This window comes from Centroberyx affinis, unplaced genomic scaffold, assembly GCF_046629955.1.
Source record: "Centroberyx affinis isolate AG114_WGS23_722 - 3 ecotype Tasmania unplaced genomic scaffold, CSIRO-AGI_Caff_v1 ptg003850l_1, whole genome shotgun sequence".
In the NCBI taxonomy this organism is placed as follows: domain Eukaryota; kingdom Metazoa; phylum Chordata; class Actinopteri; order Beryciformes; family Berycidae; genus Centroberyx; species Centroberyx affinis.
Genome location: NW_027281697.1, coordinates 90722 through 160387, shown reverse-complemented (window position 1 = coordinate 160387; position 69666 = coordinate 90722). Strand labels below are relative to the sequence as shown.

Here is a 69666-nt window from a genome sequence, read left to right as displayed (position 1 = left end):
GGCTGCGAGGTGGGGGTTTAGGGGGAGGCTGTAGCGGTAGAGACAGAGGGGGCCGGCAGCATCGGGGAGATGGGGAAGGGGAGACGAACCGGGCCCCCGAGGGCTGAGGGGGCTGTGGAGGGGGATCAGGCACGGAGAGGTCCCCGCAGACCCCTGGAGGAGACACGGGTCCCTACAGAGGGCCGCTTTCTTTCCCTGCAGCGCCGAGAGGAGCGGGAGGTCTGTTAGAGGAGACAACGGGGGCAAGCCTCTCAGTCTGTCCGCCCCCAAGGAGGAGTAGGCTCTGCCTGCCAGAGGGGAGATGTGTGAGGCGGGGCAGGCCTTGCCATAGAAGGGGAGAGCGAGGGTGTGAAGAGCGGCGTCCTGGCAGGAGAGCGAGGAGAGGGACAACGGTTGAGGGGACGAAGAGGAGGAGAAAGGGAGGAGACTCTTCAGAGGGGAAGCGCTGCTGGTCGGCGACCCTGGGCTCCCTGTTGAAAGAAGTCCAAACATGAATCACAAAGATAAAAAGCAACGCTGTCAGTGTGAACCACAGTGGTGATGAGCACAGTACCTTGGAGCTGGATGGTGAATGGCTTGAAGTCCAAACTGAGGGGACCTCTCCAGGGGTATGACTCCAGCAGTCCATCCAACACCCCCCTACACACACACACACACACACGCACAAACACCACAAAGATATGTAAATACAATATGGAAAGGGATCCATAGCAACACTAAAACAGATTATTACAAACTGTATTTAAATATTGGTTCTGAGAAGTGTGCAATTCTGCACCACATAGTTCAACTTCAGCTGAAGGTTTTATGTGTTATCAGATTTCTGCGGTTGAACCTTAAATCTCTCTTGGGTCCTTCACTGTAGTATGAGTATGAGTCTGTAGCTAAAATCAGTGTTGATGTTGTGTGAGATTAATTTTCTGTACCTATTTCTCCCTGGGTCTCTGAAGCCCTTGGCGAACGGGTTCCTGTCGATCTTCAGCTTGGTGATCTGGCCCAAGAGAGAGGGACAGACACGGGTTAGAGTGATGCTGCCAGCCAGTGACCTGTAAAGCTAACAATGAGCTCAGCTTTATGAGATGTGTGTAGAGTGGCAGCAATCTCCCTCAGGGACTACATCTCCCAGCAGCCCCCAGGGCGGGCAGCCATGTCAAACAGGGTTCTTGGAGCAGGGGCTGAGGTCCTGCAGTTTTATGTGGTGCTTTAATGGCTGTGGACTCCAGCAGTCAGCCCAGTCACAGCCCGTTACTGAGTTTCTATAATAATACGTTCGCTGGTCGTAAAATGGACCCTGATGAAAAGAGCTGGCAGTCCCCGGAGACGGCTCTGTTACTGAAGGAATGGTAGCCAATGGTGGGGTCAGCTCCCCTGCACAGGAACACAGGCACACACCCTCTCTCTCGCAGCAGCTAGCCCAGCAGAGAATCAGGCCAGCACACTTTATGATTTAGTTGAGACCACAGCGAAGTGGGCCTCAACACTTTCATGATGTTGAGATTAAAACGTTTTTACGCAAGGTCAAACAGGACTGTGTTGGCCGCCGAATCATCATACGAACACTGAGAATATTGCAGTCACTGGGTGGATAAACCCTGAAAACACTGTATCTGCTTTCTGAATGTTTCTTGTGCATACAGCATGTAGAATGTAAATTAGTAACATCAACTATTTGGCTCACTTGTAACAGGCATTACTCATTTTTCTTTGAAGAAAAAAAAAAGTATCCGTTGTTATAGGAGGAATGAATAACAAAAAAATTCCAATACATCATGAGACTTCTTCAGTGATTCATGAAATGCAACATAGTTTCTAAATCCTGTCAGTCAAAACCGTTGTTCATAATTATGTAGCAAAGCGTTGGCTAAACCAATTTCAAGGGTTGTTACCTGTTGATTCTGATAGGCGGTGACTGTGGTGAACTCAGTTTCTGGGAAGGAGAAGCTGTGCACACCCTCAGCAGGCAGCGACTGGATCTGTGACAAGTCCATTCGGGGGTCGTGTCGGATGATGTGGACACGTGGCTTGTATTTATGCATCGACTGAAGAATGATCTAAATCAACAGATGGCAGTGTTATTACAGTGGATTTGCCAAGGAAGACCAAGATTATTATTTCTGTGTTTTACAATCAACAACGTTGGACTGGAATTAAAACAAATGTATTTATCCAGAAGTCAGTCAAAAATATTCTAATAATGGATGTTGATAATACCTCAAGGTTCGTCTTCATTTTAGAGATATTAGCACTCCAAACATGTGGGAAAACAAAGTGCGCCCCCTGTCTCTACTACAAGTATGGATTGCTTGGCTATATCCTTGCAGCATTATGTTGAATCACTTCATTTAAGTTTCAATTTCAGTTAACTATTAAAGGAGAAAGATGAAAGGCATGTAATGATCTAACAAAAAGGAAAATATAATAATGTCACAATACACATTGCAATCTGTGAAAATAGGGTAATACACTGCCATGTAATATTAGCTCAACTATTTTAAAATTAGGTTTGGCTAAAATAAGTGTACTATTCAACAAAAATAACTAACAAAAACATCAGATACCATTCCAATTAGTGTGCAATATTATTATTTATTTAGGCTTATTTAAACTAACCATTTTGTGAAAAGTGGCTGTGATTTTCAATTGATATCTCTACAAAGATGTAACAATCAAAAGTGTTTCCTTAAGGAGGCTTCATGCTGCAGGAAGAAGTTCATCTGAGGAAAAGCAATCTTCAACACTTCAACACCGGGCAGATTGTTGTGCAGTTTTTGTGGCGTGTTATTTTTTCCACTGTTTTTTTTTTTGTAAACTGTTTGAAAATTCAACTAACAAGGAAAAATGGTAGGCTACAATGCACAGCTGAACGACTTTGTGGTAATGCAGTCTATAAATTTAGTCGCTCATTTGATCAGTCTTACAGGAAAAGCTTGGTATACATTTGCTCTTGTGTTCTGTAATTCAAAGTCAATTCGATTCCTAAAGTTTCTTACATTATAAAAGAAGAACAGTTTTTGTGTGTGGGGAGAAGCTAAATAAGAGGTAACAGATTAGATAAAATAATGGAAATATCACATGAAAAATTAACTTTAACTCTTAAGTAACTAAATCATAATGCAGCTACACTGGCAAAATCATATTAAGTTGAATGTCAATTATCAGTATGTGTCATCTTTAAAAAAGGTCTGACAATCATCACTTTTCTATGTGAGTTTTCAAAGCAAAATTAGGCAACCAGCAGAGTTCCAAAGAGGCCAAATAGTTGGTGCTCAAATTGCAGGTGCACAAAAACTTCCAGGATTATGAGGCCATTTCAAAAGACCCGGTGCACCCATTGGTGCAAACACTGCTCCTTCATTTCCTCATAATGTTCCCATATTCCAAAATGATAATGTGCTCATACACACTGCAGGACAAATTAAAGAGTAATTTCAGTAAAACTCCTTCCCTGCCTCCCCAGTCACCAGACCTAAACCTCACTGAACCTTTACAGGAAGTTTTGGATGGCAGAGTGAGAAGGATTTCCACCTCCTTCATCCCTCAAAGAACCGGAGGCTTTCCTTTTTGAAGAACGGTCCAACATCCCACTGCACACAGTTCAGGAGTTGAGTTACAGCAATCCAAGGAGGACTGAAGCTGCGCTGGAGTCACAGGGCGGCTCTGCTCCTTCTCAGGTAACACTGTTCATATAGTGGTAGGTGTTTCCATTATTTTGTCCACCCTTACGGGGCTATATGTGGCCATATCAACCCAGAAATGTAACATTGTGTATTGAATAGTGAGTTCAGCCCAATGTTTCACCTCTCAAAGTGCAAAACAAATATAATCTTCATGACCTATTGACTATTATAGGTCAGACTCAGAGGAAGAAATATAAAATAAATTGATTGATTTAAATAGCCTATAATAGAATCAAAAACGTTAAAATACACTTGTCAATACCACATCCATGTTTAAAAAAAGAATGATGTGCAATTGAATCAAACTTCCACTCTTTTCACTGAAAAGGTCTCACCTGCTTTACAGATAATGATCCATTATTCTGAGAGAAAGAAAGCTGCTCGTGCTCAAACGGATTAGGCTACTTACATGTCCCTTATCGTCCATCTCGTTGTTGGTGAGTTTGACTCGGTCAAAGCTGATGACCTGACGCATCCACGTCTCTCCGGCACACGGTGAGTCTGGGTGCACGTAGAGCCTGGGAGAAATACACGAGTGGTCCGTGTTTCCAGCCACCATCCACTGCGAGCTGTGATACACATACCTGCAGAGAAACACCGCCCAGCCCAGCATGGTGTTAACGTCAGAGAGAGCATGCTGAAGGAGCCTATCTGGGGTATTGGAGATCATGCCAATAAATCAATCAATAAATAAATAGGCTACATGGCGCAAAAACCTGGGAGATACAATTGTTTTGCCTGGCCTTACGGGAAATAGAAATAGTCCCCAAGTAAAAATGCATAATATAGCCTACTGTAATATATTTAAGAATTTTAATAATGTAAGTCTTATTACAGCAGGCTGACACACACACACACACACACACACACACACACCACACACACCACACACACCTGTAGCGTTTGGAGTCCACGGGCATGACGTCCATTGCGATGTAATATTGCTGGCACGGGTCCAGATTGCGCACTTTCACGCGCACTGAAGGAAACATTCTCCTAAAGACAAGGCAGAAAATTAGAAATTAGAAATTATACTTGATTCACATTTTATCCCAATTTAATTTCAAATGATCAAGGAGAAGAAGCCTGTTTCCTTAAAAATTGGTAAGATATGTCAACAGAGATATTACCTTCATATTTTGAAGCAAAATTGCACGTCAAATAGATACAGCTAGGAAGTGAGCGGGCACAAAAAGTTGAAGCAGAAACTTTCTTGCACAGCGGCCAAGTTCAGAGTAAAGTTCAGGGACCTCAGGGGCCACGAGGGCATCTTCACTACCGAGATTTATAGCTTTTGTTCTCGGTAATTAAATAAACGGAACCTAAATTTCAACAAGTGGTTATCCCAATAACTCATTTTTGGAAAACAGAAAAGGAAGCACATTGATATTTATCAGAGTACACATGAATTGCTTTGAAATTGAAAACGTTTTTTTGTCACCAGATTTTGTAATCTAATGTCTAGTATTTGACTAAATATGTTTCATTTCAAAGTGTCTCGAAATGACAAGTTGAAAATAATCGGCTAGTCTAATTGGAAGTATTCAATAATTTATTATTTCACCAGTGTTGGCTGCTTTCCACAACATAACTTAAATTCAGAGCTCACACATTTGGACCATATTCCATTTCTAGGCCTAGGTCTACTTTCATTTTAACTTTTTTTCATCCAAAATCTATCTAATCGAAACGACCAAAATTTAAAGGTTTTTTTTTTTGGTTTGTTTTGTTTTTACATGTAAATTCACCTGTAGTCTCTCAGATCACGGTAAAAAGAACCTTTAAGGCACACTATTCAATTTATCATACTGAGCCACTTATTAGTTGATGGCGCTTCTGTTCAGTTTATTGGTGAGAAAAGTTCCGTTAAAAATGACTAGCCTATTATAAAACGGAAAGTTAAGGTCCTTAGTTCTGATTGGCTGAGCCTTGTTCGAAGCCGTTGTCCAGCGCCCGATAAACTCACACCTGTGACCGCAGAACAGTTGATTTAAATATTAATCCGCTGACTGATAATCACCACTCTATCAGTTCAGTGGTATAGGTCGCTTTGCAACCACTTTGTTTATCTACTCTTCAAGAACTAGGCTATAAATTAACATTTGATTATATTAACAATAAAAAAAGTAATGAACATTCTTATTAAAATGATATCTTATCCCCGCTTTATAAAGCAATAAAGCCATGGGTGTCACTTGGTTATGGCAAGGTGGCACGTGACCAGGTCTGCTCTTATTCTAAGTGAGTCCAAATTGGATTTGTCGTTTTTTTATCACAGGCCTGAAGAGAGAAGATCAAGCAAAAAATCCACAGAAAAAAAAAATCAAGCTATATTTTTTAAAAATCATTCAAGGACTATTGTTCCCTCTAAGCTGTGTGTGCGATGTTTTGGTGACCAAGCCTCTGTCTAATAATTGATCACATTGGCCATATAGGCTAATACTAGCCTATATTGCCAGTCACCAGCCTGCTCATCTTTTCCCCAGATAGTTTGTTGATATAATCGGGTTTAGAAGTTTTGGTGGGATTGGCGTGTAGCATAGAGATTTTTCCATACAGGCCAAGTTAACTGCGCCCCTGAATAAGCCACATAAGGCCGTGGTTTACAGTGGTTTTAGAACGGCTAGGTTATTCTTCTAATTCGCCTGAGAACACCTTAGTTATTCTAAAATCACTGTACCTTTCGTACCTTATGCTGCGTAATGTTTACCTGCCAGCTTTGGTGATGATCATCTCGGTGCCGATCTCATAGAATCTGTTCCACAGCTCGGAGCCCTGCAGCTCGACCCGCACCTCTCTCTCCGGGCAGCAGTCACTCTCCCCCGGCCTCCTCTCCTCTCCATCCGGCTCAGTCTCTCCAACGCCTGTTCTGGGAAGCTCTCTTCCCGAGTCAGAGCAGCTGTCTTCTGGCCTCTTTGGTGTTGAACCTGCTTTCTTCCTCTGGCTGACTGGATAATCATGCAGGCCTGAAAAGGGTAAATAAGTCGAATAAATGAAGTGTTGGGGAAAAAAAAAACCCTATACGGAAAGTATAGCAATCTATGCAATGCGGAACACAATATTATCCAAAAACATTTAGGTAAGCCAATTGTAATTTCCTGATTTTTAAGAGGCTGTGGATATTACCAGTAGACCTATTATTATTATTATTATTTTTTTTTTTTAAGAAAATGCAGGAATTCACTCCAGTTTGCCTAATAACATGGAAAATATTTGCAAATCCTAAAATATTTATCTCGAAAAGTTTTAATTTCAAAATTTAATTTGGCAATTTTAGTTTTTAACTAATAAGATATAACGGCAACTTGGGCTAATGGAATAAATGTGAAATATAATGATGTAAAATTCACTTCAGTCATATGTTGCAGAACTGGAGCAGTCAATTCTGTAATGCGTTCTGTTGGTCCATCTTGTGCGTAAAATGCTTGTGCGTAAAAACAGTGAGATGTTTTTGAAAATCCAACCACCGTTTTCCTCTGTCTCACCGGTAAAGGTGCTCGTATCGTTGCCGGTATCTCCCGTTGAACTTGGGTCCTGCCCGTCCGACACTTTCATCCTCTTGCAGGGTTTACCGACCAGCGCCTCCACTGAAAACGCATGAGCCCGGGAGCTCAGACCCTGCATCTTGGCGAAAGAGCCCTTCTCTCTGCTTGTGTCGGTATCCCTCTGAACTTTGACTTTGTCGCGCGGGGCTCAGTGTCCCTCCTCATCCAGGATGGCACGGGACGGGACAGGACAGAACAGGACAGGCACCGGGCGCCTCAGCACCTCAGGGAGCCCCTCTTCTCTCACGGCGGCTCCGTGACGCTGCGTAATTGATCCGGTGAGTTCCCATGTGTCTCCGAGACGCACGCCTTCATCCAAATCCTTGATTAGTGGCGCGCCGCTCCTCCTCACTACAGTATTTCCCCCTCTCCCCCTTTATCCGTTTCAGTATCTCCCCTTCCCTCTGTCCCGTAGAGGGCTTGTTCTTCTGTTCCCGTGCGCGTCACGGAGAGGGAGGGAAGAGAACAGCGCGCATTCCTCCATATGGGCCTGCACTGCAAAAAAATGTTGATCCCAACACATTTGGTCTTAGTTTTTCTTAAAACACGGGAAAAGTTCTGCTAATGGGCAGGTGAAATAATAATTTGTTTCCACGGTAGTATCCCTTGCTTCATGTTTTTTTTTTTTTTTAGTGTCACTATCTTGAAACAAGACAGAACGATGCTGATCACTCCACTAGTATCAAAAAATGACTTTTGATTCATAAAATTGTTGAAACAAGTTGATTTGCATTGAGACAAGTTATATTATCTCAGCTATTGGCAACATTACTTACTGAATGAAGGAAAATAATATTGTAAGATTGAATACAACATTAAATGGCTTGTTAAGATGATATTTTTTGCAGTGTCCGCTTGATGCCAGTGGTGTTTGAGCATCCAGGACCTGGACAACCAGACAGCAGCAGCAGCAGCAGCATCTCTTCGCACTGTACTGTGGCTGCGCGTGAGACCTATTTGTAGGCTATATGGGATAAAACGATTTCACCATTTATACTCAACTCTAAGAATATGACTTAGGTTCTTTTGTCTTTTTCAGCCTGTTTTAAAACATTTTCTGTCTCATGTTTTGTTCTTGTTTATTTTTGCAAAAAAAAAGCAACACAAAACAAAGAAGCATTGTAATGCAAGTCCAGTGGAAACTCCAAATAAAACATGAGAGAAGATGATGAAAAGTTTATTTCATATGTGGGTAAGCAGGAAAAGCTATTGACAAAACTTACTCCAGTAAAGCCAATGAAAGAACTGTAGGCTATAGACTGGATTAAAGTCTCGAAGTTGTTTTTGTGAGGATGATCGACTTTGAGGCACGTCTTCTTTTGAGTTAATTTTCAGTTTTGCAGAAGCGACCTGCTTGATAGATGTGTGTGTGTTTTCCATGTTGCTTTCATCCGTTTAGAGCGCGTGATAGATAAATAGAATGAAAATCTAGAGGACGGGAGGAGGGAGCCGAGGCACAAATATTTAACTCTGCTAATTCGGACCATCTGGAACGTAAAATATCTCCATGAAACTCACTCCTTTTCGGTTGAAGCTAACATTTCCTATATTAATTTGAAGGCTTTCCGTAAAACGGTCTCTTGTCTCCCGTTTCCCCGGTGCAGGAGTGGGATTCTTGCGGTGCCCGGTGAGAGTGTGCGCCAGTCTGGTTTTCATAAGTGCGGAGATCAGATGGAGTTTGGCGCACAGGGGAAACTGGGCCGTAATGACAGCTCGGGATTATTACATTACTGCTCGACATGAAATAGATCCGCTTTACACAAATAAAGTTCAGCAAAGGCTCTATTTAAAATGTTTTTTAATCACATGATATAATTGCTCTGAGGAGAAAACAAATGAGAGCAGTGTTTATGGCACGGTTGGTTTGGTTGGTGATGGAAATCTCTGACAACAGCCGGGAAATGGAGAACTATGACCAACCGGCATCACATGTTCTCTGTCATCATAACCTGTTTTAGGACCGCGGCCTGGATGTTTATTCGTTTCCAAATTGTTGTTTTCTTTCAATAGATTACTGTGACAAAGTGCATCCCAAACACGCGGCCCGGTTTAAAACGGTGGGATGAAAGTGCAACACAAATGAATGGCTGTCTGTTTCATACGCACAGCCAAAGCAACCGTAAACCGCAGTGATGGGCCTACCAGAAGTTGTCTTTTATTGAAGTGAACATGCAAGGAAGAGACTTAGATAGCCTGGGTAGTTTCCACACATAAATGTTGCGCATCAGTCGTGCAGTTTGGGAGATTATTTGTCCGTGTTGTCTTCAGCAGATATAGTCATAAATCTTCGTCATCGGATTACGTGGCTGTCAACCGCGTGATGGCCGTGCAGGCAAGCGATACCTCTCATAAACACAACAGGAAGCTCCTATTCGTTGTTTTATGATTCTTAATCCAGCGCAAATCTGGATTTGTCCGATTCGGGGATGTTTGGCACACATGTTTCCTCTTATTAAGATCGACGCGCACGCTCGGCGGAAACAAGAAACTCAAATCCAATTTAGCGCGTGCCTCAGGTTTCCATCAATGCGGAAGTTTGATGGTCAGCTGCAATTAGGCTTTCCGATCATTTTCGGCCTTCGGGCCCACTCCCATGGCGTTGATTGTTTCTGTGTTCCTGGACTAATTAATTAGGCCTATCATTTGCGAATAATTGGTTCGCAGTTGAAACTTCACGGTAGTAGGCCTTAAATTGCATATCGCCATCTGAAGTGAAACTGTGGACTAAAGTGCAGCACATTAATCATTAATTTAGTTTGTTAGACTTCCAGTTGGTCAGGTGAAAGGTTGAAGGCAAAGTCTGTGGTCTATTTGCTGCTGGCTTTTATGAATTAACTTTAGTATTTTTCTGTATTTCAATTCAAGTGCTTTGTTTATTCACTGTCATTTGTTTTTCCCCATGACTTGATGATTGACACTTAGGCTGAAGTCTGCATTGTAGCCAATGTGTGTGTGTGTGTGTGTGTGTGTGTGTTTGGAGCTGCAGGCTTGTGCCCAAAGTGTAATCATGTCCAGCCGTACTCCTGGGGAAGGCTGTCTGTCTGTACTACAGTGTACATGTGCACGCGCACGCAAATTCATGCACGTGTTTGTGTGGGTGTATGAGAGTGTGTGTGTGTGTGTGTGTGTGTTTATAAACAGGGCTGTCTGTCTGTTGCTCAGTGCTGAGTGGATGTGACGGGGCCCCCTGATGGTTTGTTTTAAGTTGGATCCTGATGCTGAGCAGTTAGTGTACTTTGTGTGGGTGCGTGTGTGTGTGTGTGTGTGTGTCTGTGTCTGTGTGCCTGTGCTTGTGCCTGTGTGTTTGTGTGTGTGTGTGAGCAGAGAGGGTTATTCTGGGCATGGGCTGCTGGAGCGGATGCCCACTCACTGCCAAACGTCAAACTTCCACCACCCCTCCAGCAGACATATGCAGAGTGTTTGAATATATAACGCTATATACACTTAGTGTATTGTAGCACAAATGGGCTGTGAGCACTCTGTATTGGTCATGAATGAAGGCTCACCTGCAATACACTCTTTACTGGGACATGGATGTGCTAATTGTTTCCAACACAGGTTTAATAAAGTTGATCCTGAGGCTTCCAAGTAGCTGTTTGTTGTTTGTTGGTTTGTTTGTGTTGCTGCTGTATTCTGCTCCGTCTGCCTGAGTGGAACTAGGCTACTTGTGGTGTTTCAATGATAAGAGAATTTCCAAAGTCCATAATACTACAACTTCTACCACTACTGCTATTACCACTACTATTATTTCTACTACTGCTATTACGTCTACTAGGCCTACTACTACTACTACTACTTCTACTAGGCTAGGCTACTATTAGCCTACTGCTATACTACTACTACTACTGCTGCTACTACTACTAGCCTACTGATAATCTGCCACTGCTACTAGGCTACTAGCCTACTGCTGCTACCACTACTACTGCTACTACTACTATTAGCCTACTGCTATATTACCACTACTACTGCTGCTACTACTACTATTAGGCTACTGCTACTACTACTACTACTGCTGCTTCTACTACTAATCCTGCTAATCCTGCTGCTGCTACAACTACTAGCCTACTTTTAATGGAGAGAGCCAAAGTCCACAGTTTAATTCTGAGTCAAGGTGAAAGAGAAATGTAAAGAGAGAGAAGAGGAGAGCGGAGTGAGAGCGAGAGGGAAGGCAAGCAGCGAAAACTCTTTACAACATGACCGATTATAGAGTGACAAATTCCTTTGACCCTGACATGTCATCAGCTCCATGGTGTGTGTGTGTTTGTGTGTGTGTGTGTGTGTGTGTGTGTGGTGCCACATCTGCTACTCATAACCTCCTCCCCGTCCCTCTCTCGGGGGCTACAGCTGTCTGAGGTCCAGAGCGTCTCTCAGACTGTCGTGTCTCCCCGGGGATTCCAGTAAACTTGCTGTGCAGTCCGTGTTGTGAGGAACGGCGTCTCTTTTCCGCTGCTTCTGCTCCTTTCCAGCGGAGGAGTCAGCGAGACGCCAATCACATCATCCCCTGCCTGGGAGTTAATTGAGTGTGCCAGCCAATTGCACTCTGAAGTCTCACACAATTGCATCTTGCCCTGTGATTTGCTGCTGAAAAGCGTCCAAATTCTCTTCCTGTTCACTCCACTGATCATCTCTTGCTGAAAGACTTCATGTTTCCGTCTGATTTGGCTGCTGCTGCGACTTCTGGATGACAAAGAGGACATCTCACCTGTTTAATGTTGCTGAGCCATATCAGACAAGAGGTTAAGTTGACAGCTGTGTTGATATGCCAAATCTAATTTGACGAAAATCATGCCTAGCGGCTGTCTCTGCTTCTGCCAACCTCCTTTATCACCGTACTTCTCTACCTTCTTTCTGTCGCCGGTTCTCTCACCGCCTCTCTGCTCTCACTATATTCGGGTCCAGGCTGGCGGAGGGGCTGGGAGGACTGGGCATGAGGCCTGGCACCGCCGCCTTCCCCCCTGCCCGCAGTGTGGGAAGATTTAATGGCTCATGTGCCACGGCATCCAGCCTTTACTGGCTCCTTCTGCCTCATCCTGCCTGGATGGGTAACGGGGTGGGGGGTGGGGGGATGAGGGGAAGAGGAGAGGAGGAGAGTAGCATCTCTCTGCCAGGACGCAGCCTCTCACCGCAAGTGTGTTGTGAATTATCTTCTCTTTCTCTTTCTCTCCCTCTCCCTCTCTCTCTCTCTCTCTCTTTCTCTCCCTAAGCCTTTCGTTATCCCCAGCTACTCAACCTCTTCCTATTAAACACATATAGATCTTCATCTGTCCACAGCGCTTTCATGAGGCCCACTGTGAATCCGGCTCTATGGCACATTCACCTCACTTGTTTGGATAGCTAATTCTTTTTGATGAAAATTACCTCTCTCTCTCTCCCTCTCTCTCCCTCTCTCTCTCTCTCTCTCTCTCTCTGACTGCCAGTAACTGTGTGGTTAATGGTTGTGGTAAAAAGAAACAAAAACAGCCGTAATTGATAATGAGAGTCAGACTCTGCATGTGAGGATCTCAGTCGAGCGTCTTTCTTCCAGCGTCTCTCCCCTCCATCTCCTCTCTCTCCGTCTCGTCAGCTCCTCGTTGTGACAGCCCAGACAGGCGGCTCTGCCCAGCACGCCTCTGATTGAACGGGGCACTGGGATCCACGGGGCTTTGGGGAGTTGGGATTTGGGAATAGATCTCTGGGAATGAGAACTGTTCCTCCCAGAAGGATGTCAGAGGGTGGAAAACTAATCTGCAGGGTGTTAGGGGGTAATTTCCTAATACCATAACGTGTAACTAGCACGTTATGTGGAATATTTGGATAAAATAATGCGTAAAGTGAACAACACCACGGCTCCAACAAAAATATACATTCATGTTGATTGTCGACTGGAGCGAGATTTGAGTTTGAAATGTGCTGAGCGCTCCTTTGGTGGTGTTAACATGAATGGTGAGGAGAAGCAGTAATTATTCAGGGGAAATCCAGCATCTTTGTGTGTGTGTGTGTGTGTGTGTGTGTGTGGGATGATGGGGCGTTATGGAGGAACCCCACGGTCACAAATGTCTTTATCTGTTTCCATCCCACTGAGCACAATTGTTTTGAACACAAATATTTTTTATCAAAGCCTCACCACAGTGGAGGGTATTATTTTTAGATTGCCCTGATAAATGAGGGGTTTCATATATCTGGATGTGGTCAGGGGGGAAAAAGAGTGAAAATGGGGGAGAAAAGAGAGAAGGAGTTGAAGGAAGAAAATAAAAAAATAAAAAAAAATACTGGCACGGCCGCAAAAGCTTTTAAAACAACATGTGAAAAATCAGCAGTTCTTTAACAGTTAGCTTGTCATTTTTATTTGCCTCTTCAGATGGTGGCAGCGGTTGTCTTTTAGGCCGTGCCAGCTGGGATTGGCTGCTGGCTGGAAGGCCCAGGCCTGGCCCCGGTTAGCACTCTTATTATCATCACCACACACTGTAATTCACATGTCAATCACGGCCCCGAGCGGCACAGGGCCGGGGGAGAGAGAGGGGCTGGTTAGAGGGGCCGCTGGCAGGGCGGAGTGCCGGGGCGGGAGGGGGCTGCGCTGAATACTTCCAGGCCCTAATCGGACCTTTCATTCCCGCGTCTCGGCAGAACGGGCCTGGATAGGGGTATGATTGGTTATACGGGGTTGGCCTGAGCTGCGGAGGGAGGCTGTGCTGGACGTGTTACTGTAGGAATAGGACTGACCTCTGTGGAAGGTTAAACTGTCAAAGCTTGGCTGGTCTGGCCTGGCTTGAGTTAGACTTTCGCTGGAATACAGAGGATGGACTGGGTAAAGAATGTTATAAGGAGAGGAGAGACACTTTTAATGCAAACTAATACTATTTATTCAACTTAACAGTCACAAAGATGAAAATACCTATATAGGCTGTGGAACTGTAAATATGGCTATACAATACATGCACACTTTAGGCAATGCATTTTTGGATACACTCTTCCTCCTTGCTGCCAGAGGAGTGCATACTTGAAATGTATTGGCTTGAATAAAACGTGATCTTTTTACATCAGAAGTGGTTCCCCTCCCCTTTTTTCTAGTATTTTGCCTTGGGAATCTTTTGACCTCCTCCACACCCTTCGCAGTTGCAGAGAATGTCATCACCAGTGATACGTTGTGGAAAACAGTGTGACACAATACCTGTGGACATGAAAATACATATGTTGATGGTTTCGAAGTTGGTGTGTAACCAATTAATTCTGCTACTGTATCATTGGAGCCAATCTTCAGAGGAAAAACCAGTCATTCCACATCTCTTTAGACATTTAGCGGCATTATCCTCATATATAAATGCATTTTCTGTTTTCTGACTGTTTTCCTCTCAAGAGACCTTTTGCAGTCTGTAGAGACACTATAATTTAAACGCTGCCGAAATGGGAACTCAAAAGACAACATGCTATTTCAATCAAAAGCCCAGTTCTAGCCCCATCATCCTGCCTGCCAAAGCGTGGTCTCACACGCACACACGCACACACAGACACATACACACACACACACACACACACACACAGCTTGCCTGCCAACGTGTGGTTTGCATTCATGATGCCTTAATGCCTTGTGGTTAGTGCTCTATCAGGGCCATGAGAAATGATTTATTAGTGGCTCCCGCCTGTATTTATAGATAATGAGCCTCCGTCAGTGTTAATAAAGAGATCCATTCTCAGCCTGGAAACACAGCACCTCTTTAAGGGATTACTGTCACTGCTAAACAATGGCTCGTCCTCCAAAGATAGCCTGGCGGTGTGTATGTGCAGAAGTGTCTTGAAGTGTGAGTGTGTGTATGTGTGTGTGTGTGTGTGTGTGTGTGTGTGTGTTGGAGGGGAGGTTATAGGGGCCACAGGCCAGACCAGGGGCCCTTTTAACTGTGGAAATAATCCCCCTGTCCTGTTGAACATAGGCCCATCCATTAAAAATACACATCTACACACAGCTTCACATGCACACACACACACACACACACACACAATAAGTTACCCATTATTTTTCAGTCCAACATATCCCAGTCGAGGCTCTTCCCTCCTCCCATCTCTCCAGTCTCCTCTCTGAAAATCTCCAGCAGTGCGTTTTATAGAAGCTGCAGTTGGCAATAAGCATTCCTCATTAGCTCAGGCTCAGATGTTGGAGAAGAGTAAGGGAGCATGCATTAGTGTTTCTCTTGTAGGCCTACTTCTGCACTTTTATCTTTATCTCTTTATGTCTGTCACATGTACATGTCTCTGTGTGTGTGTGTGTGTGTGTGTGTGTGTGGTGATGATGAGGATGAAAGGGAGACGGGGAGACACATGAGCGCTCTGGCAGCGAAGTGTGTTTGTGTGACATCATTCTGTCTCCCTCTGGTTCCAATCAGCCCATCCTCCCCTGTTAATGACACCTGATAGATTAATGACTGATAAAGTGTGTGTGTGCCTGTGTGTGCGTGTGTGTGTGTGTGTGCAGGGGCCCACAGAGGGCCCGCAATCAGACAGCTCTCAAATTAGCGCTCCATAACTACATCCTGACCAGGGCTTAGAGTTCTGAAGCACAGGAAAGCCCTTCCAGACAATCAGACACACACACACACACACACACACACAGGCTATCACTTTCATCCACAGTATATCACATCACATTTGTCTCCTTTCTAGCATGGTGAACTTTGACATTGTGAGAAAGAGGGGTAGTGTTGGGGATGTCATCAATTTTAGCAGCTTACTCCTATATCCTCTGACCCCTCCCCTCCCTGGAGCACAAAGACACACACACACACACACACGCACACAGACACACACACACGTGCACACACAAACACACACACACACACACACACATACACACACACACACACACACACACATCACTCTACTTGCTCACTCCATTCCCTGACAACCTGGGTGAAAATCATTGTCAGATACTCTCACAAACATGCGTGCGAAAACACGCAAGCACACACAAACACACACACACACACACACACGCACATAAACACAATGCTGCTCTTAGATATCAGGGGTCATATGAAATCATCCGACCATGTACAGGACCTGCCATTCATCACAGTGGCAGCCAGCTCACATAGACAGAGTTGCCCAAAGTACGGACCATGACCCAAACTTGGCAATCCACAAAATTCCTTCTGGGAATTAACTTATTAACTTCCAAATAATAAGATATTTGAATCTATTTTGATACATTTTAATTATATTTTAGGAGTTAACTTGAGCTAACTTGATTTTTGCAAGGCATATTAACTAACTGTAACGGCATGACACCTGAGAATCTTATGCCTCCTTGCTTTATTTCTAAATAATCAATGTCCAATCACATGTTTTCATGTCAAATACATTGGGAACCTTTACCATAGACCACAGTTGTGTTTCCCAAAATCATCATAGATCCCTTTTTCTCCTCTATTGATTTACAGAGGAATAAAGAGGATCTTTGTGCCATGATGCTCAGGGAAATCCAACTCTGACTGACATCACACATACAGACATCAGTCAACAGACAGATCAGTCTAGAGGATTAGCTTATCCCACTTTATAGAAAAGGGTCTAGATATTAACATAGGTGCATAAGTTAACTTTTTTGAGAGTTTTGGTGTAGAAAACTTTACTTCTGCCAAGGAGGTTTTGTTTTCAAGCATGTTTGTGTGTCGGCAGGATATATCAAAACTTTCCATGAAATGTGGTGGACAGATCGGCCTTGGTTCTGGGATTTCAGCCATAAGACAATTATATTTTTTTAGCCATAACTATCAAACTAACAGAGGCAGAGACTTAATTCCAAATCCTAAGGCCATGCGTGCAGGGTCAAGAAATCAAATTAACTTCAAATTGAAGTGATAGGAATGATGTCTTTGGGTGTAACAGCAAGTTGGAGCATTGTTCGGTGTTGGCGGAGGTTTGCGCTCACATGGTCGCCTTCTTGTTTTAACCTTTATTGATCCAGAGAAAGTCGACCGAGCACGCTTGCTGTTTTCCAGCACCGCCCTGCTTCACACTGACACACATTCACACCTGGGAGCCTTCTACTGACTGAGCAGCTCCACTGAGAAGCTGGGGGTTAGGCGCCTTGCTCAGGGGCACCTGGACAGTAGTTGTGGAGGGAAGGGAGAGTGTTACTCAATCACTTTCCCCACCCACATTTTCCCAGCCGGTCCTGGGATTTGAACCGGTGACCTTCCAGTCACAAGCTCACTTCTCCAAAAAACGTATTAGGGGGGTTTTACAGACAAGAAGGGAGTAGCTTCATGGCATTCAGCCATAAGAATTTAAGGCTGTCAGTCCTTTGCTGTACCACACGGTATGATTTGAGGATAGTTTCTGTCTGAGTTCAATAAAGGAGCTGGGATAAAAAAAAAAAAATAAAAGCCTTGAAACGACCTCAGTCTCATAATTGAAGAAAAAATACAGGTCAGTCTATCGCCCCCCAGTGGAAAGGTGCTGCGCGCGTGTGTGTGTGTGTGTGTGTGTGTGTGCACGTGCATGTCTCTGCACGTGCGTATGTGTGTGTGTTTTTTATGTCGTTCTGCTCTTCCTGTGAACCTGACAGAGGTGACGTCACTGAATCTGGAAGTGATTCTACCAGGCTATGATGCTATTGGCTACGTTTCAGCAGAGTGTGTGTGTGTGTATGTGTGTGTGTGTGTGTGTGTGTGTGTGTGTGTGTGTGTGCTCTGCCGATGCAAAGTCAAAACATGGCCGAAGCGTAGCACTCTGGAGCGGTCTCATGATGATGAGGTAATTTCCCCAGAGTTCAGCCCTCATACAGGAACATACAGACATCCCTCCATTTCCATCCCTTCATCCCTCTGTACACTTTCATCGTTTTTTCAGTTTATCCTCTCTTCCCTTTCTACCTGCGCCAGTCAGATACTTACCTTGAGTTGTCCTTCATCACACACACATGTGACCCTGTATGTTCATGCACACACACACACACACACACACACACACCTTTTCCCTCCCTCCAATCCTACATTTTGTCCTCTCCCTCACTCCCTTTCTTCTCTCCTTTCGTCACCTGCAGCTTCAAACAGAAAGACAACAAGACAGGCAGACAAGTTGGATCTTTTTGTTTTAAAGAGAGAAACCTTTCTTCTTGAATACCGCAATATATGTTTCACTTTACATCACATATTATTGTTTCAGGCTCAATTAAAAACTGGGGGGGGGGGGGGGTCAAAACGGGTAGGATGAGCTGTTTGAATCGAGATTAATTTTTTTTTTTTTCAGGTTCACTGTAACCTGATCTTTTTCTGACATTACGCCACCCCCAGATCTCCTTCGGCATGAAATTATGACATTTCCCCGAGGCGGGCAGAGCGGAGTGGGAGAAGAGGAAGAGACAGGCAGACAGACAGTGCTATGGGAGAGGGAAGGTAGCGTTAGAAGCTGATACTCACAGGAAAGCCTCATTTGTCACCCTTGTCTCAAAGCCATATGTGATTGCCAGAACAGTGTGTGTATGTGTGTGTGTGTGTGTGTGTGTGTGTGTGTGGTGGGATGGGGATCATGAGAGTGTGATGCATGCTGATTTGGGGGGGATCTGAAATGGCTTTGAAGCAGCATCTCTGCCCTCTGCCATATGTCTACCCATGGGATCTATAGTAAGGCTTCTCTTTCTCTCTCCCCCCCGCCTCTTTCTCTTCTTCTTCTTCTTTTTCTTTCTCTCTCTCTCTCTCTCTCTCTCTCTCTCTCTCTCTCTCTCTGTCTCTCTGACCACCGAATGTTCTCCCACTTGAGGCACATGGTGATTATGGTGGGTCCACATGAAAAGATGTCAGTGACGTTATGAGGCACTGAGCAGTGTCTAACTTTTTGGTTCAACGCAACTCTGTGGCTTTTACCAAAGCAGTTTTGGGCTGTGTGTGTGTGTGTGTGTGTGTGTGTGTGTGTGTGTGTTTTGAGAGGAGAGAAAGGGACAAAGTCATTTGTCACTTGCGGCTTCACATGTCTGCCATTGAAATTGATGACAAATCTATGAGGTGTGTGTATGTGTGTGTGTGTGTGTGTGTGTGTGTGTGTGTGTGTGTGTACGTACTGTATGTGTGAACACATTTGTGGGCTTGCGAGAGGGTGATGTCATAGATGAGAGCTTCTTTTTCTCACACTTACGAAGCCAGCTATGCCCCTGCGGACACTAACAGTTTGCTGACAGAGCAGGCAGGGAGTGTGTTTTTGTGTATGTGTGTGTGTGTGTGTGTGTGTGTGTGTGTATGTGTGCATAAATGTGTGCAAGTGTATTTTTATTGCTTATACTGGAAGTTTGCTGCAGACCACAGGGAAACATTGGCTTTCCAACTCCATCATATGCCTGCCATCCACCCGCCCACTGCCTCGGCGTGTGTGTGTGTGTACGTGTGCACAAAAACATGCAAGTCCATTTGTATTTTTTGTTCTCTTCAGCCTGAGAGTTAGAGAAATTCTACCTAGCAGGCATGTTAGTAAGTTTGAGACGTAAACTGGGTGGACGTCGAGTTTAATCTGTCGTTAATCAGCTCCTCGGAAAACTCACTCAAGCATCAGACACCGCAGATTGCTCTCCCTCTCCCTCTCCCTCTCCCTCTCCCTCTACCTCCCTCTCTCTATCGTTCATGTTTTTTCCCCTGAGCACATCCCAGTCATCACTTTATCCAGAATCACTCCATTTCACCCCTACCTGCAACCTTTCCCCCCCTAATCATCCCTTGTTTGCCTCTACAATGAGAAGTTGCCTTCCCTCGCTTTCGTTCCCTCTTCCTCTGCTGTGTGTGATGCTGAGAAGCCCTTAGGATTAAATCTAAGTCTTTTGTTTATCATCTCAGCTATTACTTCTAATGCTAACTCTTTCTCTCTTTCTTTCTCTTTGTGTGTGTGTGTGTGTGTGTGTGTGTATGTGTGTGTGTGTGTGTGTGTGTGTGTCAACGCACGCATGTGTGGGCAAGCTCACAGATCAAACACAGCGTAAGACGAGCCCATAAACAAGCCTTCAGGACCACTTATGACTTTCTGGGAGAGTGTGTGTGTGGGGGCAGATGGAGGGGGAGTTAGGTACAGAAATCAGCTGCTCTGTTTATGTACCTTTCAGTGGTGATTACCGGTCCAATCTGTCTGTTTAACAGAGGAAATATCATAGCCGAGGAGAGTGCGTGTGTGTATCTGTGTGTGTGTGTGTGTGTGTGTGTGCGTGTGTTTGTCAGACTGAGAAAGAGAGGAGGGCTGCATATGGTATAGTTGCAGTGGAGAGGGCTGGAGAGATGCCACCAGTTGTGTGGAATTAGAGCACCGGTGCACCAGTAAGTGTTTATTTACTTATATGTACAACCTTAACTGACTCAGGAGAGTGAAAGCAGAGGAAGCAGAGGACCACCACAGGCCAGAGAGGGAGGGGAGAGAGAGAGAGAGAGAGAGAGAGAGAGAGAGAGGATGGAGGATATGTGTCAGACATACTGTAGCCTTGGCACTCAGCTGTGTTTCCACGCAGCGCGGTGAAGGCTGTGTACTGTGTGTCAGTGAGTGGGCAGACACACTGGCAGGTAGGACCCAGCCTGTAGGAGGGAATATGTTTACATAGTTCGTTTACAGAGAGGAATATTCACGGAGATGAATAGATGACATTATACACTCCAAATATTATTTTTAATTCATTATAGTGCACTCATTGCAAAATTGGTGGCAATGAGTATTTTTTGTATGTGCTGTACAGAACACAGGGGTTCGGTTCAATTTTAACTGAAAGTGTAAACAGTTGAAGTCTTGTGGTATTAAGTTCAATCTGTAATGAATGGGCATTGATTTTCCTATACAGGAAAGCTTTTTCATTAGTGGTGACAAACGGAGTAGTTACTACCTGCCGCCACTAGATGGCTCCAAAGCTGCACAAATCCCCCATCGAGATCTGACGCTATAATCAGTGGTTTAGCGGTCACTGACAAACCAGCAATAACAGTCATCTTATGCCAAAATTTAAGACAGGAGACGTTTGTTGTTTTTGTTCTTGGATAAATTGAGGTCATAGTTGGTTCTCGGTCTTCCACTTTGGATGTCACGTTAATCCCCCAAGTCCCCGGAAGCGCTAGATAAAGCCGAGGTTGCAAAGTGCGTCACAGCGCGGAGCGACCGAGAATAACCGGAGCCTGCAGTCAGCCAGTCCACCACCGAGATTATCTCCTGACTGCTTTATTTTTTTTTTACATAAGAAACCCGCTCTGTCGTTTACGCCAACAACATGGTGAAGATTGCATTCAACTCGGCTCTTGCGCAAAAGGCGCTGGGCAAAGAAGTGCCAGCCTCGGAGAAGGTAAGGAGCCTGGCCGGCTTTGTGCGCTGCCTGAGCGGCCGTGCATGCTGCCCAGTGTCCGCAGTCTAGCAGGCCTTCCCCCGGCCGCGATCCAGCGACAGTGACCGTGGCCTTCATCCACATGCATTATCATTATCAGCGGGCCGCCATACCCTCGTTTGCTTATTGCAAGTACACCGCCGTTATTTTATTGGGTCGGATGGATGGATTTTCGCAATCTAGTACAGGGAGTGACAGATTGCACCTGATGCGACAGACATTGGGACCGCCCATCTTCCGAACAGCTGTCATGCAGTTTCAGTACAATTAGATGAGTGCGGAATCAAATGAGGAGCGATGCATTGTGGCTTACTTGGTTATTTATAACTGTAGCATTCTCGCTTTCTCTTTTTCTCTCTCACTCTGTGTGTGTGTGTGTGTGTGTGTGTGTGTGTGTGTGTGTGTAGGACCCTGAGTTGGCCTCTGCTCCAGAGGGCAGTGAAGGCTCTACAGGTCGCTGTCTGCTGACTCTACTGGGCATCGCCTTCATCCTCAGTGGGCTCATTGTTGGAGGAGCCTGTCTCTACCGTTACTTCACCCCAAAGGTAAGGGTAGGGGTGTTTGTGTGTGTGTGTGTGTGTGTGTGTGTGTGTGTGCGCGTGCACGCACTTATGCACTCAGGCATGTAAATCTGTGTATAGGCCTATGGTACATGGGTGGGTAAGATGATAGGCTATTTTGTTACTTTCTAACAGCTGGTGGTCCACTCCTCTTTGGTATTTTAGTTCTTTATTCAGACAGTGGGAACGTAGTCAGGGAGACCGCAGAGAAACCACTGGCAGGTCTGGTCCAAGGCCAGTGGAGGAGCATGTGGAAAAATACTTTAACACTCCAGCTATTGACATGTACCTTGCATTTCTGGGTCCGTTTTCTTGTTTGGTGGTATGTGTTTCTTATTCACATGGATAACTGGCCAAACGTAGACAACAATATTTACAGCACAGCTGCAATGGTGTTTAGTAGGAGAACATTTTCAGCTATCTAAAACATCAACAGTAAATGTCAGGTTTTGCAGTCAGTCCCTCAGAATCAAAGGGCAAGAGCTTCTATTTTGCATTTACTATTTTGCACTGATATTCAACCATCACACAGGGAGAAATCCATTGTAGAAGAAGAAGAGATTCCATTTTCTCCACAGACAGTAGCCTCAGTAGACCAGAATGCAATGCAGCATTGCATTGCATTGAGACATTGAGAAGAATAACTCCTGGAATCTGTTCAGCATCATAAATTGATTATATGTAAAGGTGTAAGAGGACTATGTGGGCACCAGGAGATATTTTCCTGCCTGTGTTTTTCATTGTGTGCATCACAGTAATTTATTATGTTTCCTGCAGAGGCTGTACCATGGTGCGATGCAGTTCAGCGACGTGTCCGCCGGGGTCGGGGGAGAGAACCAGCCGTACTACCTGCCGCGGGTGGAGGAGGAGGTGGAGATCTCCGACAACATGGCCGTCATCAGCGTCCCCCCTCCCCGCTTCAGACCCGGGGACCCCGCCTACATCCTGCACGACTTCCACAGGGTGAGCACAGAGGGCAGTCACGCTCCAGTACAGCACATACTGTGTGTGTGTGTGTGTGTGTGCTCCTGTATGTTTGTGTGTGTGTGTGTGTGTGTGTGTGTGTGTGTGTGTCTTTCTCTCTTTTGTGTGCTTCTCTCTATCACACACTTGGACACATACACACATTTAGACAAAAACAACGGTGCACTCGCGTGCATACAACAGATAATTAGGCAATTCATGCAGTTCAGACATGCTCTTTCCTGATTGCCTAACACTTGTGTGTGTGTGTGTGTGTGTCTGTGTGTGTGTGTGTGTGTGTGTGTGTGTGTGTGTGTGTGTGTCTGTGTGTGTGTCTGAGTAGAAGCTGACAGCATATCTGGACCTGACCTTGAGGACCTGCTTTGTGATCCCTCTGAACACCTCGGTGGTGCTCCCCCCTCAGGACCTCATGGACCTCTTCATGCAGCTAATGGTGAGGAGTGGTCAGCTTGTGTCCTCAGGGTGCTAACCTTTAAACCATCACCAGTGCATATGATCTGATGATGCAACTCCCCCATGTGATGTTAAACTAGAGTGAGCACCAATATAAGAAACCTGGCATAGACACACTGCAGAGCGTCATACTTCGAAAGCCACGCCCACCGTGGGGGAAAACAATATCGCTAGGAAATCTTAACAGATATGGATAGCCTGACAAGGTTTTTCCTGTTTTCGAGTAGACAAGTATGTCAAAGAATTATTTCAGCACGCTGCCTCCAACAGAGAGGAGAAGGTACACTGAAAAAATGAACTTAATTGGCCTCCATCAATGTCCTTTTTCAATAAAGCTGGATAAATGATTCCACACAGTGGCCTGAAGTGAAATACTTTGACATTTACCACTACTTAATTTAATCACCAGGTAAGATAATAAGTTGACTTTGAATCATTTCACTTCATATTTAAAAATTGGAAATACAGCTATGCTTTTCAGACTATAAGTTTGAGCGATGCTGACATGACATTGGTTGTTAAAGTGGATTGTTGTTAACTATCTTATGTTAGCTAACAAGTCAGTGAGATTTCTCATTACTTTTGCACCCTGGACAGTCAATACAGAGCAAACTATCCTGAGACCCACACAGGGATACAACTCATCTGTCTTATAGAGAGGAATTGGCTCAGTAATGTTAGCTTAGTAGCAGCGTAATGTTAGGGCAGCATGCAGCTTTTAAACACATTTTAACATTCAGGTTATCTTACAAGAATATAACTACATAATTACTGGTAAGTTACTGACCAGGGACAAAATGCTGGCCACATTATAAGTGTACTTAGTCTCAGGGTCCCAAAGTTTCCCCCTCTTCTACCATGTACCACTGTCAGCGCCTCTCTCCTTACGGCCTAGATCCCCATTTTTCTTCTCCATGGCTCCCTTGTGGAGCCCAAAAAACTCGGGAGCCCAAAAAACTGTAATTCGTGGTTTTTAAGTTTGTTGGCTGTGAAGCCCACCACACAACAGCTTTTAGGCATGTTTAATTTGGGGAATAATGACAATGATGTACATTCAGTCACACAAAGTGAATGGAGAACGGTGCAGCAGTTTCCCCCACGATGGGCGTGGCCTATTTTATGCAATGTGTCTATGGATGATAGAGGAGAAACTTGCACCACACTGACACAACACCTCAGGCTTACACATAAGCCCAATTCACACAGGACTAATATTATCTGGGGCATGACTGTAATTTGTAGTAAAAATTGCAGCACATATCACCTACTGTAATTTGGTGAAACAGAGGTCCCCTGATAATACTAATCCCATGCAAATCCAACTCTGTAATCTCAGCCAGAGTTTAGTTTCTGTCATGAAAAATGGAGGCAGTAGTGGAATCTATAGAGAAAGGTTTTGAATGCATGTCTGGCACAAACTTCCAAGTGACAGTGTGGGCAGTATCGAAAATAAACTTTTTCACTCACCTGCCAAGGGCTGTAAAACAAAAAAAAATGTACCTTCCAAGAATAGTTTTACTGGCCAAAATAGTAATATACATACATTTTTTTCAGTCTGGCTCGTACCGCAGCTACCTGGTGCAGGAGGACCTGGTGGTGACGGAGCGTATCGATGACATCAAGCCCCTGGGCTTCTATATCCGCCGGCTGTGTGACGGCAAGGAGACTTACAGAATGCAACGCCGCGCTGACCTCCCAGGTGTGGATGGGTGGGAATTACACATGGATTGTGCTTGACTGTTTTCTAGTCTAGGGATTAAGTTTACTGTGGTGGTGTGTACTATACTAAGTGTATCAGAGTAGAGAGATGCTATATATATTTTGGGAAAAAAAAAATCATTACCTGAAGTTTATCATTCAGTATTTCTAACACAAAGAGGATCCAGTCAGCTTGTAAAAGTTCTATCATTTTGTTAACTAAGTACTAAAGTTGTAAGTTTTAAAATACCTTTGTATGTTTTAATTTTGTGTTTCAGTCATTTTGTACTTGTTGATGTCCCCTTTTTTTTAAAATGGTAGATATCTAATTTTGGAACATAATTTATTTTATAACTTTTAGAGTATCAAATATGTACTGTAAGGACTAATGTGGGTGTGTGTGTGTTTGTGTCTGTCAGGTGGAGGAATCCAGAAGCGCTCTACAGAGGAGTGTTTCACCATCCATCACTTCGAGAACAAGTTTGTGACGGAGACCAGGATCTGCAAGGCCTGATGGGAAGGCACGGGGGGAGGGAGGACAGGAAAGAGGTCCCACTGAGATGGAGAGCGAGCGTTGAAGGGAGTAGGGAAGGAGGGTGAGAGATGACGCAGGAAAAGAGAGAGGGAGAGAAAGCTATCTTTCGGTGGTAGCAGAAAGTTATTTTTGTATAAAATTCTAACTCCAGTTTTTGCTTCTCCTGCTTTAGCCCCAGTGATGAGTGAATTTAAGTTACAGCGTTATAGCCGACTCCCCTTTCTGCTGTATTGCCTTTAACCTGCATAGGTCATTAACTCTCTTGCTCATGCGAACTCACTTAGTCACTAGCTAGTCTTGTACCAGTAACCTGCTCCAACCTGCTAACTAACGATTTACTGAGAAGTTTCCTTTCTTCTGTTGGTTTTCTTTTTGTTGCTATAGCTTCCTACAGACTGATGCTATCCTTGTTACTGTATTACAACATCGAATCACCTCCCAAAGGAAAGAGTTGTTAGTCATTCTGGTGAATATCCTGATGAAGATGTTGAGAAGTCATTCATATCAGACCTGTCTGTGTGTCAGCCTGCTGTTCCCATTGTTATCAGATGTTAAAGGGGTTTATAGAGCAGTCTTATCTCCCCCTGACAGAACAGTACAGTATGTTGCAATAAAACTAAACAGTTCTCATTTTCCTTTGAGGGGACCAGAGGTTCGCCAGCTCAGAACCCCCAGTCACACTTTGTAGATATTTCCCAGACTGCCCTGCTGCTCCCAGAGGCCTCTGTTGTCCTGCTGTGTGATGATGTTATGTATTGATGGTGTCATACCTGGTGGTGATAAGTCTAGCACCCTACAGGACCAGTGTTTGTGTTTGTGTAGAAACCTCATTTGTGAAAATGAAAGTAAAGGGTTGTTGATGAACTAAACGAAGCTAAAGGGAAATTTCACCAAACTTGACTTTTAGGTAATTTTTCTAAAAGTTCTGAAGTATTTTTTAAGTTATTTAATTTTTTTCAAATTTTTGAGTTCTTAGTTGCGAATACGCAATCCTATGACATCATCAAATTTTATTTCCTGAGATGGTTGTAAGAAAACACGTCCTGTGCTTATGTTCAGGATTCAGCAATTTTGAAGAATCCTAGATATTTAACTAGGATATTAATGTTTGTCCATTAAAAAAATTCTTTCAACAATCTTAAATGATGTAATTTGATGATTTCTATAGGATTTCATTGTCCTTGATTTTGAGAGATCTTAAGAGAAAGCTCACAAAACAGCTCAAACATTTTGCGAAATAATGAAAACAGCTACGTTTGCAGAATAACAACCTACAAGTCACTTTGAATGGTTTCCCATTTAATGACTGCACAGAAAGACAATCAGAGAGGAAGTCGGACGTGTGCTTGTAAAAACGTGTTTCTGTCTTAGCTTTTTAACAGAACACTGGAAGACTAGAAAAAACAACGTTGTGTGCAACTATTGAACTGAATTTCAATAGAATTTCAATTTCAATGTTTGTTGTTGAATAAAGTTACATTTCTTTACCTATAGAACATTTCTGTGGTCTGTTTTATAGTGTCGATGAGAGCAGTACTGTACAAGCAGCGTTTTGAAAACCACAATGCAATAAACCAGCACTAACGCTTGTATCGTCCTCCACCAGCCGTTGGCTTATCATGGGAACTGCTATCCAGTGCTTAATTTCTAAATGATGAGGTCCCGGAACACCAAGGGGTCGGTGTTCCCGTGAGTCGGTCTGGAGGGAAAAGGTTCCGGAATATAGCAAGACAACAAGCGCATTGGAGGCACGGTGGTGCTCAGTACAGCCATATAGCTTACTGTAGACCTAACAGCCTAAACATTACTAAATGACCGACTATATGGCCTTAGAGCTCCGACTACTGGGGACCTATAACAATATTTGATTATTGCATAGGCTACATAATGCTCATTTTACAAATCTGCCCTTCAAGTAGTAGACTAAAGATATAACTGCACTGTGCACATTACAACATAAAAATGCCCACATAGGCTACTATGAGACATCCTAATCATGCATAAAGGAAACTGCAATGGCTTCAACCATTTACCAGAGAAATACTGGTTTGAGTAGTTACGCATCAATATTCAATACAAATACTTTCATAGGATATCGACAATGTCAGCGAATATGCAATAAAACGTGTCGTGGTGCAGCTAGAAGTCGGCCTAAATGCGACACACTGCTGGACCGCGCTGGTTTTGAAATTACCACAGTGATGCGGCTTACAGCCCTTCACGTCAACCAATTCTCATGTTATTACCAATTATTTCTGGACACTCAGCATAACACAACATAACATGCACAATTGCCCGCATATTTAACTCTGGGACTTACAGGTCCACACTCCAAAAAATATCTGTTTCGCAGTCATCTATGCAAATATGAATTTCGATTGTCCCAGCAGAGACCTAATAGATTACAGAATATGCTAACACGTTTACAAACAAAAAAAAAATCATGCTTACCTTGTCTAATTTTCCAAAATAGTCCACACAGCGGACATATGGACAGCAAATTCAACTTTAAGTCATGACGCTGTCTGAAGTTTACCATAACACACTGCAGAGCAGCTCACTCATGTGTGAAGTGATTACTATGTGCTTGTTGTTACTTTCTAATAGGGTAATAACCTGTCTTCATATGGAAAAGAGACAGGTTTTTGGAAGGGAGGGGAAAGGAAAGAAGAGTCAACTATTGGGAGTATTACATGGCAGACAAAAAAAACAAAAAAAACGTTTCATGCCACCAGGTGCCGGGTCCACGCAAATAGGTACTGGAATGCAGGTAGTCCAAAATCGTGAGGTTAAGCACTGCTGCTATCTAATTTTGATGATCTCAAGCAAATTGAGCAATGTGGCAGGTACAGGGAGTTTCCACTATATTTCCTGCAGTATCTGGCATCTGGCAGTGAGACAGAGCTCATCCTTCATAACAGGAAAGGCTCACTCTTCACCAATAGCAGGGCCATACAAATTTAGAAAGAAGAGACAGCTTTTACTGAAAAATAGGTTTTTTATATGTATAATTCACAGTTAGAAACACAACCCCCTCCCCCCATTTTCACACAGATTGGATGTAAATGAGTTTTCCTTTAGTAGTTATTCCTACTAGACTCTCATTTGCTTTTAGGAATGCATTAATAGTTTAATTCTTAAGACGTTTTTAAATCTCAGAGGGTTTAGTGGTTGAGATTAAAATGTTGGTCCTTGGACAACAGGGCTCAGAGAGTCTTAGTCTAGTCCTCCTGTAAGTCTTCACCCTCTCCAGTGATGCAGGACAGGCGCCTGGTGAAAGCCAGGCTCTCCGGTATCTCCGGCCTGCTCAGCCGTCTCCGAAATTCATCAGTTGTGAAGTAATAAATAAGCGGGTCTAGACCAGAGTTCAGGCTGGCTAGGCAGAGCGTGACGGGGTGACACCGCAGAACCAGCTCCCTCAGGGTGCAGCTGCTCAGGGCGTTGGCCTTTGCCAGGAAGTCCAGAGGCATAGTGATATGGTAAGGAGCAAAGCACAGCAGGAAGACCACAGCGCAGCTCAGCACCATCCTCAACGCCCTCCGCTTTTCCCCTTGGTCTTGCACCACACCAGCTCTCAGCTCCCGAAGGCTCCCGGCAGTCAGGCAGGTGCAGGCCAACACCAGGACCAAGGGGAGGACGAAGCCCATCAGCTCCGCGGTCACCAGGAGGGCCCAGGCAGCCGGGACGCTGACACTCCGCATGGGAAGCTCTGAGAAACATACCAGCTCAGAGCCAGGCGCTGGGCTGGAGCTGGGGGCGAGGAGGAGGGCAGCAGCCTCTGTCCTGAGGTGAGGGTGAGCGGTGGTGTGCCCGGGGTCCAGGTTATGTTCATAGTTGGGGTTCCTTAGCAGAGGGAAGGGTAGACAGCACAGGCAGACTAGGAGCCAACCGGCGGCACATATACACAAGTCTCCTTTTCTCCTGGATGAGTTGTACCTCAGCGGTCGCATGATGAGCTCGCAGCGACGCACGCTTACACACACCAGGAAGAAGATGGAGGCGTACATGTTGACATACTTCAGGTAGAAGCAGATCATGCAGAGTGGATGGCCAAAGGGCCAGGTGTTGTTCAGGTAATAGTAGATCCGCAGAGGCAGAGAGAGAACCTGAGGAGACCAGAGAGTCAGGATAGTTGTAGAAGCAGAATTGAATACAGCAAATGTGACTGACACCATCTTATCTTTAGATACTGTAATATAGAGTGCTTTTAACTGTATTTTCAGCCTAATACAGAGATGAGAGATGACATAAATAACGTAGCAGCCAATCCACAAAGAAGAGGACATGTATGGGGAATGCCAAGAGTACGAGAATGTTATAGAAACCCATAATCTTATGAGACAAAACCATATTAAACATACAAATGTAATGTAGAAAGGATAGCATGAAAAGTTTTTCACCTGCATCAGGTCAGCTGCAGCCAGGTTCATCATGAACACCACAGCTTTCTTGGTTTCTTTGACATAGACCCGGAACACCCACAGTGCCAGCACATTACCCAGCAAGCCTGGCGCCAAGATCACACTGTACACCACTGCATACACATGGTGCTGGTACCTGCGTAGATCTTCACTGCTACCACAGCTGTGGTTGGCTATGGTCATCTTAGTCCAAGGGCAGGGCGCCGCCCCCCGTACAGGCAACCGTCAGGGTCGAGCGTCCGCTGCCTCGTTGACCAGTAAAGAGCTCGTATCTGGGAGGCTTCTTGTAGTCAGTCGTCTGGTGACAGGTGTGTATGAGCGTGCATGCAGTCCATCATGGCTAGGAGTTCATGGTCCTGCCTAACTTTAGTCCTGTTCTCTACTGCTTCACAGCAAAGAAAACCACACCAGAGACCTGAGAGAGAGGAACTGTCTTCCAGTGGAGTCTGTTTATGGTTCTGTATAAATCTACAGTCCGGTACTAAAACGCTGCCAGTCCTGGTCCGGTCTTTGTCTTATCCTGGTTCAGACTGCTTTCAGTCACAGTATCACTGCTCCTGGTAGAGGAGAGGAAAGACAGTGAGTGAGTCACCTCAAAGACATTTCCAGAAACTTGAAAGCTCTAAAATTGTGTCCAAAAGCCACAAAGAAGAAAGGAACACTGACATGGTCCGTTTACTCATGTCTCAGTATCTAGTGAAAAGCAGTGCATCGGTGTTTATGGACATAATTTTTGCAAAACCAGTCTGAGAGGACAGCATGTTTTGCATCTTATTTGCTTAGATAGCTTATACAGGTGATATCCTGGTAGGAAGAGAGAACTCTTTCACTATCATACGCATCTTATATTGTATTCACACACATGCTCACACACACACAGACAGCCATAATAACGACCTTTGCCTCCGGTCTATGTATATATTTACACGGCGTATAACCCAGTTAATTAAGTGTGTGTTCACAGCTTTTGCAGTGGCATTCAAATGTGCAAACCCACAGAGTAATTTGTGATAAGTCCTCCCACGGAGCGTTCAGTGCCGAGCATCTCCACCTGCAGAGAATAACTGGCGCTGCTCAGAGTGTGAAACGGCTTGAAGCAAGGCATGAGTGAAACTAGCGCGGTGAGCCAGGCCAGAGCGAGAAAGCTTCGCCTTCTGCATTCATTGTCAGGAACACGTGACGCCTTTTTGTGCCGAAATGAGTAATCCACTGTTTGAAAGAAGTGCCACCTACAGTTATGCAATGGCCAACAGCACAAGCCCTTTGTTGAAGAGTTTTATAGATATTGTATGATTGATTGTAAGATTTTTACCTAAAATACAGGATATATAGAATTTTAGAATGGAACTTCGAGCCATGGGTGTGATACTCAGCCATGTTGTCGGGATGGTGTGAATCTTACCAGCCAATAAGCATTCACAGTTGCCAATTACAGTAATGATGATTATTATTTATACATACTGTGTGCCATTAACTGCCAGCACATGCTTCCCTCTATTCAGCGCTCATTACAAGCCTCTCAGGCAGGACATTAATGAGGAGAGGCGGTTTGGAGGAGGATGGAGGGGACTTTGGACAGTTTGAACACTGGCTCGGCGCCCTGTGCAGCTCTGGATTAGGAGATGTAAACTCTTCCATATCCACAGCTCTCTGACCTCTGCCTCTGCTCTCTGACTGCCTTTTGTCCTGTTTCACAATCCTCGGCAGGGGCTCCCAGTAGGCCTGTGTCTCCAGCCCCCCTCTAGCTTTGGTGACCTTTGACCCTTGTGGGAATTGTTTCCCCATCAGTTCAACTTTATCGCTCATTCTTTCCCTCTGTGTCTCCCACATCTCTCGTTATTGTCGCGCTCTTACATATCTTTCTTTGTCCAAGAACTGTTAAATGCTGTCCGTATGATTTCAAATGACTTCTTCGGTTGGCCTTTCCTCCTTGTAGTCTGTGACAGTCGACTCATATCAGTATCAAAACTGGCTGATCTGTGATGCTGACTAATCACAAACCATCCTTTTTTGTGACTGAAATATCACAGCATGTTCTTGTCTTGTTGATATTTGTGTATATGCTAAGAGGACAACTGAAGAAGATCAATATTTAGTAATAACCAGACAAAAAGACTCTGTTTCAGAAAGGAACTGCTGCTCAAAATATGTCCCTACCTTTAGATTCAGTTGAACATGAATGCTCGGGTCTTTTCCAATGGAAACGCTAGTGTTTCACCCGCAGTGATTCATCTCTCTGTGGGTTGCTGGCGTGTCAGAGCTGCTCCAGCCAGACACGGCATCTGGCCTCTCGTATCAGCACCCAAATGTGTTTGCAGTGAGTGGCGGTGTCCCTCTCCACGTGCCTGTTCCAAGACACAAGACAGCCATGACCCCCGTCCCGTTACACAGACACAGAAACACACACACACACACACATAGAGACACACACCACACACCCCTACATAACAGACATTCCACACATTGGAGAAACACATGAGATCTCCCATGAGGCATGACTCCACAGTTAAAGTATCCCACCCCTCGTCCCAGGCTCCCACTCAAATTCGCAAACTATTGCAAATTGTTTCAGGAACAACAGTTAAGCTTACAGTATTGACGATGAATTGCTTACCTCTCAAACGTTTCTCTGGATAACTTGAGTCTCATTCGCATCACAGGCGAAAGACGGAAGAGTAAAGCATCAGTCAACACATGTGCCCCCCCTCCTCCTCCCGCCCCCGCCTAAAATGAAATACTATTCACTTTCTGTGTCCCGCCTTCTTTCTCTCTTTTCTCTCTCACTCTTTTTACCTTACCTTTTTCTGTCTATCTGCCGGCTCTTTTTACTGTGTTTTTTCCTGTCTTACTGTAAGTCTCTCTGTTCTCTCTCTCTGTTCTCTCTCTCTCTCTCTCTCTCTCTCTCTCTCTCTCTCTCTCTCTCTCTCTCGCTCTCTCTCTCTCTGTCTCTCAACACTCAGAGGTTTTAGCACAGATAGGGCTTCCTGTGAGCGCGGGGTGGGGGGTGGGGGGGTGGTTCTAGAGAATCACTGACACCATCATACTGTAACTTCTGCTATTAAATCCCTATCTGCTTGTGGGCGATGTATTTTGGTGTTGCATTCCTGATGATGTGTGAGCCTAAAGTTGCCCATGATGAAGAGGATGCTTTGAATCCCTTCCCAGTTATTCAGACTAATCAGTGTTCTGTTTTGTTTTTTGCCAGAACAATGATAACTCAGGTTCTCACTCTCATTTTGTTGTTTAAAGTTATCATCATAAAAAAAGGAAGTGGGAAGAGAGAATAGAGGAAGCTGACAATGTCTACAGTATACAGGATTGACAACATTACCATGTCAATACTAAAAATAAACACATATATGCACATCAACAACAAAAAAGTACTTTCCAAATTTTATTCTCATATTTCATTACTTGATAATGTTAGGAACTAAATAGCAGCAATGTAATGTGATGTTGGATGTGGAGTATGATGGAGAGATGTTTGGTGGGTATACAAAAAAGTTGTATAGTTTAAGTTTACTTTGTAAAGTATACTTTAGTATAAAACATATACCAACTTTAGGGAACTAAAAGTGTTCTTGTGAGTGTGCGTTTTTGTTACTCTTTGGGACTAAGTTGGACCACTTTTTAGTTTATGAAAGTATACTTGTTAGTATAAGTATAGTTTAAGTTAAGTCAACATACACTACCAGTACTTGATGGGACTAAAATAGTCCATTTAAGTTTATATCTGTATACTTTTAGTATACTTGAAGTTGACTTACACCAATACTGTAGTGTATGTATAAAGTGTATACACTACTGGGTAAACTGCAAGTAATATCACAGCATGCCAGAAGGCAGGGAGAACATGCAAACTCCACACAGAAAGGGGCGGGACTCAAAACCAAGATCTTCTGGCTGTGTGGCATCACTGATAACCACTGAGCCACCATGACACCCATTGATTTGCACTGTTAGGGTGCTGTATTTGAACCTGTTGTGACTTAGGTATACTTAAAATATACTTAAGTTACTGTATTTTAGGTATTTTTTTAGGTATTATTAAAACTATAAGCCTAAGTATACTATTCTCAGTACCTTTTTGCAAAAGTATAAAGTATTCAACAAGCCTAAAAGTACAAGTATAAGTTTAAGTATACTACTCTCAAGTGTACCAATTGCAAGTACAACAAAAGTAAAATAAAAGCAAAATAAGTACTAAGAGTGCGCTGGGGAGATACCAGATGCAGCGAGGAGGGGAAGGGGGGTTGGCAGACTTACAGTTGAACTGCCAACCTCAGAGCCTGGCAGTTACCGGTTTGGAGAGCGGCTGCAACTGCTGCCAACTGTTTTCACCTCTTAGCACTGAGAGGAAGTGCAGTGAAAATCTGTTGGCACCTGTCTACATTTATTTTACTGCCACACAAAGAAATTCTCCATCATGAAAGCAACATCGTGGAAGAAGAACAGAAACAAAAGTCGATGCCACAGACAGAAAGCGCGTATTTGCTTTTATTTACATTTACATACATTTACATAATTTCACACATTAGCTTAGCACATAACATTAGCACATAGCTTATTCAAAGTTGTTGCATTTTTACGAGACTGTGGTTTGAGAAGACAAACAAGGACACAGAAGATAAACATAACCAGCCTTATGCGTTCAGCTGTGATGATACTTTACAGTGCACAGAGAGAGATTTACACAGACTCTGTGCATTTACACGCAATGAAACGCACACACGCACACCATTTCCAGTGCGGATCAAAGATGTGTTTGTTCTGAAGCAGTTTCCTCAGGGAGTATCATCACATTAAGGTCAGACTGCTCTCGGGTCAGTTTGTAGTCAGACAGCTGTCACATGGAGGGAGGTCATCTCCTCCTGGGAAATCATTTTGTTGTCCAACTTTGCTCTTGTCAATTCAGTCTGTTTTCCATTTCAACCACATACATCACAGAGACATATCCGTTTGTCATGAGAAGAGGGGTTATATAGTTTAGTTAGGTCATCCTCCAAGGAATACAGATTTGGTTCTGAATACTGCTACTCCCTGTATGAGGAAATGCTCTCCATGCTCATCAGTCTTTGCTGTGCAGTGTGCCGAGAAGAGGTGCTGACTGGGGAGGAGATGAGAGAGGAGGTGAAGGAGGAGGTGCGCCTGGACAGGTGCGATCTGAATTCGGCTGTAAGAAAGTAGTAGAGCAGAGGGTTGAGGCAGCAGCTTAGGCTGGCCAGGCACAGAGACAGCGGGTGGAACTGATTCACGGCCAGCCTCGTGGCACAGTGGGACACTACACCCTGCTTCACCATCAGGTACAGCAGGAAGTTGAAGTGGTAGGGGGCAAAGCAGAGCAAGAAGAGGCCGGAGCAGCTCAGCACCATCCGCAGGGCGCGCCGCTTGTCACCGTTTGTCTGCTTGTCCGGCGGTTTGTCTGCTGAGGAGGCGCCTGAGGGAAGGCGGCGGCGGCGGCGGGTTGAAGGGCTGAGCGGAGCCTGTGAGCTCTGCTGATCCTGGATCTGCCTCTGGTTGAGGGAGCGGGCGATGCGGATGGAGCTGTAGCTGATGGCAGCGAAGGGAAGCACGAAACCAAACAGCTCAGCTAGAACCATCATGGTGACCACCACAGGGACAGGCAGTTGACGTGTGGGCAAGTCCTTAAAACAACCAACGTTAGTAGGGTTGGGACTGGAGACTGGCCTGGAGCTGGGGCTTGTGTACAGGGGTGATGACCCTAACCCTATGGGACCTTGGGTAGAATCAAGGGAATAGATCATGTTTTGGTTTGTACTGGCATGGACACTGACACTGGTACTAGTGGTGCTGCCGCTCCTCACCAGAATGAAAGGTGAGCAGCCCATGCCAACCACCACCCACACTATGATGCTGATCAACAGGTCATAACGACGCCTCCACCGACGGGCAGAGAATGGGTCAAGCAGGAACACACACCTCTGCACACTGATACACACCTAGAACCAGAGGGATCAGATAGAAAAAGAGGTGAGGTTAAGTTTATGGTAACTGTTACAACTCACATACACAGGGAGTAAATGTGTATTGATATACTTATTCCCTCAGTGGCTTTTATCAGAAGTTATGCATTGGATTTTAAAGGAAAAGTGATTGACATTTGACTCCTGTTAATGGAACTGAATCGACCGAGCTATCATTTGAAATTCCTTGTTCTTCTTAATGACCATCTTCCAGATCTTCCTGGGTTTTCTTATTCTCATTTTATCCCTCTTATTGGCTGCTTACCAGGAAGGCTATGGAGGCATACATGTTGAGGTATTTGAGGTAGAAGCAGAACATGCAGACGGCGTGACCAAAGGGCCAGGTGTGTGTGAAGTAATAGTAGATCCTGAGAGGCAGAGAGAGGACGTGGGCCAGGTCTGCCAAAGCCAGGTTTATCATGAAGATCACAGCCTTGGTCTTCTTGCTGTGGAGCGAAATACACAAGAGTTATCTATGTCCAGAATGTGAGTGAGGCTCTATGTGTGTGCTCATGCTTGTGTGTGTGTGTGTGTACCTAATATGCCTACAGAGGACCCAGAGTGCGATAGTATTGAGCAGGAGACCAGGGACGAAGAGAAGCAGGTAGAAATAGGTGTACAGCTGATACATGCGTTCCTCCCAGCTGTGCATATTATGGTCACATGACGAGGAGGAGTTCGCCAGAGACTCCGCCCACGAGACAGAATTATTCACAGTCATTCTCTCTCTCACATAAACACTGGTGGCATAATTCAACAAAACACACCATACACATACGCTTTTTCGTGGTCAAAGACAGAAATACTGACAGCCTTCTTTTTACATTATCAGAGGTGTGATGGTGTGTTTTGCAATCGTGAGAAATTTAGTTCTTTCACGTTTTCACTCATACACGTACGATCCAACACCTGCAACAGAACAACACAAGGAGAAATGACAAGAAATGGAATTAATACTCCAACAATTGTTTGGTACATTTGCAGAAAAAAGAAAAACATTGATTGCTACCTTTGTTACCAATTTACTTGCAAAACAAGAAATATGCAGCAAGCTGGCCTATAAAGTAATCAATAAAGTTTGGAGTGTTTCATATGTGCAGTGTATTTCTGTAGGCATACCATCACTTTAAATCAAATAAAACTGGGCTATGAAATAGATGGTAGAAAGGCTGGTTATAAATCAGAGACTCCCTCTGCCTATCCAAAGATTACAGAAGGAAATGTCTGGGAGAAAGAGGGAGCAGCTACTCTGCTTATCAACCGAACCATCAGCCTTCCTTCTGCCATCAAGACAAGACCAACACCCTTCCTCTGCTGGGCCCCGAGGGGAAACAGAGAGCGCACACCACAGATTTTGCTGGTCTGTCTAAATTTTGTCTCTTGCCCCTATTGGCTTTTTGGACTGTCAATCGAGTGCAGTCAGCCAACTGATGACTTTACATTAAATGTGCACAGTTGTGCTATTATCTCCTCAGACTTGATTTTGAGGTAGTAATACATGGGGAAACTTTTGTGGTAACTCTGGTTAGTAACAGAACAGGACACGTTACATTGTGTCAGCATCGTTGCTTTAATAATCATACAGGAAAAACATTTGAATAGCATTTTTACCGTTTGTCTCACACTTTCTTCTGTTTAAATCTTAAAATTGCTAAGACTTTAAAGCAGTTACTTCAAGTAATGATGCAATAACATGATCAAGCTTGTCAAAGAGAGAGAGAAAGGGGGAGAGAGAGAGAGAGAGAGAGAGAGAGTGGTGAAGCTCCGTCTTTGATCAAATACTGTTTAAAAAACGCTTCTATTTTGGCTGAGAGTCATATGGAGTGTCAAAGATTCAGTCTAACATATTTCGTTTTGTGACAGGCTTATTTGATCATAACGTACTGTGAGTTGCAATTGTCTTAGTGTTTGTGAAAAAACAATATTGTTACGCAGTCGCTTTTGTTTTTGTGTCTGTGTGCAGTGTGATAATGTCTGATGGCTACCTTCAAACTTGAAATTGCCCTGGCAGCTAGATACGAAATACATGATGTCAAATGTCCACTGCTGTATCAAAAAACAATTGCCAATCATGTCAACTAAACTCCTGTTTACATTTTCCATGACCATCTAATATGACTTTAATCATACCTGTAAAATAAAACTCATCATATGTGCATACTGAGTGATTTGGATATTGCACCAAGTGCCAAGTGAAAGAGGATTAAATCACAAACCACTTATTATCAGCAAAATGTGAACTGTGAGTGTGATCTTAAGATGATACGACAGCACAGCATTGCAAAACAGCCTCACAGTCCGTATTTCTGTTTGAGCAAAAGAACTGTGGTATTACCTTGTGCTTTCCTCTCGCTAGATGACCGGCATGGGTGGAGGGGAAAGGTCAGACCCAGGAGTGACCACCAGCGACCACATGCCCCTGCTGCATGTCACTTTCACACGCCTCTGTAAACAGCAGAATGGACGAACACATACACAGTCCTCTTCAAGCTTTAGCAAGCACCGTAAACAAAACAAAAAACCCTCGTGCACATTTGCAAAAAGGGGGAAACAGCCAACCTGCCAGTGTCTACATGTGAACAGGACAGCAGCAGTGACAAGTGGAGGGTGTATGCAATGCATGTGTTTGTGTATGTGTGGGTGCATGAGGCAGTTTCTGGTGCAGCTTGTTCTCGGTATTAGCGGGCTTTCTGTGCCTTGATGACGAGGGGAAGTGGTTCTGATTGCAGCAGCTCTGCCCCTACGTCTGCAATGTTATTCTACCATTAGCTACGTCACTCTGTCCCTAGCAACTCAGGCGAAACTCAGTAGCATGCACGATAGGGTACAGACATAGGGGGAGTTTTTGGTTAGGAAAACACCAAGACAGAACGTGCAGGTAAACACATATAGATTTAGAAGAAGACTGGCAGACAGGCATACAGATATCAGTTCCTCTTACCTCTGAAATGGCTTAGGCTTGCCACAGCAGTTGCTCGGGTCCGAGGACACAGCAGAGACTGATCATTGAACTTGTATTCTAATGCATACCTACACACTATATCCTCTGGTTATTAATGTCCCTGAACTATCTAATAAGTAGTCTGGTCAAGTATTCTTTCAATTTGCATACTAGGATTTCTCTCTCAGGAGTTCTGCGTACATCTCATTTTGGTGCTGTGAGAAATATGCAGCAACCAACTGCTTCCCCTTATCAGATATTACACTTCCTTCTTTCTCTAACCGTATTTTATCAGCTTAGTATTAAATATTATAAGACAAGGTGGGTCTCTGTGTAGCTCCCAGACAATTCCATCAATGCTTTAGTCCTCTTAAACTTTGCGAGGCTGCAACTCCTCTGTCCTGTGGCTATTTGATTGAAAGCAGTGGCTTCTCTATACTACTGCAATACAGTCACAGAGGCAATTGTGGGCATAAAGGGCAATAAGCTCTGCACGTGACTTGAAAGCAGAACCGTGGTTCAGCAGAATGGCAGTGGTTTCACACCTCCAAATGCACATGAGGTCGCACCTAAAAAAGAGTGTAGCACACACCTTCGTCTACACGTAGTTCCCAGGCTATGTCACCCGCCTATATGGTTTTCTGTGAGCCTTCCGAACTTCCTGTGCTGCTACAGTTTTCTTTCATATCATATCAGTTATCATATCACGGTTCTGTATAGAGCCAGGACAGACACTTGATTAATAAACATAGAACACATACCACCAAATTGTGGTGAATGGCAGGTGGAGTGTGTATGCATATATTAAGTGGAGCATCTCCACTGTATTTGCCAATAGAACTCTTATCAGGTTAGAAAGTGAGTGCTAGTTCCACCAAATGACCACTAGAGGTCAGAACATGCCAATACAGGCAGTTTACTACACATTATGAGCAGGAAACAGAATGCTCCTTTAAAGGAGACAAAGGAAGAGTAAGTTTGAGTGAGTTTTCTCTTAATGTTGCAAGTATTTGGGCCGCATTTTTAACATGAACCGGTCAAGAGGTTAAGGTCAGTTCTTGCATGTCTTGCTACACTCCCACTATCTTACATCCTGCCCTAATTCTGTGCACTCCAGTATATTCCTCCTCCTCTCTGCCACCCCTGACCCAAATCCTCCAGTCGCTCTACTGTTGTCTGTAATTCTCTGCTCGTAGATGCATATGGTCACATCACTCACACGACCAGAGAGGCCTACTAGGATTACTAGATCTCCCTCACTCTGTCTGTCTGCCCTTGTGTCTCTCTCTTTCTCTCTCTCTCTCTGTCTCTCTCTCCATACCACTGCAGCAGGTACACTTCAAAGTGGCCTAATTACATTCCCTAGTAAGGCCATGATTCTGTTACTATCCCTAGCTCTGCATGTCTCCATGAAAAGTATGGATAAACAACTTGTACTAACATGTTGTATAATGTCCCAGACTGAACTATGTTCCCTTCTCCAGTAAGAGCCTTTAGTACACACACAGAAACATATAAGGCTCCTTGGTGGCGTTCCTTGGTAGCTCCATGGGAAGACTATGGTGTTATGACTGCTGGGCTTAGTCCGACTAGGTGCGACCATGATAAAAATGAATGCACTCGTGGCAAACTTAAGGCACTTTGGATGAAAGCATCCACCAGATGGCCCACACAAAAACACACAGAAACTGACCAATACAAAACAACTCAATCCCCTGGATTTGCTGACTAATGTAATGACTGTTTTGCGCTATAAGCAATGCAACACTTTGTATATGGCATGATTTTGTGTGAATATGTAGCCAGTGTGTGTGTGTCTCAGTACTTTGGAGTGTGTGCACATTGATGTGTGTAAGAGACTTAGAGCAGATCTGTGGTCTAAAGCCAGATTAAGACAGAGAGAACTCATTCAGAGGCAAACAATGGACCATTGCTCCAGTCATAATAAGCATTTGGCCTGTGACACAGCACACAGGCCAAGGTCCTCGATTGGATCAGAGCTGCCTTCTGGCTCCAAGAACAAGATCACATTAGGCGCTTGGTGAAAATGAAGAACCATAGTATAACAACTCCCCTATCAATCCAAATCTACATTCCCCCTGACAAAGGGCTGTCCCTGTTCAGAATAAGGTCGACTGAACCAAGAGCAGGTGTAGCGGGAGAACTGTAATAATAAATGCAGCCAAGAAAGCAATTCAGAACAGATATTTAATGGCCTCAAACTTCAATGTGAGACACACTCAACTCAGCAGGTCAGGGTGCTGCTGTGTTATAATAACAATGGAACTCACCACACTAAAGAGTGTCAACATTAATCTCTAAAATGATATACTGTGAAAGCTTGAACAATATAACAATGGAAACTCAGGCTCAGAGTGTTACAAAAGAACTCAACAGCACATTTCAACAATGCGGACAAAAATCTCAAATCTTATTCACAATCCAGTGCATTTGTGAGTGTGTGTGCGTGTGTGTGTGTGTGCGTGTGTATGTACTGTTAAGCCTGAGTGATACTGTGCTTGAGTCTCTTATAGAGGCCCCTTGTCCCTGGTCCGTCACAACTGTCCTGGTGTGGCTGGGTCTGTGGTCCCTTAGTGTTCTCTCATTGTAAATACACACACCCACACAGATACACACATTCCCCTGCTCTCCAATGGTGGTTAATCTGTAAAGCCCAGGCCATACCTCAGGACTTACCTCAAGACTTAACTAATCTGCTAAGTTATGTGTTTGTCACTTCCAGGACCAAACTGCTGATTGCTTTATTTTTTCAAGTCAAGTTCAACTTCAGGACTCCTGTCTTTCAAACCCAGCCTGTCCTCCTCCTCTTTCCTTTTCTCCCTTCTTCCCTGTTGAGTCAGAACTGAGTCTCAGACAGCCTCGTCTCTTTGCCGTTGCTGGCCAGTGTGTTTGTGTCTCTGGTGAGAGTGTTTGCTGTGTCCTGGGTCTCAGTGTCACTGCTGGGGTGTGTGTCGCTACGGGGGTTGCTCTCAGGCCGGGTCCCGGACCCCTTGCCTCCTGTGGTCAGGCTTTTCTGGAAGCTCTCTGAGGTGAAGTAGTAGACCACAGGGTCCAGGCAGCAGTTGAGGCTGGCCAGACACAGAGTGATAGGGTAAAGAGTCCGGGCAAAGCGCTCCACAGCACAGTTTGCCAGGGCCTGGGTTCGCACCAGAGCGTAGAGGAAGAGGATGGAGTTGTAGGGGACAAAGCAGATGATGAAGATGCCCAGGTGGACCAGGATCATCCTTAGGACGCGCCTCTTGCTCTCACATCCGTGGCCAATGGTCACCGGGCGACGGAGTGTCCGCAGAACCAGCGAGGAACACACCAAGTTGGCCAGCAAGGGGAGCAGAAAGCCCACAATCTGGGAAGAGAATAACAAATAAATGTTAATGTAAAGGTTTACCCTCCCTGCCATGGGTCTGGTTGGGTTAATATGGTACAGACTGATAAAAAAAAGAGTAAATATGTGTATTTGCGCAGCTATCAGACCTTTCAGACCACCATCCATACTTCCCCATCCCTGCCCCTCCTCACTCACCTCGATGAAGATGGTGATTTTGGACAGGTAGGTCCTCCAGGTGCTCTTGGAGAAGCCCTCGAAGCAGGCTGTGGCTCGGTTGGCCCTGTTGATGGTGGAGAAGAAGGTCACTGATATCCCTCCTCCCACGATGGTCAGCCACACCGCCGCGCACACTAGCGCCGCGTTCCTGCGCGTGCGGATGGAGCGGGAGCGGAAGGGGTAGACGATAGCCAGGAAGCGGTCTACGCTGATACAGGTGAGGAAGAGCATGCTGCCATAGATGTTAGTGATGAAGGCCGTGCCCGATACCTTACACAGTCCATCTCCAAATGGCCAGTGACGGTTAACGTTGTAGAAGACCTTGAATGGCAGCGTAAAAACAAACACTAAATCAGATAACGCTAAATTGGTCATGAACATTGTGGTCTCATTGCGCATCTTCATCCGAAAGCAGAAGACGAAGAGGGCGGCACAGTTGGTGATCAGGCCGAGGACAAAGACCACACTGTAGACCACCGAGTACAAGTTGTACTTGAAGGAATCGTCGATGCCACAGTCCTCCATTCCGGTCTCATTGAGCACCAGGCTGGCCATGGTGAGAGCTTAGATCAAGGGTGCAGTAAAGCCGTCAGGAAAGGGGCGAGTCAGGGCGGATATCTGGGGAACGGGGGTGTCAGTGGGGGGTCCACCAGTCAAGCCCCCTCCTAGCCATCGTGGACATTCACACACACAAACGGAGGCAGAAACACTCAGGATGTGAGACGACGGGGCTGCTCAATCCTCCTGTGGAGAGAGAGGAAAAAGCACATGGTCACTTCCTCACAATAAAACTAAGAAGGGACTAAGGAGCAAACAACTCCAGTTGTTCAATGCAAATGGAAGCTGTAGCATGCTGAATGGTTAGGTACCATTCATATGTCATTATTGCCATATACCACAATGCAATGAAAAAATAAGTGCGATATAAGAGTGATATTATAATAATACATAATATTAAAAAATAATAATCGCATTCACGTATACCTTTGAGTAAAACAAGTATGTTTTAAAATTGTATTTCATAATTTATACCAAGGAACACTAAATTTAAATTTAAAATGTCTTTAATGTATGTGTAAATTACTATTTGAGTGGCAAATGTGAGGGATACTTCTCAAAAGGGCATCAGTCATTCATGCAACAGCTAAATAAAACTGCCAGATATATCAGACATCATTAATTTGAGTTCCTACTATTTACAAGGATCCACAACCATCTACAACGTCCTTTTGACTGGGACTAACAAATACAGGTGTTCAGTTTTGGCGAGTTATCAGTTAGTTTAACCTTTACTGTTATCTTGAATGATGAAGCATCAACATAATCCCAACAGTAAATGTAGGCAGCCTTGCACTGGCATCTGTATGTTCATATGCACATTTGTTATGTATGTATGATTTTACCTGACAATGAGAAACAAATGCACAAGAGCAAGATTAGCATAGCCTCTTAATGACTACTGAGTACAAATAAGAAAGCAATGAGTGGCTAATAAATCTTCTACTACAACACAATATCCTCTAAATGTATGCAATGCTCCATATATTCTTTAATATCTGTTAACTAACAAAACATTTCTCGAACCCAATGAGACGATAACTTACTTCAGTCACTCATTCAACAGATGAGGAGAAAATGTGGGGGAAATTAACTGGTAAGAACCAAAACCTCCTGTTACTAAGCAACCAATTAAGGAGGCGGGAACTCAATTAAGCATGTACCCCTCACATGCACCACTACCTTAACTGTCCAAGGAGGAATTTGTCCATGGGGGAATTTAACACAGTATGACTGCCTATCTGGGTGAAAAAAGCATAAGCATACAGAGATGACATTGCTGCTTACAAATTAACTTTGACACCTGGATTTAGTTTAATTTCACTGTTTATTTGTCTATTTATTTTCTGTGTGTATGTGTGTGCATTAAAGCATGCTTGTAAGTGTGTCTATGTATATGTCCATGTGTTATCTGTCAGTATAAATACCAGTCTCCTCTATCTAGAGGGTTTCAGTTCTCATGGCAGTGTGGCATGTGGCACGTAGGGCAGCACCAGAAGTGTGTGAGGTAAATGGCTGTCTGGGGAAGGAACGTTCCCATGTAGATTAGGAGGCTGAACACTCACTCTCAACTCCAGCTTCAGTATTCAGTATTGACAAATCAATGTTAAAGAATCCAATGTAAAATCTATTTCACAGTATAAAATGGATGAGTTTTGTGTGGGCAGTGGGCAAACTTAACTTGGTTGGGCTACAACTTAGTAGTAGTAGTGAGCAACTCATGGGACCAGCATGTTGGCTTGGTGCAAAAAGAATTCAGAGCTGCTCACAACATCACCGATCGTTGTTGTCAAGGAAACATGATGGTTTTGTTGTCAGTATCTAGACTTGAATAATCTAAACTTGAACTCTTGACTATGTTGCACACGGATATTGCGTTCCTCTGGAATATATCCATAGACTTATCCGAATCTGCATTTATTATTTGCATTTATTATTTGCATTATCACTATTTGCACTGTCTCTATTGTTGTTTATTATGTACATGACCTTTATTTTATTTTAGTACCTATTTCTTCTATTACCTTCCTGTACTTCCTGTACTTCCTTGGCATTGTCCACCAATTGCTACTGTGACACCTGAATTTCAGTAAAGTGCTATCTTATCTTATCTTATCTTATCTGAGCAGATAGATCTCCATTCATTCACTTGAAGCAGTATTTGATTCTGTGATGTCATCTCCATCACTGTGTGCCTTTAACCAGTTTTACTATTGCACTTGATATTGCCATTGCTCACATAATGAACATTTGCACTTTTTTTCTAGTATGACAATGATGCTTTATGATGTAATTACTATTCACATATCTTTATCTCCATGCCATGCCAATTTCTTGACTATTTTGCTTAACTCTGGTAAGTCAGTAGGAAGACTATATGTGTGATTGGTCTGTTTCTGATAGAAATGAGAAGATCCAAACACGTCTATTTGGGCCTATAAAAAGAACTGTCTGCTTGAATGGCTGATCACATGTGCGCATCTCTATGTACAACAATGCTGACACAACAAAAAAACATGATTGCCAATTTGTATTTGATACAGCAAGTATTTCATATCTACCTACCAGGGCAATTTCAAGTTTGGACTGCATAACAATATTTTTTTCACAAACACTAAGACACTCAGGGACTGTAACTCATAGTACGTTATGACCAAATCAGCCTGTCACAAAACAAAAGATGTCGGACTGAATCTTTGACACTCCATATGACTCTCAGCCAAAATAGAAGCTGTTTTTAAACAGTATTTGACCAAAGACGGAGCTTCACCTCTCTCCCCCTCTCTCTCTCTCTCTCTCTCTCTGTGTTAACAACCTAGACCAGGCTTATCTTGTGTTATGCAACAGAGCTGAACCAGCAGTGAGGCAGAGGGCTCAGCGGCGGTGGGTCTTTGGCACTGTATGTACAATCCTGATTCCTGAGTGTCTCTGGATAAGTTTCTCTCTATCTCTGTTTCCACCACACACACACACACACACACACACACACACACACACACAAAGGCAAGGCTGTGAGTGTAAGCAGTCCATCAGTCCAGTCCTGTGCCAGCTGCAGTGTGACATCTTTACTGCGTTTTCACACGCCTCCCTAAAAGCCTCCACTGGCCCTTACAATACCCTCACTGTACCCTTCTGCACACCACACACACACACACACACACACTCACATAGATGCACTCACAAGTTGTCGCACGTGCATACACAAGCACATACCCTTACATGCGTGAGTCTTCACACGTACACACACGTACGCACACACACACACACTGTAGGGTTCTGTGTACTGTGGCTCTGTCCCAGGACCCCTGACACTGCCTGACTCATATTTAGCTGATGTTGTTTCTGCAGGGAGCCGAGGCTATAGAACATTGAGTTTGGCTGCTATACAGTTTGTGTTTGAGTTGAATGAACACAAACTACCTATCCCTTACAAAAAAGTTGCATGTGAAAATGAAATTTTCACCTCTGAATTGTCTGAAATTAAGTTTTCACATGTGAAAGAAATGAAGGGTTTCATTCCAAAATCAAAATGCTATATACCCATTTTGGAAAAATGTTGTGACCTGAAATTGATAAGGCAATATTTGAAAAACATACATGATTCTGTCCTCAAAAATGAAGTCGGCTATTTTATAAGTAAATGTCTTAAAATGACGCCTAACTTCAATACTAACCCAGAATGTGTGTAACTTTCATGCCAGCAGTCAACACTGGACAGTGAGTGTCATTTTTTAAAATGGTGGATATCTCATTTTGGAACGAAACTCTTACGAATATTATCATATGTAATAGCAGATGTGAAAAAAAATTTCACAAGTGAAAACCAACATATGTCCAAAAAAGCATATGTGCTTTGAATTCACATGTGGATTTTAACATGTGACTTTTTCATTAGGGCTAATTCAGACCTATGGAGCACAAATGTGTTGAGGATTTTGCTCAAACCCATGCTGCGACATCTCATCCTGGGCGTGTGTCTGTGTGTGTGTGTGTGTGTGTGAATCAGTGTGTGTGTGTCTCATGTAGAAAGCCTGTGGCGGCTCAGGTCGTGGACAGCTGCAGAGTTACAGGGTTTCCCCACAGCCAGCCGCAGCAGTGACAGGGTTTGAGAAACAGGCCTCTGAGACCTGCTGCTCTAAACAGATCAGGTTCAGGTTCAGCTCACATCCAGCTGTTCCTTTCTCTCACATGCTCGGAGAGGGAAGCGGAGGATAACCAGGCACAAAGCAAGAGACAGCTTCACTGCTTACAGACAACTCACCAAGTCAGTCATGTGCTGGGCAGCAGTAGTGAATTACTAAGTAAAAGATGCTCATAATACAGAGTGCATCAGAAAGTTCTTGTTATAATTCTAACCCACATTAGGCCACCATATTGTACAATATACATTTAACATACTTACTAATGCTGGTCATTATGCTACCAAGGTTTACTTCATGAATAGGTTATTCATTGTTCTGATGCCCAAACTTGGCAATAAACTTAAGTTTTCTTAAACGTCTCAAGTTTTTTGGTAACATTGCAATATCTTGATGGTTCTTGTACTTCAGAGGCTGTAACATCTAAGTTACAGTCTGTAAATTATATCCTTTTTATTTTAATTAGTTTCAAAGATGTTAAACTGAAGCTCGATGTGCATTCAGCCAACTGTAATTTGTACATTTCTGTGGTGAAAGCAGCACATTCATTCTTTTACAAGGGAAGCAGCTAGCCTGCTAAAATGTTTTTGACAACTAGCCATAACATAAACAAAACTTACTGTCTTGTTAATCTCGCAGTTGAATGTGATGGTGACAGCTCGGCTCCTTGTCACTGTTGTTTGTCAGTCTGGCAGCAGTGCGGCGGCGCAGCTGTCAAAAGAAAAGCTCCATACTTTTTGGCTCCTAATGTGCTGCTGAGTCTACAAACTTGTGTCCTTGCCGTTTCCCTGGATATATTTTTTCCCCGAGTCGAAAACCGATTTAAAAAAAACACGAACAAGTGATAGGAATGTTTTGTAAGTATAACCAAAAGAAAAATCCTGCGGGTGTAATTTCTTCAATTAATCTTGACGACTCGCTCGCTCCACTAGAAATGGGAACGCACCAAATCCACCGCGCCAGTTCAGCTCACCCAGGAGTGTTTGTGCGCGCGCGTGTGCGTGTGTGTGTGTGTGTGTGTGTGTGCGTGTATGTATGTGTGTATGTATGTGTGTGTGTGTGTGTGTGTGTGTGTTTGGCTGGAGGGCGGCTTGCACGGCCACAGGAAACGAGACAATAGCACCTCGGTCGGGCGAGGAGGGGGTTGGGGGGTGTGGGGGGTGAATAGAGGATTGTGGAGAAGGAGGAGGGAAGGAGAGAGAGGGGACACAGACTGGTGTCATCAGCCGCTAAACTGGAGAGCTGATGGGTTTTATATAGGCTATCAGCAGTGATGTAGTGGTAAATTAAAAGGCGTGCACACTATGAGTTCCAGCTGGTGATCATTAAATGGCAAACAACCATAAACAAAAATCAATTATACTTTCACAAAAGCATTCATTACTGTATGCTGTATATACTTTTTTGGTTAAATACCCTATCTTCATATAACACATCAGTTTCATATTACTTACTATGATGTATACTAGGAATTTATGTCACAAAGATACATATCAGCCTTAAAAAAGGTGCATAAAGTCTATTCCACAAATAAAAAAGTGGGTAAATTGGATTTAAGTGGGTTCACCCCACAAGTCCATGTATGTCAGAGCTTCCCATTGTGGGCGACTTGATTTAGACCATTAGACTTTACACCTACTATAGCAGTTACTGCAACATGTGACATATAAGCTTATACATCAGTTATTATCAAAAGGCAATTACAGCCACCAATAAACAAATCAGTTATACTTTCACTACTTTTTACTAAAACATTTGTTATTTTTTGTTTGTTATATAACTTACATATACAAGATATGATATGACATACAGTATATTACTGTTATGACGTACTATGAATTTATGTTATACATATTTATGTCAGCCTAAATGCATAAATTGTATTCCATAAATTTAAAAAAGTAGGTAAACTGAGATTAGGTGGGTTTACCCTCCACATCCCTGTATATCAAAGACAGCCTCTCATTGTGAGTGACTAAATTTAGACCATATAGGTGTCTGGCTTTGGACCTACTGCAAACAAATTGTGAAATATCACCTTATACATGCAATGTAAACGCAGCAGATGTAAGCCAACTGGGGAGATTTTGTACAAGTTAAATAAACAGTGAACTATGTGTGATCCCTCAGTACTAGCTCTATTTTGGCTGATCAAAGTCCTGCCACACCATTGTTACAATACAATCTTCATGTCTTAGGCTACCAAAACTGCTATTTATAGCCAGGTGACAGGGCGGCGTTGGATAGGTTCCCATTGTGTTCAGGCTGGCATGGGGCTGCATTTGTGTGGGTGTGTGTGTGTGTGTGTGTGTGTGTGTGTGTGTTTGTGTGTGAGAGACACACTTGACAGAGGGGAAGGGGTCTTTGGGGGTAGTGTCTGGCAGGCTGACTACTCCACAATAGCAGCAGGGAGGACAGGACATCCTGCTTACTGCATAAACTGAACACACAGACACACGCATGCATACACCCTCTCTCTCTCTCTCCCTCTCTCTCTCTCACACACACACACACACACACACACACACACACACACACACACACACACACACACACACACACACACACAATACATTACACATCACCCAGCTGTCTTTAACCTCTTAAGTCTTACTATTGAAGTGAGTATGCGTGTGTGTGTGTGTGTGTGTGTGTGTGTGTGTGTGTGTGCTACACATTTGGACAAAAACATGTTTTCATAATGACATTATGTAACATAATTTAAATATTTCCTTTCACTTGGTCAGCTTGAACATGGTATTGCTTCATTATTTGGCAAGAAATCGCTTTAAAATCTTCTTGACAAGTTTTCTTTTACCTTGATAAGAACATAAACTTAGCAGCGGTGATACACTAGACCATTTCAGGGGAAATGTACATGGCACACATATTCATATGTCTCCTGCTAACGACATTTTTCTATGACGTTAGTTTGAGGTTCGAGGAGATAATGGCACAACTGTGCGCTTATTATGTAAAGTCATCAGTTGGCTTACTGTGGTAGACTGACAGTCCAAACAGCCAATTGGGACAAGAGATAGAACTGGTCAAAATCAAGGCAAACCAACAAAAAGCTGTGGTGAAATTTCATGATTGGATAAACCAGAAGACAAGTGAGGCTTGATTGGGCAGCAGAACCCCCCCCTCCTTCTCAGTGTTTGGTAATGGTAACTAAGCTGTGCTGCCCTGGCCAAGGCTTTGTGAGTCACACCACACAGAACAAAGACCCCATTACTGCGCCCCCTCCACCCTCTCCCTCCATCTCCCTCCCTCCCTCCCTCCCTCCATCTCCCTCTTTCTCGACCCTTCTGTCTTGCTCCCCTTTAATGCGATGATGAGTGTATTTCCTTTGCTTTCCTCCCCTTGCCTCTGTCCATCCTCTCATTCATTTGCTCCGGGAAAGTTTAGGGGCAGCCCGTCGTGCCACACATACCTCTGCCCTGACAACAGACTTAGACAAAGGCAGCGGAGCAGTACAACACGGGAGCCTTGGGCTTTACAGGCTTTATGGACTGACATTAACATGGCTGGAGTGGGGTGGCTTGTGTGTGTGTGTGTGTGTCTGTCTCACTCCCGCTCTCTCACACCCAAACACACACACATACACACACTCACTTTCTGACAACAGCTCAAACCTGACCTTAGCCCCATGAGCCAATGTCCAGATCTGACCTGGAGCAGAGTCTGGATCAATGCTGCTGGCTGTGGCTGAGGCACAGAGGCAGGCAGCCGCTCTCCAGCCAGCCTGAGATCGAGCGCAGGCTGTTTACCCCATAGCACTGATAGGTGCAGCATGAGCAGCCATGGGTGAGCACTCTATGGTTGGACTGAGCCGAGGCAGACAGGCTGACCAGACTGACCCCGGCCTGTGGACCCCGGATCTGCCTGTCAGCCTCGGAAATATAGTGGCCTCTACTGTACCTTGGCTGGTGGACATAGAGTGCCAGCTGTCCAAGATCTGAACACTTCATTTACAAAATGCTACATATCCATTTTGGGAAGAAAAAAAACATGACTCTGAGATTAATTATTCAATATCTCTAAATCATAGAAAAGTTGTCAACAGTTTGTCAACCAAGGAATTAAGTTACCGGCTATCCTTTGTTGTCCCTCATGATGGAATTGGGGATTTTGACAAAGCTTGAGAAAATGATTCAGCTCACCACTGCGTTCCAGTGATCTCAACATTACACGGCCCAAAGGGGGCGCTAAAATTACAGGTCAAAACAAGGTGACATACTGTATCTGTTCGTCATTGGCCCAAAGAGCAGCTGCAGTGCTTCCCTCAGGGGGGACAAGGCAACATGTTTAGTGTTTAATTGATTATGATAAACCTCATCCCTCCCTTATGGTCTTTTGTCTTTGTCTTTGGTCTTTTGTAGTCTATTCTTATTCTGCCTTGGCTGTTGCGGTGTACAGAATGAACCTTGACTCACCGAAGAGGACAAACAACATCTATTGTTATTTTTGAAAGTTTTGACCTCCCACATTGTTTGCCGTTGACTGACAACCCTACTGCCAAAGTACACCACACAGGGCTACCACTGCCAAACAGAGAGCATCATGGGAAGGCAGCTGCCACTGCTGTTCGTTACTCCTCTTCATCCTGTTATTCCTCATTTTTCAGCCTTAATTGATTAGTTCCAGGAACACTTATAATCTCAACTACACACAGCCATGTACACACACATACACGCTCTGGAGCCGCCATACTAATTAGCTTGGTAAAGTAGCTCACTCCCTCCATCCTCTTCAACCGTTTCACTTTGTTAGACTCCATATAGACAGCAGAGACTGCCAAAAGTAGACTCAGTTGCGAAGTGCTTCCCCCTGCTGGAAAAACCCTGCACAGCAATATTCAAATCCCGACTGACTCATCAGGATACTTGGTGATTATTCAGAGTGACGTGGAACTGTTACTAACCTGAAAATGTAAAACAGATGTCCACAATTACTCTGTGCTAAGACACTTCCTCCTTCAATCTTGCTGTTTTCCCTGCTGTTTTCAGTGACACAACATATACACATTTCTCAGAAAGAGACTGCGGTGTGTGATGGGAAGTGCGGTTACATCACAGATTACTTCCAAACTTTCACAAATGCAAACAGTTTATTCTCAGGATGTCCATCTCTGATCTTTCATATCCTCAATGACTGATCCCTGCACTACAGAGGATGATAACAAACACTGATATCCAGGCTGAAGCCAAAGTGTGCCTGAGTATTGACTGAAAGTTTAGGGTGTTTTTTTTTTTTGCCTTTGTCTTATCAGGTTGACCCACGTTTGACTTATGTAAGCAGAGGGTCTCTCTCAGTGTGTACGTATGTGTGTGTGTGTATACTGTCTGTACACAGCATTGATTAACCAGAACTGGAATAGAGGCCTTGTCGTAATGCATGATGTGTGTCTGACTAACTGCATGGATGGCAAGAGTTACAACATTACATTTAACAAATTACGTTTGAGTCATTTCCATTCATTGGAAAAAAAACCCAGTTTCTCCTTATGACTCGACTAGTATAATGAGGACCATCCCAGTTTGTGCCAGGCACAGCTCCTCATCCGTTTCACTGGACAAGCAAACAAAATGTAAGCAAGGAGAAAACAATGAAGCATTACAATCAGGCACTATTGACAGAGACATGATAGACACAAAGTAAAAAGCTTTAACAACAAGTCAGAGACTCATGTGTAGCTTTATAACGTTTAAATGTCATATTTTTTAAGATAATGTTGTGTACTGTTCAACACTCCCTTTATGCTTTGACTGGAGTGTCCGCTATCTTGTCCCATCTTTTCTACGACTGGATTTGTCTGCCAGATCACACAGTTGAGAGACTGCAGGATGAGACCATGTTTACTATAAACCAGATCAGAATCTGTCACTGTTAAAATGTGAGATCAGCTTACTTCACAAGAACCTGAAATGTAAACTGAGGAAACCTTTGGTTGGCATGGCCTCTACAAACAGTCCCACATAGAGGCAGAGCTTACTCACAATATACTTTCTCTATACTGTAACATACTAATTATACTATATGTTCTTTTTATAATATTATACAACCAAACCTGCAGCAGTGGACAAACCTTTGGTCCAGCGTTGCATAGAAAATATAGCTGTATTAAAAATGCAGCAGGTTGATTTTGAAAATATATATATAAATAATAATATACTGTACAAAAATACATGTTATTTTACAGCCAAAACTCTTAATGGAAGTAGCTCTTCCTCCTCTTTGGTTTGCTGTAGAGGACGGCATAGTGGAGCCATGAATTCACCAGCCACAACGCCCTCCTGAGACAGATGGAGACAGTTGGCAGGGAGGAAGGCGGAGCCAGACTCAGAGAGGCAGTTTGAGGGTCTTGCAGTGCTAAGGAGTTCGTCTGAGGTCCAGAGTCTTGATGGAGCTTTGAGGCCAGCAGCAGCAGGAGCTCCAGGAGCACAAGCACCAAGACCAGGCTGCAGCTGAGCTGGGCCCAGTGAGAAGTCCTAAACCTGCGAGTCTGCAGAGGCCAGCGGGACACCAGGGTGGCCTCCAGTCCCAGCAGCCCCAGCAGGAGCAGAGAGGCCAGGTGGTGAGCATCAAGGAGCCGCTGACACAGCACACTCACAGCCTCCCACCACCAAACAGATTCTCCCTCCTTCACAAGGCCCATCTCAACCTCGAGGCCCGCCTCCACCCAGCGGCCCAGGCTCGCTCCCAGCCGCAGCGCCCAGTGCAGGAGCAGGAGGCCGTCTGTGAGAGCCAGCCGGCCCAGGAAGACGGTGGAGGGCTTGGTGGAGATGAGGGGGGAGCGGAGCAGCAAGAGGGCCTGCAGGCTGGACATGCAGCCCACCAGCAGGGGGAGTCCCGCTCCGTGGGGGAACAGCAGCACCGTCACCAGCTTCAGCAGCAGGAACCGTCGCAGCAAACCTCTAGGGCCCGAGAGCGCTCCTTCCTGGACTGAACATGGCCAGCACCACAGGCCTATCTCCCACACTAATTTGAAAACTGGGTTTGATCTGCCAAGAGTATGGAAAATGTAGGTTAGCTCAGTGTGTGAAGCTAATATCAAAGCACAAATGGGACTACAATCCAAAGTAACACATTAGTCTGAAATTGTTGGACAGTCTCCTCAGTATTTTTCATCATAAATACTCTCGCTCAAAGCTGGAAACCAATGAATGAACTCACAAATCATTTTTTTCTTCATGGATCCAGGGGAAAACACATGATTCAGGTTCAGGTTGTCTCCCACACTCTCCCTCTCTCTCTCTCTCTCTTTCTCTCTCTCTCTCTCTCTCTTTCTCTCTCTCTCTCTCTCTCTCACACACACACACTGCTGATCTCTCTCTCTCTTTCTCTCTCTCTCTCTCTCTCTCTATCTCTCACACACACACACACACAACATAGTTCTGTCATGTTTCAGATTGTCACTGCAGTACTACAGTACTATCCTGCTATTAAACTTTCAGCGAGGCATAGGCCTAGACAAGCAAACAAGCCATCAATGAATTCTTTGGTTTTTATAGGTGCCACTTAACATGATTGAGGGTGAACCTCAAGTAGTGCAGGTCCATTATATCCACTCCAAGGATAAAGCAGCCGTCAAAGTGTGGTTCCAAAACAAATTATCATGGCATGCATTTCCATTGATAATTGATTGGATGAAAGTGAACCGAACAGTGTACAGCAGACTAAGAAACTTATAAGGAATATAAGTGTAATTCAATTCAGGATGGTAACAATTCAAAATAGCTTTATATCAGGCAACATGATATGGCATTTATCATATCACCTTCAACACTTAAAGAAACGGGCATCAATCAGACCTATATACCTGAAACTTTTAGCACATTTAATTTTTGTTAATCATGGTTGAATCACTTGACTGGTTGATCAAAGGGTTACAGTTTCTGTTACAGTAATCATGCTTTTAATGTGTTGGACTATGATTAGGGGTCCCGTTGAGACCTCAGAGTTATTCCTTGTTAACTAGCAATGGTTCTTCATAACAAAAATGCAAGCCAAATTCACAGTTCAACAGAAATTCAGTGGACATACTGTAACTTGTATATGTTGGATCAGCCTTACATCAGAGTGTAGATCAGAGATGTTCATTGTGTTTGTTTGAGACTCACCTGTGTGAAGGCAGGAAGCTGAGATTGAAGGTCATTCTCTTGTTTTGCCTGGATGTGCTCTGATCACTTTTATCCCTGCCAGCCCCCTTCCTCTAACCTGGCTGCTGCTGCTGCTTTTCAAGTGAGAGTGTGAGCACAGTCTCCACACTCCTCTGTTTATGATCTTTGGCTGTTTCAACTAAACTGGCTCGTTCTGCCAGTGTCATCATGTCTAGCCTGGAGGAGAGCCAGACAGCATCTGACTCATGTTGGTGGAGAGCCTATGCCCAAGGGTTTCCCTGCATTGGTGACATCACCATAAAACCTGTAGGTCGGTGGGTTTTTCCATGTAGGGTTGAGCCAAAAAAGGAAGTTTGTTATAGTGCATGTGCTAGGAAGGGAGCTGCCTCACATACACTCAGACAGTAATCTTATCATTCAAAATATACTGTATCTGAAGAACCTTTGATACTATCTAGTATCAGATTAGTACACAGATTCCTTACTCAAAGCAATTACTAGCAACGATTTTCCTATAACCCCACAAAAATGTAAGAAAATGTTTTCTTGCCTGATGTTAGCAGAATTCAGTGTTTCTGTTGACCGTACAGCTCAAGCTCAAGTTCAAGTTTGTTTATTTTTATAGACGTTTATTACAAGCACATCTCAAAGGACTTTACAGAGAATGAGCCTAACTAGATCTAACTGATCAACAGAACAGAATAGAACAGAATGGTGTAGGACAAACATAAAGAAGCAGAACAAAGCTTAGGCGATGTGATGTCAAGATGTTGGATGTGTTTGTGTTATGTTGGGGCGGGCAGAGTGACACAGACAACCGTATCCATAACAACTTGGGTGTGGTCGCCATGGTATCATTGCCAAAAGTTGCGTGTCTCTTCTCAACTGACTAATTGCCCGACTCACTCTGGCTTTACGTTCTGCGTGGTTTGATTCATTAGTTTCTGCGTTACTCTGATGGTTGACTTGGAACAGGTGGTTTTAGTTTCAGTTTGGTCCATGTAAAGTACACGTGAGGCCCCTTCCACAGGCCAGGTTTATGTGTAAGTGTGTGTGTGATGCACTGTGTAAGCATTTGTGTGTGTGTGCTTTGCCAGTTCTAACAGGAAAACCTTTGATATCAGGGTTAGAAAGACAATGAGGGTAGGGTTAGGAATCGGTATTTAGCAAAACTGTATGTGGGTGTGTGTGTGTGTGTGTCACAGTGTGTGTGCATGTATAGGCAAAGAGGCATCATTACCTACAAAGAAACCACCTACTATAGATTAGTTTACCATATACGGTGATTAGGAAGCAGTTTGACTTGCACTGAAAGCTTCCTCTATTACTGGATGATTTATGAATTTGTCCATTATTCTTGTGCAATATTCCCAAGTTCCCCTCAGTTGCTGGTGCACTTTACAGTAATCTATACATTTCTTATACTGTCAACCAAAGAACAAAGTAATACTTACTGTAAGCCAATTACAATAACAAGAGAAAAAATATATACAAAAGAAAAACTAGAGAACACAAAATCATTTACTACTGATATAAAGTAAAATGGTGAATCTTATCTGACTGTAATGCTACCTCTTGTCAGTGTTTTTTAGGTCATTGTGTTATGACTGACGTGTTCTTGATGGGAGAAAACTAGTGCTGGTGTTTTGGTCGAATGATTTCATTTTGCATACAGTGCTTTTGGTAGTTTTGTTGTGTTTTGGTCATGAAATCAGCTGTTGTGCCAAGCTGCATGCTTGGCACAACAGCTGATTTCATTTCACCAGAGAGTTGTATGAAAAAGTTAAAAAGTGGACTCAGTAGAGAGAAATGCTTGTCTCCAATTGTAAAAAACTGTAACTTGTAGCCAAGAGCAAATGTGTCCAAAGATGTCCAAAGATCCAAACACTGCCCTATGCATCAGAACCCCACCATGAGCAATGTTGGGGAATTTCACTTTAAAAGTAACTGATGTGACAATAGTACATCCATTAAAACAAGTTTGTTATGTTACTGTTGTGTTACCAAAACTAAAATGCCCTCAAAATGGCCTTTAACTTCATAGAGTGCACATTATCAAATAGATACTGATGGGAAGCTCTGTTTGACCACACTATGTACAAATGAGAAATCTTCTTGTATCTCCAGAGAATGCATCAAGAGAAATCTTCCCATCAGTGTGGATGCATGGGGGTGTGTGAATGTGTGCGTGTGTACGTGTGTGTGTGTGTGTGTGTGTGTGTGTGTGTGTGTGTCTGTGCGCACTTGCAAGCTATTTTTTGTTGTACACATGCTGGATAGGTGTGGGATGTTATCTAAACAATGCCTGAGGCGAAGGCACAACCTGTCTGTTCATGATAGATAACAATGAGACGTGACGGAAAACATCTGCTGGGTCTAATTTTCACCCTCACAGGAAAACCTGTGAAAAAAAAATAGTAATAAGACAGTTCAAAATACAGATAAATAGTGGGATGCTAACACTAATAGTTTGTGTAGACAAAGAATATATTCATAATAATTATAGATCCAGATTATACCAAGCCAACTAAACTATATACAGTATGCATTCATATCAACATAAATGCAAAAGTCAGAGGTCCAGTTCTTCATTAAGTCCATCAGGGGAGTGTCCATGTTGTAAGAAGTGAGCAGCAAGGGGGTAAAGTTAAGTTTGGTCCTGTCTATTGATAGTGCTTTTGTGTTCTATGATGCAACTGTGTGTTCTATGATGCATTGATAGTGCTTTTGTGTTCTATGATTTACTGATAGTGCTTTTGTGTTCTATGATGCATCTCCTCTGATGGACTTAATGAAGAACTGGACCTCTCTTGTTTTATTTGACCTTTGCATTTATGTTGATATGTTATATAGTTTAGTTGGTTTGGTATAATCTGGACCTATAATGATTATTCTTTGTCTACACAAACTATTAGTGTTAGCATTCCACTATTTATCTGTATTTTGAACTGTCTTATTGCTATGTTTTTTCACAGGTTTTTTCCGACCATGCTATGTCATTTCTCCTTTTTTTCCTTTTTTCCTCTATTTCTAGTGACACGTCAGCATTACCATCTTGATGGTGCCTGAGGAAGAGCGCCAAGCTTGAAAAACGTTGCAAATGAGCAGCTGCCCCACCAAGAATAATTGTGTTCATTTTTTGCTTGTGAAGTGCTTGTAATTTTTCAGCACTATTTGTAGCAAATAAATCTGTTTTTTGTGCATTATACTGTTTACCACCTTTTCTATTTCATGTTTCTCTGAGCCATTGGGAACAATTTTTTCCACTGCCTTTATTTGTGGATTCCAGAATAATAGTAAAGACATCAAACTATGAAATAACACAAATGGAATTATGCAGTGACCACAAAAGTGTGAAACAAATCAAATCTATCTTATATTTTAGATTCTTTAAAGTAGCCGCCCTTTGCCTTGATGGAAAGGCAAAGGCTTTGGAAAGAAATTCATACATAGGCATCAACTTCACTGTTTATATTTGTTTAAAAAAAAAAATTTCAAGCATTTAAGCATAAGCCTTTAGATCAAAATGGCTTTAAGATAATGTAAAACATAGTACATTCAATCTTGAGTGTGCAAACTTTTGACTGGTAGTATATAACAGTTGTATGTATCTTACCACATACAATGATGCTGTACCACATTATGAAAGCTTTATGGTATTTATTTATCATAGTGTGCTGAGTCGGATGTACAGCTGCTGTGACAGTAATTTACTTGTAGCATCCAGGATGTGAATGGAGATAGCATCTGTACATCTCAGCTCATATAAGTCAGATGTTGATCTGACTTATATGAGCTGAGATGTAAAGACGCTACGCTACACTAGCAGCTAACGGATGCTCTGGGTGACATTCAAAAACCACAACTAATTCTGCAACTAGGTTCCTGAAGTCTCATTGATTTGTGCTGATGATCTGGCAGTGTCCTATCTCTGAGGTGTGCTTTGTGCTTCACTCAACTGTTATGATGAAGAGTGAAAGCCAGAGATAAGATGACCTACATAAGCCCAACGTGCCTCATTGTTTTGTCTTTTATCTTGCCTCTGTCTTTTATTTCTGTTAAAGCACTTTGTAACTATGTGTTTTGATAAGTGCTATTTATTTTTGGCATTTTATGCTTTATTTGAGAGATATAGTGAGAGAAAGAGACAGGAAGGTATGGGAGAGGGAGCAAGGGGAGGACATGCAGCAAAGGACCACAGGCCGGATTCGAACCCGGGTCGCTGCGGGAAGGACTGAGCCTTATGGTACGGTTATTATTATAAGCATCCCAGTCTGCAGAGTCTCTCAGAGCAGAAGAAAGTAAATAACATTTTATCGAATTGAATTCCAGTTAATTTCAATTAAAGGAAATTGCCTATAAAACCTGTCTGTTTGAAAACTTCACACTATTAAGACCACCCAGGTATTAATGCTTATGCATCTTTTATCATCTGGATTTCTTATTGTAAACCCTTTGTCTGTTGTTGTTTTTTTTATCTCACCTGCACCAATTAGTATTTATCTCATCCTGTTTCATCATTATCACTAACTAAATAAACTAAACTAAGCTGCACTATTTTGTGTTTCATTCTCTGGAAGCAGTGTGTGACAGTCTGGGGACTTCTCCAACATTGTAATGCCATATGAATGATTTAATGAATCAAACAGGAATGATTAATGTATATTAGCAGAAGACCCTGGGAAACAGCTGCACCACTTCCCTGGAAGGACTGCGAGGAGCTGCTGGACTCAGCTCAAATATGCAGAATGTTCCTGGCAACTTTAACCAAGTATCCAAATAAACATATCATCCGATAAACAGCTGTCACTGTTGGACATTAAAGCAAATGAGACAGAAAGTGCTGTATTCCTACATATGTTGAAAAGCAGAGGTGAGAAACAGCGGATCAGTTGTGACAGGGCGAAACCATCGGAGGCATGACAACGGTTTGTTAATGTTTGACGCCCACATTATGCCGTGCAAAATGAACTGGCCAAGAACAGCCTCCATTTTGATACAGATGAATTACCCTAGATATATTTTTCAAACAACAGTAAATTCACTGGAAAGATTAGCATTGAGTTAACAAAAACAGTAAACAGACGAGGCATATCAGAACTAACTCTGACAGTTAGTCCATTGCAGCTACCGCCCACAAAGTAATCACAACAGCTCATGAAACTGACGATCCACTTAACCATCACTTGACATTTAACATCTCTGGACACAGAGACGTATTATATTTAGCTAGTGGCCATGCCATTTATTATATTATATCTATCTTTGTATAGGATTCGACTGAAAACACTGATTTATTTATTGATGAATGTACAGTATGACAGTTTCCTTGTCATGTCCGATGTAGTGTTGAGCACACTGGTTGTGGAAAATGTTTCTCTTAACTGCCCATCTATGCCAACGATATCTCAATCACTTTACAAGCAGTCAAAGATAATCAAAGTTGTATAAATGCGCTATATGCGTGGCAGAGAGTACAATGACTCCATAACTACCCAAATCCCTTGTGAACACCAAGCATTATGCTTCTAACCATCAATTGATTGATTGGACATTTAAAGAGAGAGTTACTCAGAAACTCCAAATGCACTTTCAACAGCCCATCAGAAGGATCAAGACACTTAATGCACCATTATGCCCTTTTAACAATTATTCTTTGCAGTACACTTAATGCACTATCAAGCTAATTGAATAAAGATTGTTTGATGATTTGGATCTGTGGTGTTGATACAGACTACTCCTGAGTGCCAGTAAGTTTGAATATTTGTCTGTGCTATAGTCAGTGTCTCACCACTAAATGAGTTACAGTGCAGATGAATTACCCCGCCCTTCCCACACACAAGCTTTTCAACTTTTAAATGATCCATTTCCACTGCAGTATCCGCACTCCATTTGCTAAGTGTAAACTAGTCATTAGCAATAGACAGGAAATGCTGTGAAATAAACAAGACCCTTCCATCATCAGTCAAGAGGGATTAATCTGGTTGACCCATACATCTTTATCTGTTTGCCTTCTCACCTCACACCCTCAGTTGACTACATACCTTGACCGTGGCTCTGCTGCAGAAAGCCGAGCCAAACTCAACAGTGTTACTTGGCATGGCATCACATGTCAAACAGGATGAGCTGCAATGCTGCAATGGTTGATGTAACTTAATTATTCAGTGTAGCTATTCTTTGTGGCTGTTAGTCATGTGTAAACACATGACAAAAAGGTACGTGTTCATGCTGACTCAGATTGCAGCACCCTTCCACACACATTGTCAGAACCAGAACCGGTCCCATAGGCAAATGAGGAACTCAGAAGAAAAACTGAGATGATGTATGAAGTTAATTTTCATCCTGAAAATGCAGCTGAGACGTGATGATACTCTGCTGCGGAAACAGAAATAAAGGAAGCACCAACGCAATTCAACTGTGGACAAGAATAACTCAACTAAATTCTGAGGAAAAGCTTTATTTCACCCTCCGTTCTTCCACATTACCATAAATGCCCTGTGCGGCTCGAAAAATGGTGATGTCATGAGGTCTTGATGCTATCCTGCAACACAGTGGAGGAGAAAGACCAGTCCCACTTTCTAAGCCACCGCTGAGTTTCCAAAAGCATCCTCCCACAGCTCCTGGGACATTTGGCAGAGGAGGCAGACAGAGGCGCAGCTAGGCCACCTGCACACTTCCACACTTGTTGCAGGCAGCTCGACAACGAGGCGCAGATCAGCCGGCGCACCTTCCCGACAGCCGCTTGGAATTCAGCGGTAAGAAAAATAAAACTTGTCTAAGCTCGCCCTGCTTTTATCGCAAATATAATAATTGCAAAAGCAGATTTTTTTTTTTTTTTTTTTTTTACTATTGAGAAGGGAAAGTAACTGACTGAGAATTAAAGTGCCATGCAATGCATCACCAATGCAAACATCTCAGCTTCTAGGTAAATCTTCCTCCACCATATTCAGTCAGTCAAAACATGGGGTTGGAGGAAATATCGAAATTGACTCAGTTGGAAAACAGCCGAGTTGCTTCCTAAATTGCTCGAGTCGCTTCTGAGTTTTTAATTGCCCGATGAGCAGTCATTTATTGGGTGGTGAAGACTGTGGGATTAGATTGAGAATCAATTTTAGTCTCTGTTCAGGCTAGTGTCAGTTAGGCTACTTAATTATCACCCTGCATATCAAAGTCACAGATGTTAAAATACACACTCATGCTATGTTAATTAAATTGTTCACTACAGTTTATCAGAGGTTCATCCAGTTATCTGGATATGTTGCAAAACTTTAAATCCTGTTTGCGATAAAACACAGGATGTCAGACTTGTCAATGTCAATTTCAGGAATCAGCAGTAGCTGTTTTTTCTGTGTGAGCTCATTATGGTTCATGGCATTGCTCAAAACATGTTTGGTACAGTAGAAATAACATGTAGCGGAAACAGGCTCTCTCTTATACTCAGGAAACACAAAACCTTTGCCGCGTGTGACAGGATAGAGTGCAGACATGTTATCTGATTTTCCCCTCTTCTCTTAGAACCTGCATCGCATGCAGCAGAGAGTAGAGAACAATCTGAAGCAGTAAACCACACACACACACACACACACACACACACACACACACACTTTCTAATAGCTGACCAGGATGTGTATGTATTAATTTCCTTGCCTAGGGCATCCATTTGATTCCTATAGAACAAAACAAATGCAGAACAAAGCGACATGTTTGTATGTTCACTAGTCTGAACACTAGGGATGGGACGATATATCGAAATTCAATATATCACAATATAAAAATGTGACAATACGTATCGTGGGGCAGAAAAATGAATCGCAATATTACCTACATCTTATTCTGCTGTAGTAATTACAAATGAGACGGCTTACCAATCACAATATCAAGCTCTCCATCCAAATTATATTATTTGCACTTTGTAATAACATTTTTAAATTGTTGTTTACATTCTAGCAAACCAATGCAAAATTTGTGGCTCTGAAATAAACATAATTCTACACAGTCATACTTTGTTTTCATTGCCCTGTTACTTATTACATCGTATTGTGGTTGTAACGAATCATGAACCCCATATCGCATATCGAATTGTATTGTGAGATAAGCATATGGTCTCATCCCTACTGAACACTGTATCAACTTCTTAGTTGCTCTCTCTCGTTTTGTCTCCCCCTCTCTTCCTCTCTTTCTTTCTCTCTCTCTCTCTCTCTCTCTCTCTCTCTCGTTGAGGATCGTTATGGTCAGAAATGGAGCAGGTGAATCTGACTGACAGCGTAGGGGAAAACTCTACTGTCTGTCCGTCCATCGATGATTTCCGTAACCAGGTTTACTCCACAGTCTACTCCATCATCACAGTGTTCGGCCTGGTGGGGAACGGCTTCGCCCTGGTGGTGCTGATCAGAACCTACCGGCAGAGCTCGCCCTTCCATGTCTACATGCTGAACCTGGCGGTGTCCGACCTGCTGTGTGTCAGCACACTCCCTCTACGCGTCCTCTACTATGTCAACAGGGGCCGGTGGGACTTGGGGGACTTCCTCTGCCGCATCAGCTCCTACGCCCTCTATGTAAACCTCTACTGCAGCATTTACTTCATGGCCGCCATGTCCGTCACCCGTTTCCTGGCCATTGTCTTCCCTGTGCAGAACCTGCGGCTGGTGACAGAGGGCCGCGCGCGCCTGGTGTGTGCGTGTGTCTGGGTGTTCATCTGCGTTTCGTCCTCACCCTTTCTGATGTCTGGCCAGTTTATAGACCACAAGACAAACAAAACCAAGTGCTACGAGCCGCCGCAGGTCGGCTCGGGGAACTTGAAGAAACTGGTCATGCTGAACTACTTGTCCCTGGTGGTCGGCTTCGCCCTGCCCTTCCTGATCATCCTGCTCTGCTATGCCGGCATCATACGCACTCTCCTGTCCCGCAACCAGACTGCCCGCCGCCAGCGGGGCACGGGCAACAAGGCCATCCGCATGATCGTCATCGTCATGCTGGCCTTCCTCATCAGCTTCATGCCGTACCACGTGCAGCGCAGCATCCACCTCAACTTCCTGTCCCGGAGCGACACGTCCTGCGCAGAGCGGATAGCCATGCAGAAGTCGGTTGTGGTGACGCTGTGCCTGGCTGCTGCCAATTCGTGCTTTGATCCATTGCTCTATTTCTTCTCTGGAGAGGGCTTCCGCAGCCGCCTGTCCACCCTGCGCCCGTCAACGAGGGGCAGCACCCAGCACCATGTAACCCAGCTCAACACTTCAGCAGGCCCAGACACCAGGGAAAACAACCAGTTAAAGGCCAATTAATTGAAACTAGGAAGCGGGGTCATCAAGCCGACAGCTTAGAAGGCTGTGTTAAAGATTTCAGGGTGACTTTAACCCTCCTGAAAAATAGGAAGAGTAGGTGAGGGATGCAGAAGGGGAGGATGAAAGGTAGGTAACAAAAGAAAAGATGGCATATGAGGACTAGTGGACTCATGAACAGAGACTTTAAAAACGAGTCTCATTAGGGCATTTTACATTAAAATAGAATATGTATTATTCTAAAGTGTACATATTGCTGAATGTGTATGTGCTTGTATACTTCTGAATCATCTTGTGACAGCTCTGGAAAAAATTAAGTGACCAATTTAGAGGTTCAGTTTATGGGTAAAATCTAACTTTTGATATTGTTTTATCAACTACTGACCACATTCGATTGTAATTTCAAACAAAAAATAGGGCCAACATACTGGTCAAAATACTGGTCAAAATAGTACCAAACATACACATCTCATTATACATTGAATAATGTATACATTGAATAATGTAATAATAAATAATAAATCAATACCTCATTCATTTCAATCAGGTGTGCTGGTGGGTGCCTCGAAGAGCAGTTTGGGAACCGCTGCCATAGAAAAATACAGATATTCATAAAATATGGGGTGGTAATGTAGATAATAGCAATGTAGCTCTGCCTGTCAAATGACAAATGTAAATGTATCATGATGTGTGAATGTATTATGTTGTATTACATGTCTTTTCATCTGGGTGGCTTTCAAGAAGCCTCCGTTTAAAAGCTTTCATCATACAACTGCACAGTGTCAACAAGGACTCACCTCTACTTTATAAGATTTAATAGAAGCTCCACCATCAACCTTACTGTTGTATATCTGCTGTATACATAATTATAACGTGTGATATTAGGCACGCTCCTGTCAAATATTAACTCAATCAATAAATCATCTTGTGTTGTGTATCATGTGTTGTTTGTTCAGTATGATCATAAATTGCTTGTTGTCGAGGAAATCTACTGTATTAGTTCACAGTAATTACTACATGAAGAGTTTCACACTGTGTCCACTGGGTGTCAGTCTTGCACAGATATTGTCGGTCTTTCTCTTAGTGACTCCCTGCTGATCAATTTTCTGTCTATTTATGAAAGACGAGAAAACCATGAATTGTTGTTTTTGCTTTTAGACCAGCCCTAAAACATTAAATGATGTATAATATGTAATAATAAAATATTCCCATCTGTATGAACTCAAGACATAAAAACTGGAGTTATAAAACATGTTATATTCCCAGACAAAATGAGAACATCTACTGGTCATTCTATAATTCCACCATATGCAGCCATAAATCCAGCTAACAGATGCAATCAGCAATACAGAACAACAGCCACTGAGGGACTGGACTGCTGGGGCCAACACTGCTGACTAGAACACAGAGAGCCACTGTTTTACCACTTCATAACTTAATATCGAGCACATGATCTGCTCCCTCCTCCATTTGCACAAAAAGATGTTTGTTTCTCTCTGGATAGTAGGGCGATCTTAAAGATGGGACTCTATGGCTGCAGTGTTAACGTACCTCACAGGGAGATGCTCCTGCTCCTTGCCTTAGAAGAAGTAAGGAAAGTCCCTCCTACATGCCTATTCATTTGTTTCTAAATCATTTACCATTGATATCAGTGTACTATGCAATACAGAAGAGCTTGTGTATCAATTCATTTTTATCTCTGTTCTCCAGTTTACTGTTTCTTGAGTGTTTTGGAGTTGGTTTTATGAGCACTGATTAAGATTAAAACGTTATTTTGCCTTTGGCAGAACAGGTTCACTTTTTCAACATGTGTACCTCCTCAAAACAGTTCATAAACAGTTACAGTAACTTCCGGATCTGTATTCAAAACAGGTGTTCAGCCTTTTCTGTGGCCCTCTATTCACATACATTATGAGAACCTGGTCTATAAATTATATTTCTTGTGCATTTCTGAACAGCACAGATCTTGACAGGTAGGCCTACCTAACCGGCCGAAACGTTATCTGAGAAAATTATAGTGTCTATTATCACAGTAATGCTCAAACTCAATATGAAACAGATGTAAAATATTCTTCATCATTATTATATGTGTTAAGAGTTGTTCAATGGCTGTTTCCTTAAACATGAATACCTTTCAAATTTGAATAATTCTCCTATGTTACTCTCATGATCTAAGATAGCTCAGTCAATATTTGCGAACATCAACAACTCTTTCACCCCAGCTGGGAACCAACAAACAAGCACACTGTCCTATGATGTCATGTAAATTTATGTGCAGCCTGGAGCTGCTCTGCTGATAATGAATGGTAGACTTTGTAGTCTCACAACGTGTTTACAATAGGTTTCATGTCAGAACTTAAGTGATATTCCACTTAAAGCACTGGATTAACCCCAACCCTGCCTCCTAAAGTTTACCATGTGTGCGACTGCAACATGGAAGAGCTGACCATATGAAATGGTTTAACAGAAAATGATTAAAGCCAAACGAGTCAATTTAAAAAAAATCTAAAATACATCTTATCAGCCTAAAACAAACAGGGGCTGCAAGGGAGAAGAGTGTCCCATCCCCACTAATGAGTGACACCCCATGGATTCACACTATCTGCCCAAAAGAAATCCGGGTGTCAGGTATGAAGCCTACACTTGAAACCATAGAGTGAAACACAAAGTGTCTCCTAAACAGTAGCGAGCAGCGCTAGATCTGTCCAGAGAAAGCTGGACTTGCCAACATTAGATCTTTCACCTCTCTTGTCCCTTGTATCCTTTGGTATAAAGCATCACAGACCGGCCGGGTTGGTAAACATGAGCGTGCTGTGTGCAGTTTACTGATGTCACATCACATGATTTTTTGCGTTTTGAAGTTCAAATTTTTCAAACAGTTGCCTCTCGCTGCCGTTTGGAGCTGCCAGCGTGCAAAGTGGCCTGGTGCAGCTCTGAAAAAATCTAAAGTGACTCACACACAAAGGACCCAAGGAGACCAAGGCTCTGTTTCCGATGTGTGTGCATGTTTGTGTGTATATTCATGTGACATAAACACATTCACTTTGACTCCTCGACACACATCAAAAGCCAAGTGCAGACTCCATGTTTTTTCATTAGTTCTCTCGCAGTGCAAGGTTAAAAGTCAAATTCTGGTGGGGGTTATGGTCATTCTCGACTTCAGTGTTTGGGCTCCTGGGTCTGGGTCAGGGGTAATAGGGCCTGGCTGAGAAAGTGACTGAGACAAACAACACACAGACGGGTCATTAGGAGTCTGGAGCCTGCAGAGCCGCTGGAGTCGAGGTATGTGACGGCAGAGGCTGTCACTCTGCCTTCCTCCGCTCAGCCGTCCTGCACAGCACTGCAAACATGTGAAACTGACAGCTATAACTGACAGCATTCCCCTATAGAGATTGCTCCTGCTGAGATTTTACGGCCTAATGCAGAGGTTCAGTCCCCATAAATAATTCCTTTCACAGGACGTCATTTCCCCCACCTGATTCTCCTCTTGGTAATCTCTCTTCCAGCTTCTGCGTGGCCATTCCCACTGCTCACTTTATATCTCTTGAGTCCCTTTCTCTTATTCCCTCTATCCCATCATGTTTTTACGAAACCCCCTAACTCCCAGTCTGCTCTCCCTCCCACAGATGAAGGCCCGTCCTCTCCCATGCAGAATCTGTCTTTGCACTAACAGGAAACTTGTGACCAGTGTGCACCAGTGTCCACTACAGGGCTTGTGTATTCTTTTGAGAGTATTTTAGTCCCCCAGTGTATTTTTGTCTCTTTTGAGTGGTGTGCTGTGACGCACACAGAGAGAAAGGCTCCTCAGTTTGTTTGCCCCTTCAAATGTTATCACCACATCACTTTCCAAATCATATCAAGCCTTCTGGTATTCATCAAAGTCCTGTTTTTCTCTGAATGAACATTTGAGTGTCTCTTCGCATTATTTTACAATCACTGCTCATTTTTAATGGTCGTCTTTTGAGTTTCTTTCTTCAATAGACATACAGCAATACTATAAGGACGATATGCGGTATTCAAGTCTCTCCTTGACAGAGAATAAATGGAATGTAAGTTACACAGGCATAAGTCATAATTTTCACAATATCTGTGCTGAGATTTGACCATTTTCCCCAACAACTAACAACATTATCAGATTTTACCTCAAACAGTCATACAATTATCTCTGATGTCAGTAGAATGGATGAAGAAAGTAAAAAAATTGGCTATGTATGGGAGTGCAAAAGAAATAAATCCCACTATTCCTCCCTTGCTCACTGGTCTTTCTGAACAAAAGATCCTTTCTATCTTTTATTAGTCGACTGACCTTTTGATCCCATCTCATTTCAATGTTAATCTCTGCCTGCATACTGTTCATAATTTCTTCATAAGATAATGTATCAAATCAATTAATGCTGTTAACATGCTGTCTCCTGTAGTTGCTGCCCGGCTTTTCAGAATGGTGGCCATTGAGAGACACCGTCCCCCCTCCCAAATGTCTTGCCAAAAGAAAAGCACCAGACAAGCGACCAAGGTTTACAGACAGGCTTCTCTCTCTCTCTCTCTGACCTCGAGCCCCCTCTCTCGCAGTGGAGAATTGAGCACAAACTTCATGGAGATTTGCACAGAAAGCTAAATGAAACGCCATATGTCTAGAGCAACTCCCCTCTCATTGTAGCCCTAACCATGACCCTCACTGTAGTTTATAGACAATGGCAGCTCTCATGGCCAGAAGTCTCCTCTAAGACCAAGAGAGTGTTTCAGTGGCAGACACTTTGCATGGAAAATAAACTTTGCTTCTCCCATCAAGTTTGATTTCCCATAGATTTTCTCATCTTAGTCAATATGATCAAAGTCTGGCTATATGTTTAACAGTGGATCCCTCTAGTTGGAGTGCCTGATCGACAATAGCAGAGGAGTTTAT

The 69666-nt window shown here is 43.5% G+C and overlaps 7 protein-coding genes across 9 annotated transcripts in view; 2 read left to right on the top strand and 5 right to left on the bottom strand.

Annotated features, from left to right (window-relative positions):
- The window catches only part of tbx22 (T-box transcription factor 22), a 7391-nt gene extending 90 nt beyond the window's left edge, over nt 1-7301 (bottom strand). Inside the window, exons 1-8 of the mRNA XM_071541320.1 lie at nt 7163-7301; nt 6388-6643; nt 4572-4673; nt 4087-4261; nt 1887-2051; nt 927-991; nt 554-639; nt 1-470 (exon numbers count right to left, since the gene is read on the bottom strand). The exon at nt 1-470 is cut by the window's left edge and continues 90 nt beyond it. Of these exons, the coding sequence (XP_071397421.1) occupies nt 1-470; nt 554-639; nt 927-991; nt 1887-2051; nt 4087-4261; nt 4572-4673; nt 6388-6643; nt 7163-7301 (1458 nt within the window). The remainder of the gene's footprint in view (nt 471-553; nt 640-926; nt 992-1886; nt 2052-4086; nt 4262-4571; nt 4674-6387; nt 6644-7162) is intronic.
- A 13814-nt stretch (nt 7302-21115) lies between these two features.
- On the top strand, nt 21116-27255 carry LOC139662608 (integral membrane protein 2A-like). Its single transcript, XM_071541306.1, has 6 exons — nt 21116-21488; nt 21935-22072; nt 22865-23050; nt 23394-23504; nt 25079-25223; nt 25642-27255. Exons 1-6 carry the CDS (start codon nt 21417-21419, stop codon nt 25734-25736), a joined length of 747 nt encoding a protein of 248 aa, XP_071397407.1. The 5' UTR covers nt 21116-21416; the 3' UTR covers nt 25737-27255.
- Nucleotides 27256-28757: 1502 nt separating this feature from the next.
- gpr174 (G protein-coupled receptor 174) lies at nt 28758-33013 on the bottom strand. 2 transcript variants are annotated; one of them, XM_071541305.1, is made up of 4 exons: nt 32977-33013; nt 32336-32523; nt 30158-30735; nt 28758-29863 (listed from the first exon to the last, which is right to left on the bottom strand). In XM_071541305.1, exons 3-4 carry the CDS (start codon nt 30359-30361, stop codon nt 28979-28981), a joined length of 1089 nt encoding a protein of 362 aa, XP_071397406.1. In that variant the 5' UTR covers nt 30362-30735; nt 32336-32523; nt 32977-33013; the 3' UTR covers nt 28758-28978. The 2 variants fall into 2 exon arrangements, with proteins under 2 accessions (XP_071397406.1, XP_071397405.1); XM_071541304.1 differs by lacking the exon at nt 32977-33013 and adding an exon at nt 32793-32857.
- A 1654-nt stretch (nt 33014-34667) lies between these two features.
- p2ry10 (P2Y receptor family member 10) lies at nt 34668-39485 on the bottom strand. The gene is made up of 5 exons (XM_071541301.1): nt 39104-39485; nt 38498-38607; nt 36699-37071; nt 36428-36608; nt 34668-36138 (listed from the first exon to the last, which is right to left on the bottom strand). The coding sequence occupies exons 3-5, from the start codon at nt 36881-36883 to the stop codon at nt 35212-35214; spliced, it is 1293 nt and encodes a 430-aa protein (XP_071397402.1). The 5' UTR covers nt 36884-37071; nt 38498-38607; nt 39104-39485; the 3' UTR covers nt 34668-35211.
- Nucleotides 39486-41448: 1963 nt separating this feature from the next.
- lpar4 (lysophosphatidic acid receptor 4) lies at nt 41449-43220 on the bottom strand. The gene is made up of 2 exons (XM_071541302.1): nt 42645-43220; nt 41449-42467 (listed from the first exon to the last, which is right to left on the bottom strand). Exons 1-2 carry the CDS (start codon nt 43218-43220, stop codon nt 41961-41963), a joined length of 1083 nt encoding a protein of 360 aa, XP_071397403.1. The 3' UTR covers nt 41449-41960.
- A 9277-nt stretch (nt 43221-52497) lies between these two features.
- On the bottom strand, nt 52498-55689 carry LOC139662617 (uncharacterized). Its single transcript, XM_071541318.1, has 2 exons — nt 55486-55689; nt 52498-54366 (listed from the first exon to the last, which is right to left on the bottom strand). Exons 1-2 carry the CDS (start codon nt 55518-55520, stop codon nt 53574-53576), a joined length of 828 nt encoding a protein of 275 aa, XP_071397419.1. The 5' UTR covers nt 55521-55689; the 3' UTR covers nt 52498-53573.
- Nucleotides 55690-62112: 6423 nt separating this feature from the next.
- On the top strand, nt 62113-65773 carry cysltr1 (cysteinyl leukotriene receptor 1). Of its 2 annotated transcripts, XM_071541312.1 has the most exons (3): nt 62134-62240; nt 63001-63044; nt 63706-65773. In XM_071541312.1, the coding sequence occupies exon 3, from the start codon at nt 63723-63725 to the stop codon at nt 64764-64766; it is 1044 nt and encodes a 347-aa protein (XP_071397413.1). In that variant the 5' UTR covers nt 62134-62240; nt 63001-63044; nt 63706-63722; the 3' UTR covers nt 64767-65773. The 2 variants fall into 2 exon arrangements, with proteins under 2 accessions (XP_071397412.1, XP_071397413.1); XM_071541311.1 differs by lacking the exon at nt 63001-63044 and having other exon boundaries at nt 62113-62240; nt 63721-65772.
- Nucleotides 65774-69666: the final 3893 nt, after the last annotated feature.

Excerpts from the sequence above, each read along its gene's own strand:
- LOC139662608 (XM_071541306.1), top strand. The coding sequence starts at position 21,417 with ATGGTGAAGATTGCATTCAACTCGGCTCTTGCGCAAAAGGCGCTGGGC. Across the intron at positions 21,489-21,934 it reads AAGTGCCAGCCTCGGAGAAG|GACCCTGAGTTGGCCTCTGC; the intron begins GTAAGGAGCCTG and ends GTGTGTGTGTAG. Across the intron at positions 22,073-22,864 it reads ACCGTTACTTCACCCCAAAG|AGGCTGTACCATGGTGCGAT; the intron begins GTAAGGGTAGGG and ends TGTTTCCTGCAG.
- gpr174 (XM_071541305.1), bottom strand. The coding sequence starts at position 30,361 with ATGACCATAGCCAACCACAGCTGTGGTAGCAGTGAAGATCTACGCAGG. Across the intron at positions 29,864-30,157 it reads CTGCAGCTGACCTGATGCAG|GTTCTCTCTCTGCCTCTGCG; the intron begins GTGAAAAACTTT and ends TGGTCTCCTCAG.
- p2ry10 (XM_071541301.1), bottom strand. The coding sequence starts at position 36,883 with ATGACTGTGAATAATTCTGTCTCGTGGGCGGAGTCTCTGGCGAACTCC. Across the intron at positions 36,609-36,698 it reads GTCCTCTGTAGGCATATTAG|CAAGAAGACCAAGGCTGTGA; the intron begins GTACACACACAC and ends TTCGCTCCACAG. Across the intron at positions 36,139-36,427 it reads ATGCCTCCATAGCCTTCCTG|GTGTGTATCAGTGTGCAGAG; the intron begins GTAAGCAGCCAA and ends CTCTGGTTCTAG.
- lpar4 (XM_071541302.1), bottom strand. The coding sequence starts at position 43,220 with ATGGCCAGCCTGGTGCTCAATGAGACCGGAATGGAGGACTGTGGCATC. Across the intron at positions 42,468-42,644 it reads AAATCACCATCTTCATCGAG|ATTGTGGGCTTTCTGCTCCC; the intron begins GTGAGTGAGGAG and ends TTCTCTTCCCAG.
- LOC139662617 (XM_071541318.1), bottom strand. The coding sequence starts at position 55,520 with ATGACCTTCAATCTCAGCTTCCTGCCTTCACACAG. Across the intron at positions 54,367-55,485 it reads AGCTTCCTGCCTTCACACAG|ATCAAACCCAGTTTTCAAAT; the intron begins GTGAGTCTCAAA and ends TACTCTTGGCAG.
- cysltr1 (XM_071541312.1), top strand. The coding sequence starts at position 63,723 with ATGGAGCAGGTGAATCTGACTGACAGCGTAGGGGAAAACTCTACTGTC.